Source organism: Motacilla alba, chromosome 1A, assembly GCF_015832195.1.
Source record: "Motacilla alba alba isolate MOTALB_02 chromosome 1A, Motacilla_alba_V1.0_pri, whole genome shotgun sequence".
Classification (NCBI taxonomy): Eukaryota; Metazoa; Chordata; class Aves; order Passeriformes; family Motacillidae; genus Motacilla; species Motacilla alba.
The window spans coordinates 6,272,875-6,324,968 of NC_052031.1; the positions used below are offsets into that span (position 1 = coordinate 6,272,875).

The 52,094-nt window shown below is 43.8% G+C and overlaps 2 protein-coding genes across 2 annotated transcripts in view; both read left to right on the forward strand.

Annotated features, from left to right (window-relative positions):
- Window positions 1–2,522, forward strand: part of ECHDC3 (enoyl-CoA hydratase domain containing 3) — a 6,553-nt gene extending 4,031 nt beyond the window's left edge. Inside the window, exons 4-5 of the mRNA XM_038153377.1 lie at window positions 353–553; window positions 2,031–2,522. Of these exons, the coding sequence (XP_038009305.1) occupies window positions 353–553; window positions 2,031–2,360 (531 nt within the window). The 3' untranslated portion in view covers window positions 2,361–2,522. The remainder of the gene's footprint in view (window positions 1–352; window positions 554–2,030) is intronic.
- Window positions 2,523–21,225: 18,703 nt separating this feature from the next.
- On the forward strand, window positions 21,226–45,682 carry PROSER2 (proline and serine rich 2). Its single transcript, XM_038153376.1, has 4 exons — window positions 21,226–21,401; window positions 30,722–30,937; window positions 40,775–41,027; window positions 41,921–45,682. The coding sequence occupies exons 2-4, from the start codon at window positions 30,758–30,760 to the stop codon at window positions 42,901–42,903; spliced, it is 1,416 nt and encodes a 471-aa protein (XP_038009304.1). The 5' UTR covers window positions 21,226–21,401; window positions 30,722–30,757; the 3' UTR covers window positions 42,904–45,682.
- Window positions 45,683–52,094: the final 6,412 nt, after the last annotated feature.

Below are 52,094 nucleotides of genomic sequence, written 5' to 3' on the forward strand. Positions count from 1 at the left end.
AGTGAATCCTGGAGCCTTTGGAGAGAATGGCAAAACCCCCTTTGATAGTGGCGGAGCTAGAATTTGACCCTCATCCTTTTCAGTGTGACAACAGTGAGTACTCTGAAACCTTTTGTTCTAGTTCCTCCACTAGTAATGATCCCTAAGACATTGCTGCGCCCATATTTAAGGAATGCTGCAAAAGCCTTGTGTGAAGGTCACAGGCCCTTCATCATCATTTCATCAGAAAGGAGCCAAGATCCAACAGTTTTGGGTTTTTTTGGTAAATAGAGAGGAAGGTGCTTTTGATGGCTTCCAAAACAGGATTGTGTCACCCTGAATTTCCATACTGACTCCTCTTTTGTGCATGCAGGTTATGACTTTAATCCAGAAACTTCCAGTGCCAGTGATTGCCAAAGTAAACGGCTTGGCTACAGCAGCTGGCTGCCAGCTCGTGGCAAGCTGTGACATCGCAGTGGCAAGTGAGAAATCTCAGTTTGCCACTCCTGGAGTAAACATTGGGCTGTTCTGCTCCACACCAGCTGTGGCCTTGGGCAGATCTCTTCCAAGAAAGGTATGCTTCCTTTCTAGATATTCTTCATAATTTTGCAAAAAGTTGGTTCCCATGCTAGGAGTTTTAGTTCCATTGCCTGAACTTTATTTTCCTGCAGTGCAACATTCAAAATACTTTATTTCAAAAGGCATCTCCATAATTCTTTGGAGTGGGAAAAATAATAAAGGGTGAACTCTTGTTTAGGAGAGGCAGCTTTCTACTGATGTGACTCCAACCAGCACGAGCTCATCCCAGCAGCCCAGCAGCTCAGCAATCCCTTTCCTTTCCAGCAGACAGCTCAGGGCTTTAGCCAATGATGTTCTCCCCTGAGGAGGAAACCCCTGCAAGTTCAGGATAACAATCCCACCGAGGCATCAATTCTTGCCAGGCAATGACATTTCACTGCCAGCAGGATCTGCCTGGCTGTAGATCAAGATGCTTTAAATAGCATCTAAAACCCTCCTATAGTGTCTTCCTGTTTTATGTCCTACTGATTGTGGCTGCACATCTCTCACTGCATAAAAAAATAGTACAACCTGTAAAGCCAATTGGATTCATGCAGGCAGACGGTCCAAGCCCAGCAGGGCTCTGCTGAGATGCAGTGACTGAACTGCACACATCCCATTGCTGGATAAAAGCTTCAGCTTGAAATTTCCCATCTGCAGGGACATCCTGTTCAAACAGAGCCCATGGGGGATTTTTCCAAGTCTGCTCTCATGTGCAGTTGCAGCTGTTTCTGAGTTAGTATTTCTGGGCTGTAGGATTACCTTTTTAAAATGTGTGGGAAATACTTTTCTCTGTGCCCCTTTTCAAAGCAGTAAGAATATTCCCTACAGTTCCCAGAATTGGTGATTTTTACCTTTTAACAAAAGAAGTTCCCATTGTCTGTAGCTACCAGTACAAAGATGCTAATGAGGATAATCAGCTCTTTACGATTCGGGCATTGGTCAATTGCTCCAGGAGTCTTGAAAAACTTTATTGATACATAGCATTGAATAGTCACTGAGTATTTGGGGGAATTTTTAGTCTCAAACCTCAAGCACCAGATGCTGGAAGCAGCAGGACACCGAAATAATGTGGCTATAAAAAGTCCATATTTAAAACCACTCATATTAAACTTAAAAGTAGGACAGGTGTTTTCAAAAACTGCACATATGTCCAGCTTAAAATACCAAGTTTATTCATTTGGCTTTGTAGATGATCCACTTCTCTTTTAATTCCTACAGCAATCACTAGAGATTGTGGGCTTTTGAAGAGAAAACCAGGGGTGTCAGTCTAGGACAGCTGGAATCAGCAAGCAGGTTTGAAGAGACCAGTTTTTGACCCAGTCCTTCTCTTTGCTGAGACCTCTTAACAGGTTCTTGGCAGTTTAAAAGACCAAAAGACTTAAACCATTTGTGAAAAGAGTAACTTGTACTTGAAGGAGGAGGCTGAAATTCCCCAAACAAAGCAAAGCATTGAGTTGGGTTGACTTACTACAATATTTTTCCTTGCTCAGGTGGCACTGGAGATGCTTTTCACGGGTGAACCTCTCTCTGCCCACGAAGCATTAATGCATGGGCTCGTCAGCAAGGTGGTACCAGAAGACAAGCTGGAAGAAGAGATCATGAAAATCTCTCAGAAGATATGTGAAAGCAGCAAATCTGTCCTGGCCTTGGGGAAGGCCACCTTTTACAGACAGATAACCCAGGACCTTGACACTGCTTACAAAATAACTACTAAGGTCATGGTAGATAATTTGACTTTGAGAGATGGGCAGGAAGGCATTGAAGCCTTTGTTCAGAAGCGTAAGCCTGTCTGGTCACACTCTCAGGAGGAGAAGAAATGAGTCCTGTCTCTAAACAAACCTTAGCTGTGCTTTATGATTCTTCACGCAGTTGCCTTTGGGAATTACATTTTTATTCTTACTGAAAGTTAAATTTCTCTTCTTACAAATGCCAGACACAATAAATTTACTCTAAATATGTAATAAATGTTAAGAAAAATCAAAGAAGATGTGTTTTCTTTGATAGCAGTGGATTTAATCTGTGGTTTTAGAAGTAATTCTGTGCTGCAAAAAACAGTTTAACGTGTTTCTGGTTGCATAGGGAGTCACAGGGGCTGAGAGGGAGCTCAGATCACCTTGTTCAGCACCTCCCTTCCATAGTTCTGGATGAGAATTGTTATTCATTGTTATTAGTAGAGAATTGAAGGGTTTGGACACATCCCAGAGATGATGGCAGTAGGTATGATAATGGATTCCAGGACTGTTAAGAGTGTTGCAGACAGAAGCCTGTCTGTGCATTGCTCCTCAAATCTTCCTGTGAACTGTGTCAGCAGTTTGTTCCCCACAAATCCTGATTTTCCACCATCAGTTCAACTCCCAGCTCTAGGGAGTTTTGTTGACTGCAGGGAGGATGAGCATGGGTTGGGGTGAAAGGCAGTGTCTTGCCCCAGCTGTACTTCTCAGGCTGGTGTGTTTGTTGGGAAGTTCATCTTTGTGCTCAAAGCTGGGCTTTTAACAGCACTGGAGCTGTTCAGCCATGGATTTAAAGACTTGACAACTTCCAAAAGAGGGGGTTCAGCTGATCCCCCATGGTAATCAGTTGCAGCCCTCCAGGTGAACTTTTTTATTAATGTCCAGTCTGAGCCTTGAAGCAGCATTTTCTGGCCATTCCCCTTCTTCCATTATTTGGCATGATTGAGAAAGTTTAGCTCCATTATCTGTGTAACTCTCTTCAAGCAGTCACAGGCTGCATGTAGACCACACTTAGATTCCTCTGTGCTAGACTGACAAGCCTGGCTTCCTCCACCCTCCCTGTAGGTCATGTTCTCTGGATAACCAGTTTGGCATCCTTCCACTAGACCAGTTCCAGTTTCTCCACATCCCTTTTGTACTGGTTGTGCCACAACTGGGCTGTATGCTAAATATGGCTTCACCAGATTTGAGCAGAGGAGAGCAAGATAGGCCTCCTATGTGCTGTCCTGTAAGTGGTGCTCAGTGTGTGTTTTGTCTGCTCTGTGATGAGAGCGCACTCCTGGCTTGGATTCAGCCAGGCATCCCCTGGGAGCCCATTTCCAGCAGGACTGTGCTCTGCCAGTCCACTCCTCACCTCTGCTGGTATCCTGTACTGGTTATTCTTCCCAGGTGAAGAAACTTGCATTTCTCCTTGGCTCGTGGTTGGTTTGGATTGAAGCCAGGCCATTTGGGGTGTCAGCCAATGCCCCAGTTTTGCAGAATCTGCAGATTTGCTGAGGATGTGTTATTGATGGCAGTACTGGATGAAAGGAGCCTTGGTATCAATCCATGGTGATCAGCATGGGATGACCTCCCAGCAAACACATTTTTTCTGAAGTTCCACATAGCCAAATCATGAGGGCTCGTCCATCTCATCCTTAAATAGACATCTAAGCAAGACTGTGTGAATCACAGTATGGATGGGCCTTTTTTCTTTGTTGACAGTAGAAGCAGCCTAAATTGTTTGGTGCAGACTTGGATATCTTAAGTAAGATCAAATTAATCCTACCTATCGCTACTAAAAGTCCAGATGTGGAAATATCAGTTATACAGTTCCACAAAGCAAGTCCCTTTTCCATCTACAGGTTCAAAAGAACAAAATATTCATTTCTGCTACAAGTTTTAATTTTAAAAATGGAAACTTAAACTTTAATTGACCCTTACACTGTTTCACATTGAATGCAAAAAACGTGCATCGTTGGCACTAGCTGTTTTAAAAATACAAATTTTTGTTGTTACCACCAGGAAAGATGGGTAAGTTTTTTACAAACTCACCTAGTTTATATAGGTTAGAAACTGTTATGAGCAATTGTGAGATGGAAGAGTTAAATCTGGAGCCCAATAACCTTCATCATGTCCTTTCCAATGCAGTAAGACGCTGCACTTAGACTCTGATCCCACATGCTGCTCTAAAAGCATTAGGAAAGAGTAAATTGTTTTTAAAAATATTTATATTTAATGGCTATCTCGCAATACTCAGCAAATCTCAACTGGCTCTTTTGTTCCAGGCTTTTAGAAATAAGTACATTATCTAATTTTTGCAGAACAGCGCCCTTTCCAGCTAGCTGCAGTAATAAAATGGTTTCACTGGCCATCTTAAAGCATGAGTGACAGCTTAGATGAGCACATTCTTTCAGATATTCAGAAATTCTTCTACAGCTGATTGCCATCTACAGGGTTTGGCATTATTATTAACTCCATTCAGATTTTTAAGAGAAAATAGATTTTGTTTTAACTCAGTTTTCACAGTATTTGTACTGTTTCATGTAGTAAAGTAATTACATAATTACAGAATTATAGGATCATCCTAGAATGGTTTGGGTTGGAAGGGACCTTAAAGACCATCTAATTCCAACCCTATGGCAGAGACACCGTCCATTAGACCACGTTGCTCTTGAATACTTCCAGGGATGGGGCTTCTCTGGAAAACCTGTTCCAGTGCTTCACCACCCTCAGATTAAAGAATTTCTTCATAATACCCAACCCTCTTTCAGCTTCAAACCACTCTGCCTTGTCCTGTCAGTAGTGTTTTTGTAATTAGCAATCATCAGTTCTAAAAATGTTGGTATCCACAGGAACATTTCCCTCTTGCTTGAACACTAGACAGAAAAGCTTCACAAGGCTTTATAACATTCCTACACTGGCCCCTGAAGACTGACAAAACAACTTAATTTTTCATTTCTGTCTTGCATGGGCTTTTTATTTTTGCCCACATCTGCCCTGATTGTTTAATTTAATGGATTTACAGGCTATTCCTGGGAAACAGAGCAGCTCCAGAATTGTTAATTAAGTACTACAGCCAAGAAATAGCAAATCAGATGATAGATTGGGAGCCTTATCACCATGTTTATCTACTGCCTGAGGGAAGAGTTTGTCCCAAAATAGCAAGGATGCTATCCCTTGTCACCCTCTCCATTTTTATTAAAGAATCTCTCTGCAGAGAAGTCTGCCAGGTAATTAGCCTAGTTTCAAGTCACCCTAACAGCATGTGGCTCTGGAAACTAAGTGCAACTCCATCTGCACACAGCCTCTAGGATGCAGCTTATCCTTGGAAATGACCAACAGGGACACATTTTCTATCCATATATACAGGAACAGCTGGAATGGAAACTAGTTGTGATATGCAAGCAAGGAATTGCCAGCATGAATGGAATGAACTGCTTCAGAGTCCATGGAGGCCTTAGAATGGCTTTGAGCTTTTGCCTGGGCATTTTAAAAAAGATACAAAGGCAAAATTTAGAGGATATGATCATTTTACTTGGGATATAGCTTCAGGCTCCCCTCATGAAAAAGGCAAATGAAAAGCCAGGGAGCAGTGACAAATAACACATGGCACAAGATTATTCCCAATTCATGGACCAGGCAATGACCTGCCTCACCACATCACCTGAGGAATATGTGCTGAAAGTAGAGTTAAACACAAGACTTGGGTAATGGGCAAGGTATTTATACCCTCTGTGCTCCACAGAGCCCAAGAACAGCTTATATAAGCTTTTATGTAAACTTCATGGAGTTTCCTTAAGGCCACCCAACCCAGAATTCAGCAGCTGGGTAAGAATTAGTTTGGGGTTGGTTTGAAGTAATCTACTGTAGCTGTGGAGGAGAGAGCTTGAAAATATGTCCTACAAAGGCCCAAAAAGCTGGACGTAGCTAACATTAAAAATACATGGCTACCTCAGTGGCAGGAGTCAGCAGCAGAGTTTTTACCACCTAGCTCATGATTTGTGAGCATTTGGATGGCAGCACCGTGTCCTTCACAGAACTGCCTCTGGGTAATTCCTGTGTTGTCGTTCCTGTATTGCAGATGGGGAAATTGAGGCCAAATGTGCTGTGCCTGAGGTCTCACCGTGAGCCCGTGGCACTGTAGCAGTGGCACTCGGAATGCTGACACCTGCTCCTTGTATTTCTTCAGCAACAAAGTTTTTGGTAAAATCAGCAGAAATGCAGGATGACGGCGTGCCCTGAAGTGACTGCAGAGGCTTCTGAAGAGGAATTATGAGCTACTGCATCAAAGGCCTCTTGCTTGACATTTATTGGCTTTTTGATGAATGTTGGGGTAATTCTACTGTCAACAGTTTCTCATTAGAAGCCTGGCAATGTACTTTCTGACCATTATCTTTCTCAATATCACACTGTGTTGCTACAAAGAGCAGGGGTTTTATGTAAAACCCATCTATCTCTGTAGCTGCAAACTTTTCTAATAATTCTACATTTAAATAATCTCATGGAAATGCTGGTTGCTGTATCTGAGCAATAAGGAGACTAGACAAATGGTTAAATTTCCATGAAGACCTAAAGCTATAGGACAAATTTCATACTGCAACGTGTAGGATTCATTTGTCTTGATTCCACTGGCACTGCACCTCAATTATACTAATTCTGAATTTCCCTGCTGAATAATGCATTCCCATCCTGCTTTACACTTGCAGAGGAAGGAAAAAACCATCAGAGCTGTACCTTTCTCACTCTCCACAGTATGATGTACCACCTCCTGGCTGCTTACGGTCAATATTAGGAATTATTTTTGTCAAAACTATAGATTTTCTAAAAATAAAATAGTAGAAATATACCCCTAATACCACTGTGTATTAGGAAAGGGGAAAAGAGTTCATTCAACTTTGATGTGTCCAACTGGAGTAATTTTCATGCTGTGAGTTTCAAAGCATTAACATTTATTTTAAATATTTGTATCCTGGAGTCATGATAGTGGGAACATCATAGGGCTATTGTATATTTTCTTGTTATAGACAAAGAAATTAAAACAGAACCAGATGATATAATAATTAATGGAATTTCTACTACTAAAATGGGTCTGATTCATGACTAATGTTCATAAGCTAGTTAATGTGAGAGCCTTTAATTTCCCTCCTAGAGGCAGGAGGGTCTTTTCAGCCTGCCAAAACCAAGACTTGTAATGCTGTGGACTCTAACTAAAAATAAACTTTCCCACCAACTCTTTAACCTCACTTTGATGGCAGTGCAGATTAACCTGTTGGATTTAACACAGATTTAGGTCTCCATCTCACCCACCAGTCCTGCTGAGGGAGCATCCCCTCCCAGAAATGCAGCACAGGTATGGAGGGCAGTGTCTGAGTCTGTCACTCGGCTCGTTAGAGCCTCGTCAGGAGCTCTGATGTAATGGGCCATGTCTGAGGGAGCAGAAGCAGCTCTGCTTCCTGAAGGAGTTTTTAAGGACACATTCCCTGCAATAAGGGAATGTTGACATTCAGGCTGCCTCAGCTGCTGATGACAGAGAAGGCGTGAGGTCTTCCAAAGTGGCACTCAGGTTATATTCCAGACCTGTTCTCCTATAAACAATTACAGTGGATGAAATCATGTTTGGAAAGATGAGTGATGCTTTCCCTGTCCACTCTGCCCTGTCAGCATCAAGGATAAAGTGAAATATATACCTGCTTTGGTCGTCTCCACTTCCTGGCCCAAAATCATTCTCAGTGCAGACAGTGAGTGATGCTTCTGGAAAGAAACAATAAAGAATTGGTAAATCATATATAGAACACAGGGGAAAGGAAAAAGGAAATGAACACATGAGGTCATTCTTCTAATGTGGTCTTCAGTCTAGATATGAATATTTTGTTTCTTGCACCTGTTTAATGAAATACACCCTTCATGCCAATAAAACTTTATCATCTGTTGTTTAAGGGAGTTAATCCTATTTTTAAAAATCCTCATTCTGAAGGTTAGGATATTGTATAAATATAGACATGGTGAATAATTCTAAGTTAATCTCCCTTCTCTTTTAGGGCCTCACTAGTGGGCTTTTTCTTTTTTCATTTATTGGTTTGGTTCTGAGACCTCAGTGTGAAGTCAGAACTTTTATTCTGTTTTTTTCTCTCCTTCCTTGAGGGTTAATTTTGTTTTAATGAATGCTAAGATTCTTACATGACTAAACTACTCATTCTTACATGGGTCCACAAATCTGAGACATAACAGATGGAAGAGCAGGGTAATGAGAGAATTTGGCTCTCTGAAAGAAGGCCCAGCAAGAGAAACACTGAGGTGCTTCCCAGAGCACCCACACAGAGGATTGAAAAACTGACATAATTTACCCCTTTTTCATTGGGACCATGCAAAGATGACCAGCCCCTTATTCATTAGCCTGAGACTAGTATTAATTATCAATACTATTACTTATTTTTACAGTTGCTATAATTCATGCTATAATGTAGTTAATAAAATGACAGTACTAAAGTTCAGGAATTTAGATTTTGATAACTCCTCCCCACTAATAGGCTTGGAAACTGGTGTGAATCACTGAAATCAGAAGCCTTTGCTGCTTGAAATGGGGAACAACATTTATTTAGCAGCAAGAGAAGACTTCATCCTTTTATAGAGCCTATGAAAAAACATTTAGTCCCTTCTATGTACTCATCACAGTAAAATGGAAGTTGTCAAAGATAGAAGTCCTTTTTCTTTGCTGTCTGTGGATGTTCCTGTAAGCTTTTAGTCTTTTTCCACATGAGCATTTATTCAGAGCAACCAGCAAAGAATATTTCCACTGACAGCCTGAAATCTTTATGAGGTACTGGATGGTCAAAATGCAACACCAGTTTATTCAGTGCTCATAACAAACACAAACAGTGAATTTACCACAGCAAAAATCAGTAAAGAGCTCAGCGGCAGTACAAAAGCTAAAAACCCACCTATTAAATGCCCTAGACCTTTCTGACCCATTCACTATAATATTTAAATATATTTCTGTATGTAATTTGTTAGATAATTCTGTAACATAAATAAAAGGAGAAAAAAAAATAAAGCCCTGGACAAAACAAACAACAACAGACAAAACAAAACCGAACAAATAAAAAACATTGTTTCACTTCCTGGCATTCTCACAAAACTCCACTATGACCTTGGGCAAACTGACAGAGAGAGAAAAGAAATGTGACTGTCCAGTCCAACCTTCTGTTTATCACAGGTCATTGCTTCTGCCTGCTTTACCCCCAAAGAACCTTTGAATTGTAGCTTTGGGTGAGCTAAGGAGTTATCTAACCTTGTGATGGGAAAAAATTGAAAATCAAAAAAAAAAAAAAAAAAAAAGATGCCAACAGTGTGATCCATTCTCCTTGCAGTCAGGACTTGTGGTCTACTCCTGCTTTGAATTAACCTGACTTCAGCAGGGAACCAGAGTTGCCTTTTTGTGGGCTCAGGTAGACCTTTCAGTATCCCAGGGACTTACAGGTAAAATGGGGCCAGTCACTGAGGTTTTCATAATGTTTTATTTGAGTTGTCCCTGTACACCCCAACCTCTACAGGGGAAATTTGGCTCCCACTCCCCATTCACTCCATGTCTTGCACAACCACTCACACTGGATTTGGCTTTGATGGGGGATGATTGATGTGTGATTGATTGGTTGATTGATTGACTGATGTGTGGCATCTAAGTTACGACAGTGAGAAAGGACTTTTAAAAATCAAGCAATAAACCCCAGAAATCTCTGTCTGAGGAAGGATCTTTCAGTTTTCTGCAGATCCCCAGAACTCCTTGTTTGCCGTGGAACAGAAAACACTCACTTTGCAGTGAGGGCACCGTACACCGAGCTGTCGGCAGAGGGCAATGGCAGCTCACAGCTTGAAGCGGCAGCCGGGACCTACGCCAGGCCGGTGCTGCCAGCCCTGTTTTCCTACTGGACTGCTCCCAGGGAATGAGCCCGGGTTTATTCCGAACACCACGTGTGAAGAAGTACCCTGGGAGCCCTGCAAGTCAGGGGTCTAAGCTTTCTTCTCCCACTTTTCCTGCCTTTGCATCCTCACTGATTACATTGGAGGACCAGTTGCAATCTGATTCAAGACAGACAACTTGGTTAAAAATTCCAGGGAAATCTTTGGAAGCAAGAGGAGACCCTGCTCTGCTTTAAGGAATACACCTGTCAGCAATACAGCTGTGTCTGGGCAGCTGGACCACTCTGCTGAGCACAGTTTGGGGAAGACTGTCAGTCCTGGCTTCCCTGGGAAGTCTGAATTTTAGATCCAAATGGGTCTGTGTAGTTTGGTTAGAGGTTCAAGATGGAGCAAATGATTCAGAAAGACCTTCCAAGGAGGCTGTGTCAGCAAGCCAGGTGGAAGAGGTGAGTGAAGTGTGACAATCATGCCTCCATGCCTCAGGCTTTCAGGAATAGGATCCAGAGGATGGGCCTCCCAGCCAGAGCTCAGCCATCCAGAATCTCAGCGCTGCCTCTTCCACCCACCTTAACAGGTGAACTAAGTGGCACCATCTCTTCTCTCCGTGACTCAGTTTCCCTAGCTGTAAAGGAAGTTCTAAAGTTCTGTGTGACACACTAAAAGCAGTGAATGATAAGAATTAATCAGCTGTGCTACTCACAGCTTGGTGATGAACTAATGTTCTTGTCATTGCTGGCCCAGAGTCTGCTGGGCAGAGAAAAAACTGCTGAAGGTGTTAGTCCAGATGGACTGTAAATGCCAAGGCACAGCAGGAGCTGTTGAAAAATAAAACTATTCTCTCAAGTCCTCTCCCAGCAGGAACAATATTCCAATTGTAATGCAGATATCCTACTGAGTCATTCCATCCCTCAGGCCAGGTGAGCACTCTGCAAGAATCTGTGAAGGTAATCATTTCACTGTTGTAAATATGAACGAATACAAATACCAGGTGTCTCTATCTGAGCCTCAGTTTTACTCCTGGCTTCATTAAAATTAAGAGAGCATGACCACCTATCATTATACTTTTAGGAACTGGAATTTCGGCCAATTCTCCCCAGATTCCCATCCTGTAGAAGAAGGATGGAGAGCATATTCACTGTTCAAAGCACCACAGTGAGGGAAATCTACAACTTCAAAAAGTGCCAGTACAGTGGGCTGTGCTGCAGCAGCAGAGGAATTCAAACAAACAACACTGAACGACCAGCTCTGGAATGCAGTGAACCCAGCCAGGTCAACAAGAACACAGATAAGGTGGCAAGTGGGGTCCAGCCCAGGCCAAACCCGCAGGAGCCCATGGCAATGGGGTACAGGTTATGCCAGCTTTGTGCCCAGCAGCTTCTGGGCAACTCTCACCAGGGAACTGAGTGGAAGATGTAATTTAACTTCTTTGCCAGATTTCACTACAAAGGCTCCACTCAGACCAGTCAGTTGTGACTCAACACCTTTTCCACCAGACAGCCTCAGCCCTGCTGCACAGGTGTGCTCCCACACAGCCCTGACAGGGGTGACCTGTGCTCTTGGCTTTGTTTTCCTCCCTGCCACTTCTGAGCTTTGCCTGACTGGGAGAAGCTGGTTCAGGCAGGAGCCATTTCAGACTATGTCCATCTGTAGCCACAGATATTGAGCCACCACCAGTGACATCCCTAAAAGCAAACAACTGAAATTGCAAACGTTACCTCAGAGTGATAAGTAGCAATAACAAAGACCTGGCAAGACAATATTTTAAGCCAAAAATGTGCTAAATAAATACTTTTGCAGCCTGTTTTGCAGACTTCAACAAAGTTAAAGTATTGGTTTTCAGAAAAAACTTACATAATATCAGTTTTAAGCAAGGAGGTTTTTTCCTTTTTAATTACAAACAAATTTTAAAAGGTTTAAGTGAGAGTTTATGCAAGCATTTCCATATAAATAAAATTTAAAAAAAAAAAAAAAACACCAAAAACCAAAGCACTCTCTCATGTGGACAGAGAGTTCCTGTTAAGGCAGTGGTTGGTTGCATGGAGGATACAAAAATAGCTGGTAATTTAAGTTTATACGGGATGCCATTAAGAAATCAGGTGCTAATGAGACTGCTCCGGACTGAATCACAACTGCCTGTGGCTATTCCATGACAGCTCTTCCAGGAGGTGTCTCCAGCAGCCATGAGTCAGATTCCTGCCTCTGCAGGAAACTCCCTACAGAGAAGCTGCCAGGTATATCCTTAAAGGCAAAGGAACCAGGGTTTTCTCAGGCTTTAGCACTTCCAACTGCAAGAACAGGTCACGGCAGCAGCTTGGAGTGAGCGTGGATAACAGCAGCCTGAGAAGTCTCTGTGCACTGGCATGAGCAGGAACCAGCAGCACTGCAAAGGTACAACAGATGGCTGTGAGCCAGGTGTGTTCCTGTTGGTCCTTGAATTGATGTTGGCTCTGCCACTCTTGTGATCTTGAACACAGGCCTAGAGGACGGACTCCTCACTGCCTGAATTTAAATCTTGCCCTCAGTTACCCTAGGCAAGGTTAATGACTATAATTTATTAAAAGGTCTATAATGACTTGTTAAATGATGTTGAAAATGGTAGTTGCATGAAAACAAGTTACAAAGTGTCCTGACAAACAAAACATTTGCCCTGTACTTTCTTTTAAATGGAACATAGAAGTTAAAAGGAATCCATTTGTCACTTTTGGGGGCCAAGAACAGTGTATTAACTATATACATTTGCATCTACCATACACATCCAGCTGCCCTATACTGTTCTGTCTGTTGGTACCTCAAATGCAACTGTGTGATGGTTTCCTTCCCATCATCTGTATTCCAAGGACTTGACAAGAACAGCACCCACAGCAGAGTCTGCATGGAAAGCAGCAAGTGAACCCACTGTGAACCACCTCTCTCACTGCTGTGTCCCTCTAGCAATGTGCTCCCAGTGAAGCAGCACCCTTCCTCTGAGAACCAGGAAAAAATCCATAGGCAGTATCTCCCAAGAGGCAGGGCTGGCAGGAGAGGAAGGTGCACAGGTGACCTCACCTCTTCTGTCTGTACTGATGTTATTCATAAAACACTTTGATAGCTATTGAAGAAAAACTTGGTATGACAGACTGGCAATGCTTCTTTGGTATTTAGTATTTGCAAGGGCCCCTGCACGGCTGGAACTCAAAAAAGCCTCCAACGTTCAAATTATTTTCTCCTGTTCCCAGGGTCATTCTCTCTCCCTGCTCGGTTGCAAATCTCCTGATATCCTGTGTCTGAAGCTCATGTTGCCAGCCAAAAATTATATCCAAGCCCAGAGCTAATTGTCTAAGCTCCTTCTAATGTTATAAAGAGGAAGAAAAGCTTCAAAAGATCAAAATCCCCGAAATGCTGGGAGGCACAGATCTGCCTACCTGCAGCTGGTAGGGAATGGATGCCTCAGAGCACTTGACCTTCATCAGGGAGGAGCTGGAGCCTGACACATTGTCCTTAGAATAGGAATATTTTCAAGAGTAGAATAGGGACACTGTTGAAATCCATAGAAGTTTTTAGAATAATTTTTTTTCATATTATTTGCACATATATGTAGTGACTTTGCACTTACTTAAGGGCCTGAATATTGCTCTTATCTTGATAGAAGGCTTATTTGAATACTTCTTTTTTTTTTTTTTTCTAATTTGGGAAGGCCTCTCCCATTCCAGTTGATGAGGTGCACATGGTAGCAGTGTCCTGACCTCAGAACAGACCTGTTAGTAAAAGATGGTTGTCCCACTGCCTCTTCCATCTGTCTTTGCACAGCATCAAGGAAGAAAAGGACAAAAACCCATCAGTAAAAAATGTGCTTTCATTCCTCACTTTCAAGGGTGAGATTTCCTTTTTATGGAGAGATCTCTCAAATTATTTACTATTGCAGCCTGATATTTTTAATGGTACCTTCTTCCACCAAAAGAACAAGTTATTCTGTAAAAAAGCCAGTTCTCTGCCTCTGCCAGCTGCCTGCAAGTACAAAATTACAAAGCACTTACTTAGATGAAGTGAATACTTCATTAAACAATTAAGCAATAAGGCAGAACAAAGGCTGTGGTTTCCAGGCCTTGTTCTGTAATTGTATCCTGGAGCATTAGGAGAACCAGTGCTCAAACACAGGGTTGCAATTTAGATTAGGATTATCCTCTAATAGCCTTGTCCCGTGGGATTAGGGGCTTGCCACGATGGGGAGTTATTTTATCCATCAATGGCAATGTAAAATACATGATTTGTCCCTGAAGATCTGGAGTTTTCCATCCCTCTTTCCTCCTTTCACCTTCTTGTTGTAGTGCCTTGAGTAGAAGCTTTTATCTCTGCTTTTACTTTCTGAACCATGATGGGTATCCTCCAATCCAGTTTTTATGGAGATACAGTCACAGAACCCAAGTTCACAAGTAAATACCCCTGAGTGTCCCCAGACACACTGTGGACACTCTTGAGGGACACTGAGGATGGAAAATGTGTGAGCCACTCTGTTGGACAAGGTGAAGTTTGTGCTGGAGTCTTCTGTTCACCTCATACAGCACGTGCAGCCTCTGGACTGCCATGGAAAACTGAGAAGCTTGTGAAGAGATAAGGCAGAAGTGGGTTTCGATGGCTGATAAGCAGAGACTGTTTGGATTGCAGATGAAATTTAAATGTCTAAAGTCCATCTACATTTTGCTAGAGAAGTCTAAACCCCTTTCCTGATCTAGTAAAGGCCTGATTCAGCTCCTAATGAAATTACTGGGATTTGTTCCACTGACTTGAAGTTCACCCTGGGCAGAGCCCACAGCTCCACCAGAATTCCTTTCCAGAATATCCCGAATGACAGTGGCAAGTCCTTCCCTCAAATATGATCTACAGGGAACCCCTCCATCCTGCTCTCCTCCTCCATAAACCACTCAGTCCTGCTGAAACAGAAAATACAGCTCAAATGCAAAATACAGCTGGCTGCATCACAGGACACCCTGTCCTTGGGAGCTGGAATTAAGATCATTCAGGCACATATCATGGGCCAATGGAATACCATTAGAAGAATTAACTTTCAGTTCTAAAAGAAATCAAACCAGAAATTTAAAAAAATAAAGATAAAAGAAAAACAAAGGGTAAATAAAAGAAAAAGAAAAAAGCACAAACTGCAAAACCCTACAGCAATTTTAAAAGACAAGTTTATTTCCAAGTATATGTATTTTGTGCTCTCTCGGAATAAGTAATTTTCTATATTTCTTTGATTCTATATCTATATTCTATATTTTCTATATTTCTTTGATTGCACTTCTCCCCTTTGGAAATAATACTATTAATATTTAATTCAATTCAGTATCATATATATCCCTGTTCCTCACAGGAAAATAAGCTGCATTAATTTCAACACCGACACTGGAAAATAACCAGTTGTTTATAGTCTTTGGGACGTATGGGAGAACAAACATCATTAAATGTCAGAAAACATATGTTTTAAATAGCAGAAGCCAAGGAACAGCTATTAAAATCAGGCCACTTTTAACCAGGTACTGCAACACCAGGAGAAAGCTGTCCCACTGCCCTCTAAACAAAACACAGGAAAAGGGAAGTAGATCTCAGAGTAGGATCTGCTGAAGGAAAAGATGATGGATTATACAGAGGATTTAGAATAGATGATAGATCTAATAGAGGATTTAGGAGCCGAAACTAGAATTTACATGAAAGTGGGAGACTAAGTGCCAAAAATACACCCCAGCTCTCCTTTCTCTCCCTCCAGGTGAACTGCAGACAAAGCCTGAAGGCAGCACAACTCATTAGGGAATTTCCTCTTCCTCTGCAGCCCTCTCCTAGTACCTGCATATCTTGTCTCACCGGTGAGGTGCACTAACACCAGAAGGAGAGGAGAGAAAATAGGTCTGAGTTCCTAGACAATTCACTTGTATGCCTGTGAGGTCAGGCAAGGAAGAGGGACGTGGCTTCATGGAGAAGCTGTGAGAAACCACAGCGGCAATAGCGAGAGTTCTGGGGAACGAGGGTAGGTCCCCAGGCATGGGTGGGGTGGGGGTGCTGGCAGAGGTGGCAGAGGGGACTGGGGACACTGAGCTGGCCACTGCAGTGCAGGGAGGAGATAAGGTACTGAAGAGGGAAGGGACAGTGGGGAATCTGCATATCCAGAGGGCAGAAGGAAGACTGTGAATGTTGGCTGGAGAGATGTTAATAAATACAGCTCACAATGCCTCCAGCTCTGCTTCTGTACAGCCAAAGAACCACAGCAGCCTCAGGGCCATTTCTCAGTTAATTTATAACATAACCTGGAAATCAGATATTCTTCTGGCTTAATCACAAACAGGGCTAAACTCTGAAGGCGTTCCTAAAGAGTACCAAATAAATACTGACTGTATCTGATCTCCATAGATCCTATCTTGACTGTTTTTCACAGCAAGTGATAGTGTCTCAAGTACTTGTCTAGGAAGTGCTCATCTAGAAGACTCTGTTGCCTCTGAACCACCAGACTCTTCAAATTCATCTCTCACTCTCCACACATGTACCCTAACCATCCAGGGGAGGGATGGAAGTTGCTCTGTGCAGCTCAAAGATATGCCTGTCCCTACAGCAGTGGATCTGGTTTCAGATCTGTCTCCCTCATCCTAAAGTTTCTGTCCCACAGCAGTCAGTCCAAACCAAATGCAAAAACATCAGGGTAAATAAAAAGATATAAGCACTTCCCAAAAACAATCACTGAATCACAGAACAGCCCAGGCTGGAAGTGACCTGAAAACATCATCAAGTCCTGTCTTTCATGGAGAAGGGAGCCTTGATGAGATTATGCAGCACCCTCTCCAGTCACATCTTGAAAACCTCCAGCTCTACCCGGTTCCTTGGAGAGTTTCTTCCAGTGAGTGACTGTTCTCACCACAAAAAATATTTTTCATATAAAGACGAAACCTCTCCTGGAGCAATTTGTACTCATTGCCACTTGTCTTCTCCATGTGGCTCCTTGAGAAGAGAGAGCCTCCACTCTCTTTGTAGTCACCCTTTAAGTGCTGGAATACTCTGATAAGGTCTCCCCAAAGTCTTCTCCAGGCAGAAAAGACCTAACTGGTTCTGTCTTTCTACACAGGGCAGGCTCTCCAGCCTTTTGATCATCTTGGTGGCCCTTCTTTGGACCCTCTCCAATCTGACTGAATTGCATAGACCAGGAACAAACACAGTACTCCATGTATGGCCTGGCCTCTAAAGGGTTCTTGGGTTATGTTGTCCCAGGTGCAGGACCTTGCCTCTTCTCTTGATAAACAAACCTCATACAGTTCTTGCTAGTCTACTCTTCCAGCCCTTCCAGGTGTCTTTGCAAGACTGCTGTCACTTCCCACATGTCCACCTCACTACCCAGTTTAGTGTCATCAGCAAACTTGGGGAGGGAGCTTTCAATCTTGTCTTGTTAGTTTTAAGCTGTTTCACTACACAGACCTGCCTGACCACAAAACAAAAGCCACAGAGTTGGCAAAAGGGAGGCAGCAGTGACATCTGGGCTGGGATATTTGACTGCTACTGAGTCACAGGCAAAGCCCCAAGTTTTGGTTACTGTAAGTTTACCTCATTGCTTAGAAATGCATTCTGCCAGCTGGGCACTGAGAAGCAAGCACTGCTGTGACACTGAAGCCTTCCTTTGGCTCTGGCTGTAAGTGCCCAGACAAAAAAAGGAAGTGGTCAATCAAGGGGAAAAGTTGTATGAATCAGTCCCAGAGCACATTTCATGTGGGATTACTGATTGTAAACAATAATAGCGACCTGCTGTTGGTACAGTACTTTGTACAACAAGCCATGCTCTTGTCTGGAGGTTTCCTATGGCCACTCTTATGCAAATAACAAGTCATGATAATACCATGTTTATCACAACAGTAAGTCAACCATAATGACTGTAAATGTAACCTGACCTTCCCTTTGGCTAAACCCTGTTTCTTTCATGGTTATCTCATATCTCAGTACATATTTATTTCCCTATTTTGTCTATCTGTTGCCTTTTACTTTACATACACTGCCTCACACAAGAGGCTCTGAACTTCAACCATGGAGCTTTCTAAGCCTACTGAAATTCAAGTACAAACCAGATAGCTTCCCATCAGTCTATGTTTTCTTTCTGACTGCTCCATTCTATCAATTCTTATCAAACCCAGGACACATAAAGAGAAAAAGAAAAGACAGACCCAAAATGAAAACTGTTTGTGAAAAAAGTCCAAACCAGGTGAATAAGATCCTCTTTGATCACAGTTTCTTAGTTCAGTGTGTCTGCTCTCAGCTATTTGCAGTAGCAAATACAATAAGCACATTCTGTGAGAAGAAACACGAATTTTGGCCTGTAACACGAGGCAAAGGCATCAGATTGGCAAGAGGAGTTTTATGACCATGGGCTTGTTCTTGTTTCTCTGTTTTAGGCAGCATTACCAGTGTACTGACACTGACAGCTGCATGTGTCACCCTCCACTGGGCTGGAGGATGATAGAAGAAATTAGAAAGGCACAGAAAATACTGTTTTGCTACATTAAGTAGCAACCAGAAATGTCAGTATCACATGTTAATTAATGATTAATGCTGGAGGAAGGAGATGCATACCTGACATATTCTGGAACTGGTATAACGAGTTTTCGCCGAGCAGAGGAGGGAAGTTCTCTATAATACACAGTAATGGGCTGTGTACTTGGAACTGTGCTCCATAAATTTCCCCACCTTCAGGACAGAATGTGTCAACACACAGCTGGTCTCCTAGAATAAACTCAGTGCCAGGACTAGTAATCAGTAATGCTGAAGAATGAGGAAAGAGGGAAAAAACATACAAATGATGATCAAAAGGACAAAAATAAGCTCTTTTGGACTCACCTGGGGTAGAAAAATGTTGACAGGGCACATTTTTAATGTGAGACTACACCTGATATTACAAAGAGATGAGAGTAAATCAAGAAATAAAGGAAACACTGTGGAGCTGATAAAGCCATGGAACTGTAAAATCTTCCTCAGAATGATGTCCTACTTAGTAAGGAGAACTTTAGCTCAGGCAGGTTGAATTAGCATATAATACATTGTAAAAATAATACATTGGAGTTATCTAACATTCCACCTTGAATCTCAAAGCACTCTCCCTCTGTGTATTAATGTTCCCACACTGGAAACCTGTAAAGTACATGCTTGCCTTTAAGTATATTCTTGAATTAAATGTTCCCAGAACAGAGATGCTCTCCTTAGCTGGGGTGTCCATGCTGTGTGCAATAGACACCCCTCCCACTTTGCTCCTTGATGAAATAAGGAGCTTTCCTCTCCTGTGCTGTTGTGTAACAGTTGTTACACAGGACAGGCCTATGATCCTGTACCAAGCTGTTGCCAGAGCCAAGAATAAAAGAGAAAGATGGGATTCATTTAGCCTAACATCAGCAAGCTCTAAACTGGGCCCCCAGTCAAGAGAGAGAAACAGGACTCTGGTCAGGCTTCACCACTACAGCCACTAGAGACAGGTTTCCTCACAATGGGATTCATCCAGCCTCTCTTCTTCCACCTCTCTGGTGGAAAGTCTCCCTCTCTCTTGGCTGTAGAACGACCAAACAGCTTAGATTAGACACCAGCTTTAACATAACCAAAAATTACATAACTAGAGTCTTAATCATTTGATTTCCTCCTGGACACTGCTCCTGTAGCTTTGAAGAACTTGGAAAAAGAAGTTACAGACTGAGAATGGTCTTATCTTGTCAGCTGTCACTGACCCACATTGTACAGCTCCCCCTTCCCTGTCCTGTAACTCCATTTGTTTGGGTAGGGCCACATCTTTTTGAAACATTTCCATCTCCCACACTTTGAGATACTTCTTGCGTTAGGAATATTTCAGCCACCACAGCATAGGTGAAAAAGAATGATTTCTGAAAGCAGCTTGAAATATTTACAGTGTAATATAAGTCAAACTGTTAATTTGCTGGCTGCTGTGGCCTTGCACAATGAAGAAGGGAGAGGACACAATCACCTGATAAATACCCGTGACTGTGACAATATATTAGTAATAAATAAGAGTACAAATAGGCAATATTTGTTATTGAGCTCTTAAATATATGGGTGGCACAGATTAACAAGGTATGTAAACCTTTTCCCCACTGAGGAGGCAGACTCAGGCAGTTGTGACAGTGATTTTCTCTTTTACCTTCACCATTTTCCAGTAGTTTAGTAGAGGCACAAGCCCATCAGACACCAGATCCAACACAATTTATGCGTCACAGAATCATAGAACCACAGAATGGGTTGGATTGGAAGGAAATCTTGACGATCATCCAGTTCCAACTCCCTGCAACAGGCAGGGACACCTTCAACTATACCAGGTTGCTCAGAGCCCCATCCAGCCTGGCCTTGAACACTTTAGGGATGGGGAATCCACAACTACCCTGGGCATGATCGGGGCAGGTTTTACCTCAGGGTTCTCTGAGGCAGCCAAAGGTGTCACTGTCCCCTCTGCCACTGTGATCACCATGGCTCCCCGCTCTCTGCCCTCACAGGGTGGCTGTGGAGACCATGTTCCCCACACAGAAACACAGAATCAGTGAGGTCGGGAGCAACCTCAGCAGTAAAGCACAGGATTTTGTCCAGACACTTCTGGAGTATCTCCGGTGAGGGAGACTCCACACCCTCTCAGGGCAACCTGTTCCAGTGCTCAGTCACTGCACAGGACAGAAATTCTCCCTCATGTTCAGGTGGAAGCTCCTGGGAATCAGTTTCTGCCCTTTGCCCTCTTGTACTCCTGGGTGGAACTACTGAGCAGAGCCTGCTCCATCCTCTGACACCCTCCCTTAGATACGGATAGACACTTATGAGGTCCCTTCTCAGTCACCTCTTCCCGAGGCTGATCAGGCCCATCTCCCTCTTTCCTCTCAAGTGAGATTCTCCAGACCCTTGACGAACTTCGTCACTCCAACACACCAGGCTCAGCTCCTGGGACGGGACAGCGCAGCTCTGAGCCCCGAGCGCACCGCAGCCGCCTTTCGGCAGGGCAAACTCCCTCCCTCACGCCCTGCCCGGAGCGCCGGGACAAAGGCGGCGGTCCCGCCCGGGCGAGGCGGGGCCGGGCCGGGCTGAGCCACCGCCCGGCCGCTTTATCCGCCCGCCGTGGGTGGCGGCCGGCGCAGTGCGCATGAGTTCGGGGCGGCAGCTCGGCAGAGCCCGCGGCGCTGCTCCGGCCACCTGCCTGTCCTCCGCCGGGGCTCGTTCCGCCCTCGGCTGGGAGAGGCGCGGACCCCAAAGCCGGTGAGTGCCGCCCCTCCTCGGGGGGCTCCCCTGGCCCTGCGTGGGCTCCTGGCTGAGGGGGTCTCCGCTCCCCCGGGCTCGTCCCCGCCGGGTCCCGGGTCCCCGCTGGCGTGAGGGGGCGAGCTCGCGCCGCTCCGCCTGCCCCCCGCTCGGTCTCGCCGCGGGGAGAGGCCGCGGAGCTGCGCGCCCCTGCCAGCCCGCCGCGGGAATGGTTCGGCGTTGCTCTTGTTACTCACTAATGGATTTTTAATTATTCTTCCCTCCTGTTCCAGGAGCAGCGGCGGCCGGGACGCCGGGTGCTCCGCGCGGGCTCTGGGCGGCGGGCGGGACCGGGGACAGGGACCAGCACAGCCCCGTAGAGCAGCTTTGGGCTTGGGTTGGTTTTGGTACACAGGCGGGGAGGAGAAAAACTATCCGCAGACTGCTGCCCTGCCGTGTGTGAGGCTTGGCTAACCACTCCTGAGCTGTTAAGAATTTTTTTACCCCTGTGGATGTCTTGTTTTTCCCCAGCATAATGTAAAATTTGTTTCTGCTTATCGGCAACTATAAGAAGATACGTTTGAGTAAAGGTTTCGTGCCTGTAAAACTTTGATGTGTGCTGTTCCTGCCTGACTAAGGGTGATGAGGAACAGCTGCCTTGTGCCTCCTCTTTGCTTGCCGACGGTCTGCTGTTTAGGGTTTCCACTGGAAAAGCTGTTGGTGTAAACAGAAGCAGATTCTAGAGATTTAGGAGACTTTTTTCCCCTTCCCCCTGTCAGGTGCCTTTTCCATCTGGAGGTGGTAAGCATGAGAAGGCTGGTGCTTCTTAAGATCTTAATCTTAGGTGGTTCGGGTGAGGTTTAGTGTGTGTAAAGAGAAAGCGCAGCCTTAAAAACACTCTTGGGATTTTCAGTAATCCAGGATCTCAAGGGCATGTTTCCTGAATAGTTTTTGTTTTAGTGTGGCAGTGAGAGGCGGTTGCTGGAAGTGGAGCTCTCTTGTGCTTGGTCCTGTGTATGGGTGTAGCAAGAGATGATTCCTGTGGTAACAAGCATGCAGATGAAATAGGAAAGAGATAAGACAGCCTCTTCCGAATTTTTCTAAACATTTTCCAAGGATTTTAAGCTGTAACAAGTATCAGAAATGTAACAGCTACTTCCTTTCCCCTCCCTTTTTATGAAAGACTTCTTTCTAAACCCTAAAGCATAAGTCTTAGCTTTAAAAGCTTTTGCAATTTCTGGCTTATGCTAATAAAAAGGTATTATTTTAAGACTTTGATACAGATCCTTGACTAATGCAGTATTGTAGTGGCCTTCCTTGTCCAGGCACTACTTTAAAGAATTATGATTGTGGCTTTTTTCCTTCCTTTGCAGGAATTACTGTTGTATAAGGAGGGAGCTGATGTTTAAACAATAAAAGGGGGGAAAAAATGTTGCTTGCTTGCATCTCTAAGAAATGAGGATATTACTTATTTCTCAGAAATTGAATAGATTTTCCCAGCAGTGTCTTTCTTATCAAGGATTTATTTGGGGGTTTTACTATAGGGAGTGAATGAGTAGAATGAAGTTTTATGACTAGAAGTGCAAGTAATGCCTGGCATTAGAAAGGAGCAGGGAGACTTCTATATTGCATCTCTGTTTCGTCAGTAGTAAAACTCATCCTGTTAGTTATAGCTGCTTTTTCTCTGCGTGCCTCTGAGAGAAATATTAACCAAGAATGTTGGCAGACGGATTGCTGGTTGGATATAGTAACTGGAACAACTTAACTCCTGAGCAGTTGACAAGTCTCAGGCTGACTGACCTTCTGAAATACTGGAGCATGAAAATAAATGAGCATATGAATGTGGCTTTCAAAGCCAGCCAGACAGGCTGTTACTGTTACCAAACCCTCCCTCCTCTTTTTTTTTTTTAATTAAAAAATAAAAGCAAGTGATTTTAATTTCTAGTATAACTAACTGCTTAAATATAGTCTTTTCAATTGGGTGTGTATGGATGATCCCTGTACCAAGTAAAGTCCAGGGCCGAGACTCTACTGGTCTTTTTTACCAGTGCTGTTTTCAGCTTTGTTTATCTTGGGCAGGCAGACCTTTATGTACTTACATAGGAATGAAATATCCGAAATCAGTTAATTTTTAAAATAAACACCCATGCTTCGTGCTTCAGACGTCCTCTGCTTTCTTCCCCACACCAGCACAGCAGTCACAAAAATAAACATAGGAGAGCAGCCTAAAATCTAGTTGTGAGACTGTGACACAGCTGTACTGGGGCTGAAAATTGTCTTGCTACCCTAAACACTGTGTAAAACAGGATTTGGCTCACCATTGCTATGACTGTAGCAGCAGTTACATAATGAAACCCTAAACCCCAGCAATGCTGCACCTGTAACAAGACAGAAGTTGACTAATTACAGAGGCGTCTGTGCCTGAAATTGTTTATGTACACTTCATGGTTCTAAAGTGTTGGCTGTCACAGATAGCACCACCCTGATGTTAACAGGGGAGATTTAAAAAGAGTAACTTGAAAAGAATGGGACGCTTTCCTTGCTGAAATTTGCATGAGGCAAATTGAAGTCAGAGGAGAGCTCAGCCATCACCTGGATGTGTTTAAAGCCCCATACAGGACTGGAGAGGCAGCTCTGGGTCTCACATGTAGCTCTCCCACTGAGCAGCTGCTGGTCATCAAATCTCACCTGGAGAGTCCCACTGAGAGCCTTATCATTGCCCTTAGGTAAGACCTTAATCTACAGAAAAGTAACTGCTTGTCCCTGGCTGTAGTTTTATTTTCAGCTGGAGCAGGAAGTGATGCTGTCACTCTAAATGAGTGGGAAATGTGAGCAGTTCAGGGATCTTTGGTGGTTTAATCCACAGTGTTGTGTAGGAGCCTTTGCCACTGGCTTTCATTTCAGGCAGCAAGATTCAGCTGATGCTGCTGCTGATGTAGTGAACTGGGAACAGAGTTTATTTGCAAGGGAAAAGGCAAAGATGTGCGGGCACATCTTTGCCCATCTTGAGGGTGGACCGATGTGCTTAGCATCATCAAATCCTGCCCTGGTATTCCACTGCCTTAGAAGAAGGAGCATTTCCCAAGCACTGCAGAGAGGCGTATGAGATAGTGATGAGCTGTGCTCTTGTGCTGGCTTGGTTGTATGTAACAAAGTCTCTGAACCATAGGGTCTCAAAACAGTAAAGAGGATGCTCTTGAAAATCTAGAAAGATCAGTTAAGAATGAAGCACACTATGGAATCCTTGTTTTCTGGTATCATCAGGCTTGGATTAACATGGCCAAAGGTGTGACCTTAGGCATTGTTTCTGAGCAAAGCATGATTTGGAGAATTCAGTGTAGTAATTGAATTATTACTTGGGTGATGAGAATGTTGGTTTGTGATTGTTTCCTTTCTTTTTAAGTGGTTGCTGCATTTAATTTGAGATCCAATTCACCGAACCATTTAAGCGTGTGATGGAATGTCCTAGTGAAGTCAGACAGATTTAAGTTTTACTGAATTGGTGCCTTGCCCATCTAGTTCTTTCAAAAATGTATGTACACAGGATTAGTTATTTCACTGTTGGCAGCTCTCACAAATTCTGGTGCGAGTTGTATGAATGACATTCAGTGTGTTTCTTGAGGCTCCAACTTCCAGATTTAGAGGACTGAGAGAATCTTTGTTTTTAGCTCCAAAACTAACGGATTTTGTAGCTCCCCAGCCTGTAAAGGAAAGTTTGAATTGTCACAAGTGTGCCACAGAAACCAGAAAGTTTAAAACAAAACATTTGGGTTACATATATTGGATTCTGGGAGAGTTGCATGGTTGTTGTCATTCTAGAATTACTTTGATGTAGTTGTATATCTGTCATGGGCTGCCATGAGAGCCCCCTAAGTTCACACTTTGCTAAACATTGTTCAGTCCTACTTGTCACCTGTTCTGCAAATCAATATTGATGTCCAAGGAGGTGTCTATAAAAATGCTGTTGGCATGGCTCTCATTTAGTAGACCTTACTGTCATGGATTCTTTGTCTCTGTATTTTTTTTTTTTTTTTTTTGTTCTTATCCATTAATGATCAGCATTTCTGTTTGTCTGGCCATACTGTGGTGACAGTCCCCCTGTAAACATGGGCAGGAATGCTTCCGGGTTACTGGATGTTAAATGGCCATGACTGTTTCCAACACATGGGATTTTTCAAGAGCAGATAAAGACTGTGAATCATACCTAGTGTTATCACAAGCTTCTACACTTATGATATGGAGAAGAAAAGTCAGAATTTAACCATGTTGGCTAGTTCTGGTTTACCTTGGTTCCTAAACATCAGCTGTTGTTTGTTGTTACTTCAGTTTTGTTTTGTTTCTTTCTGTAGGAACAACTTACAAATTTACTCTCTGATTCTGTGGGATTTTTATGTGTTCAGCAAAACCTCATCAGTTTATCCTGTGTACTCCTGGAATTACTCAACTTGCCTTTGAGGTTTGGCCTCTGTAGGCAGTACTGTTACTTAGTCTATTCTTTTACCAGAAAGCTTCAATCTTACTGTAGATCACAAGAGTAGGATTACCCCTAAAGCTCAAGGATTTACTCAGTATTTCACGTCCTGAAGGAGGTAAGAATTCAGTTGCTGATAGCCCTGTTCAGAAGGAGGAAATGTGTCCACCATAACTAACCATCGGTTAGTTTTGAGGAATTTGGAACAGCAGTGGCTCAGTGAAGGCATGGCATGGGCCAGCTGGTTTTGTTCAGCTCTGGTCTTGTACAGCTGGTTCAGAGGTATGTTGCAGGAGCACTTAATACAAGGAAAAATTCATGAGGTTATTAGACACAAATACCTGACCTGTTTTGGGAAGCCCTGTGGTCTCCTGACCACAGCACACAGGAATCTGAATGAATTCCTGCTCTCCTTTGCCTTGTTTTACTGCTCTGCTGCCAACTGTCAGAAGCTAATAAAGGTTTCCAGTCTGCTCCTGTACCATCATTTTTATAAAACCCATCCCATGGTAACACTTCTAATGACCACAGAGGGTTTCCAGATGTTTTTTCCAGATGCTTAACTCTCTAAACTCAACCACCACCGTGGAGTGCAAGGTGACTGACAGTGTGTGCAGAGCTGTGTGTGTGCATTGCTATGTCTGTGCACAGCTGACAGATTAAATCAACCTTGAAGTTCACTGGCCACTTCTGTTTCAGTTGAATCGCTGAGAAAGAGCTGGTTAAGAACAAAGGCAAAGTCTGTGTGATGCTCAGAGTGCAACGAGGCTGAGAAATCTATCTTCAGAAATGTTTCATGCAGAGAGTGTTCTAGAAATTGTATGTATAGTGGAAGGGACAGACTGATCTTGTGCCCTTTTAAAAATGCATGATAATTTTCTAAAAATTGTCAACTCACCTTAAGTATATTGTGCAGTTAATGGCCTGGTGCTGTCTGCTGACTTTTGGCTCCTGGCTTACGGGGCAGTTGATTTTTAGCATTTAAATGTCTTGCACTTTTGTGGAATTGATCTTTTTGCCTATTAAGCTAGTCTTCAAACAGGATTGTTAATAAAAAATTCTTTCGATCTCCTGCTACTGTAGAAACAGTCCCTTGTAAATGCTAACATTGAGCTTCAGTGAAGAAGTAACCTTAGTCAGCAAAACTGTAAAAATATCCTTTTTGAAAGGACAGACCACACCTTATCTTTGATGGCAACTTAATACATTCTCTCTGAATTATTTGCCTCTGTCAAAGCAAAATTAAATCTTTGGAGGTGAAATTCAGTGCTAACTTCAGAGTCTTTCAATTTCCTCCTTCTACTCTCTGAAAAAGGTGCATGATATGTAACTTGTATTGTTTTAAATATCTCATGAAAGGTATCTCTAGTGTAACCAAGTGATCCCTTCGCATGATAGAATCACATCTGCCCTAAGATGCACTTCTGGTTTAATATCTGGGATCCTCTCTTCAAATAGTACTGTTCCTGTCACACTCGTGTGCTCCTGTGTCATGATCTGATATTTTTTTTATTATTAATCCCTAATGCTACAGGCACACATCTCTTAAGCCAAGCTAAAAAGTACTCAGCTACAATGACTGAACAACAAATCCCATTGTGAGCAACTTTCATATTTAATGCATCTCTGAAGGTCAGGAGGAACAGCTGCCTGTTGTCCTGCTGTTCCTTCTCTCTGAGCAAGGTTACCTTAATTTTGAACCTTGCTTGTTACTTTGGCAGTCCTACTGAAACAATGGGGTCTGGAAATTCACTAAATCCTTCCCTATTTCTATCTTAGACTTATAAAGTCTTTCCCTTAATAGAGATGACAAAACAGAGGGTGAAGGGACTTCAGTGTTAAGCATGGTTAGGAGAGGAATTTTTCTGTAAAATGTGCTGTATATTTTGCAGCAGTGCTGGGCAGCCTCACGTCAGCTCTAACTGCTCTAGACACTGTACAAAGGTGTAGGAGTTTCTCCAAGCATAAAGAACACAGCAAAGGGGAGAAGAAATAATATATATGAATGGGTTATGCTTATATTGACATGTACCTTTGATGTGGTAAAGATGATGTAAAAGATAGAAGGGGGAAAAAATCTTCCCCCACACCTTTTCTGCAGGCTCACAGACCATTGCACAGCTCCCAAGCTTTTCTGAAATGAGTAAAACTCCCAAAGAAGCCAGAGCTTCTAACACAAAAGCAGGACCAGTGCTGCAATGTTTGATACTGGCTCTTGTGTGGGTGGCTCTCTGAACCAGTTGCATTCACTGCCTTTAGTCATTGTTCAGGAGCTTTGTGAAACATCTGAACTGCAGCTCCAGAATGAGTAATGGGAGCTTGCTGGGAGCAGAGGTATTTGTTGTTATTTATAATTCGTGGCCTTAATGTTTATTGCTGCTGAATCTGGGTGTTCCTGCTGTCCTGAATGCAGATAACCTACCATGAACTTAGTCCTGGTTAAACTGAGGTATTGCTGTTGGAGAAAGCAGAACAATACTCTTAAATACTTCTCCCTCAAAATCTGGGCCTCTTGATTTGTTTCATGGTAACATCAATTAATATCTTCTCCTGGTTAGTCTTTAAATGTGGGTTTTATTTGTGATATCTATTGTAATCTGTAATTGTAATTTGATAGCTATTGTAATCTGCAGCAGTGATCTCTCATAATACAGTCCATAAAATGCTCATCATTTTGAGTGTAGTTCTAGAAATCTCACAGTTGTCTACAGCATCCCCGAGGGACTGAACAAACATGGCATATTCAGTTTATATTGGGAACACCGGGATAAAAATTTGATGCTGCAACTTGAAAGTGCTGAAGAGAAATAACATTTGCCTTGCGTTGAATGTCAGTAGAAGTACTCACCTCTTGCTGGTCTCTCTTTTCCATCTGAACATCACCTTGACAGTTGTAGGATGGAATCTGAAGTCAGGGGGAGTTTTCTGTGAATTTCAGCGGTGTCAAGATGCTCTGATAGTCTTGCCTTCTAAAAATTATATATGTATTTGTGTGTGTTTGTTCAAGTGTAGGAATTCAGAGGAGTCAAGATTTTCACTGATAATGTTGGCTTCCAAAAACCGCATATATTTTCTTGTGCAGATGTGTTTGCGTGTGGCTTTTCAGCACCGTGGGGTTTGTTGTAGATGGAGCTGCTGTTGTTCCATGCTTGGGCTGCTGCTGTTTTCCTGTTTAGCTTTCTGCAGCAGCCAAAAGCACAGCAGCTGCCTCAGTGCTCCTGTGTCTGCCTATCCTGAGAGTTTGAAAACCAGGACCATGAGCATGCTTCTACCTCTCTGGGTGTCACTTAAAGCCCATTATCCTGAGGATGCCTTGTATCATTGATAGCTAAAGTTCTTAATAGAAAAAAAGGAAGAATGTTCTTTTTGTGTAAAGGTAAGGCTAAATTTGATCGTTAGACCTAATGTTCATGAGAAGGGCTATGAGATGTTTTTGTTGTGGCAACCCAGTGCTCTGGATTGTGGATGTGCTTCCAAGACTTGCTGGACTGCAGCCTAGCTGCATTGTGTGGGAGCTTTCCCACAGGACACGTTGGTGCTGCGGCACAGGCGAGGCACCTCTGGTAATGTCATAGCCCTCTCCTGGGAGGAGGGATCAGCGGGATGGAATTGTTGCTCAGTATTGGCAGATGTTATCTCACTGCTATGAAACACTAATCAGCTTACCAGAAGGCTCTGGTTTCTCAGCCCTCAGCCCACAGCTGTGGGGAGCAAGAAGTAATCCGATTGAATTGGAAATGCAGGCTTGACTTTGCTTCTCGTGTCGCCTCTTGAGCCATAATAAAGGGAGAAGCACTTGGGAAGCAGGAGCATCTCATTTAATTTGTGCAGTGTCAGGGGAATGGTGTCCATTTCCCAGCTGGCTGCATATAATGTGGCACCTCAGACCAGCTGTTTTGAGGAATGTGTCACTGCTGTCCACGGGTCACAGGCAGGCTGGGTGAAAAGGTGGACTGTTAGCAAGCAAGGCAATTTCTCATTGCAAAGGGTGGTTGAATGTATCACAGCGAGAAATGAGCTAGGTTCCGTGTTTTGCCTACCCCCTGCTCGCTCATGCTCTTAGTGCACTAAGATGACTTTTGAGTTTGTGTCCTTGAGAATCAAAGAAAAAGTTCTGCCAGAGTGTTTTGGGAGATGATGACAATTCAGAGGTTTTACGGAACTGGGCATTGGGAAGGCTTAAACTGGGGGCTTTTCCTCCAGTGAGTGCTGGTGCATATGTCTGTTTCAGTAAGTGTCTTCCAAATGTACAAGTACTGTTTCTTCATGGCTGAGTGAAAAAAAAGCTCTTGAAGCTTTAAAACACAATTTGTAATGCGTTGATGCAAAAATGGCACGAAGTTCTGCTCATGGATCTTTCACCAGAAGCAGGTGGCACAGAGCTGCTTCAGTAGCACGAGTTAACTGCAGCAGTGTTAGGAAATGAATGGGGTTCTGTTTCCCTCATGTGATCCCATAAATAGAATTCTTGTTTAAAAACAAATAAAGATAAAGGTGCTTGAGCTGGGCCAGTTGGTATCTCAGCCAGTGGGATTTTATTACGGTTAATGATGTGCCATAATGGAAAACACAAACTGAATTTGTAGGACAAGGATATATGCAGGATCCTTGCTTCTAACTGTCCATAGACATCTGGTTTGGAAGCACAAGAGACAGGGTACAGAACATTTCTATGTTGAATTTTAGTCATCTTTTTGAATAAAACCAGTGTTTCAGGAGATACCCATAAAGCAGTAGATGTGTTTCAGGACATAAAGATATGCCCTTTTTTAACTTGTGTGGGATCTTTTTTTGCCATTTATTTTCCATTCCTTTTCAAGTGTTTTAACTGGCAGATTTAACCCCGTACCACATTGTTCTCTGTTTCCAGACATGAATAAAGCGAGCAGCCCCACGTAACACACTGATGGCATTCTGTGCTGCGTCGGGATCAATAGGCCAAGAAGGTGTGATGCCTAGGAATCTCCTGGTGGATTCTCCTGAAATGGCATCCGAAACCTCTCCGGAGCACACGCATGGGAGCACGGAAAGGGCTGGCAGTGTGGAGAACCATGGCAGCCAAGCTAGGTGCAGAAATCTTGCCTTGGTAAGTGTTTAATGAGCCTTGCACTCGGTGATACAGATTACACTAATAGCTCTCTCCCGCATCACGCTATTTTTGTTTTATTAAGATTGATTTCTGCCATTTCTAATCCTAAGTGGTTGCTGGTGTTGTCTCGGTTGTTAAACTCAAAGGCCAGAAATGACTTCTCAGCTTTGGTATAACAGCTTGTTATTCTGGTCTGATTGTCTCTGAGAGCTTGGAGAGTGCTTCTCTCCAGCCCTTCCTCCCAGAGAACCAGGTATGGCATTAAGGGCTGCTCTGCCCTTGCTTTGTTAAATAGCTCATAAAGAAACTTAAGGACAGTGGTGGTTCTACACACTGCTTTTGCTTAATCTCTTTGTTGACACTCCTGAATAAAGGTCTCAGCTTATTCCACCTTAATTAGATGAGTAACAAATATGTCACCATAAACAAAGCTGTGCTCACATTAGTGAGTATGAGTGTGTGGCCATTTAAATCGTGAGTGAGTAACTGAGGGAGTAGGATGCACTTCTGCATTCTTCCCAATTAGCAGGGTGAATCAGGCAGTGAACTCAACAGTACAGTTTGTACTGTGACAGGCTAAGCCTAGAAAGCACAGGTATGGTTCCTTCCATATTGTTTTTTTATTATCCCAACCATTTGAAAAAACATCCATTTTTAATTGAGGAAAGAGCACTCTGGTAAACATGCTTGCTTGGAAATATAAATCTCTGCCTTGCCTTAAATATGGAATTAGGCTTTCTGTCTCCTTCCCTCTACCCTCCCTGATAATTTCTTTTTAATGTGGTAGTTTTCTGTGAAAGAGTAACTGGCAAAACCTGTATTTATCTGTAAACCTCAGACACACTCATGGTTTTGTGCTACTTTGTGCGCTTTCTGGCACCTGGAGGCAATTCAAATGCAGGTCCTTTTTTTGTTGTTTCTACTGAAAATACTTACTGTTAATGTGACGCTGTATCCTTCAGCTTGTGTTGCTAGTTAAAACACAAAACAAGTATGATGAAAGTTAGTTCCTTAACTGTTTCTGATCTGTTCTAGAAAAAAGTTGTGAAGGGTCATGGTGGGAGAAGTACATCATTTGGACTTAGTGTAGGTTGGTTGTTTCATGAAAGCTGGTTGAATTTTAGAGAATTACGGTGGAAGTAGTACTTTGCTAGAGAATTACAACTTAATTTTACACAGAACTGCGAGTTAATTTTGCCTATTACTCTACCACTGGTTTCCAGGTTAACACAGTCAATCATGTATCCTTGGGTTTTATTCTTAGCTGCAGTAGCAGGCATGAGACTAGACATTTGAAAAAAATCAGTATTGAATAACAAAGCTATGTATAAATCAGTCTGTTTGTACAGTCTCATCCCAGGTCTGCTGTGTCAGAAAATGATGTCAGTTCCCTTAGTGCAACTAGATCCTGCCATGTGATAACCCATAGGATGATGCATCAGCTAGAATTGGAATCCCTTCCTACTCTGTAATGCAGTAATTTATAGATGGAGTAAAAGTTAGCTGCAGGCTTAGGCAATTCCCATCAGACCTGTGAATTAGCAGTTCACAGAGCCTTTAATTTGTCTTGTTTGAGTTTGTGCATGAAGACAGTGAATAGTGTACCAACAAAGTTAATTGGGATGCCACAGATCCCCCTCATGATTTTTCTTCCATCATTGTAGTAGGTGGCATGTCCAATAAGGCTGACAACTTGCATGTGTGGAGTAATAGGCTGGACAATATAAACTCTTCAATACAGGTATAATTTCAGCTTCTGAATTTGAGAAGGGGTCTCTGTTAAACTGAACATGAAGGAAATTCTGGCTAATTGCTGGGACATGCTCCTAGAGAAATTATCTTCTTGCTTCAGTAATTTTGTTATAAAAGTTTATAAGATGCAGAAGCTTTGATGGCCTAATGAGAAGAAAGGGGTAGATAACTTTGTGTAGACAAAGAATTTCTATTGTGTCAGTTCTGAAAAAAGTGGGGACGTATTTTCAGGTACACTGGACCTTCACTGGACCCTGAAGTGGAAGCAGCTAAAGACCTAACTGCCTCTTCATTTATCTCTTTACTGAGTCTGTTCACCTAGAAATGTGGCAAGAAAGGTCAGGGTTGACTTTGATTTTTTGGGGTTTTTTAATGGCATTGCAAAGGAAAGTGTGACAGTGCTTCTTATAACAGGCCCAAGCTGCTCCAGGTTTGTTCCTACTTGACTGTAAAAAAAAAAAAACAGGCTCTTAAACTTCTCAGTGTCAAGCTGCATTAGTTACTAAATATAACCTTTGTATTGCATCTGTGGAATTCAAACAAACCCAGGGATGTATAATAGGGACAAACACTTGGACTGGCTTTAGCCTTTCCTGACTGCTCACAGCTGGTTTGGCTGACTCCTGGCTGGTCCTGCATCCTGTGTGTCTGTGCTGGCACTGCTGGGACTCTTTGTCAGGTTAGGAATGACTAGGAGATGGACATCAATTGCCATGTAATAAAAAGGTCTTAAAATTCTGTATGTGGGATCTTTCCCAGTCAGCTGTTGTCACTTCAGTTTAATTTTGCCAGATTTCTCAGCTTCTCTTGCCTATATAGTGATGCTTCCTGTTATCTTTGACACATGCAGGCCTCTAAACCAAATTTATTATTTTAAATGGAAAGCAAGATGCTGCCTTGATTTTTAGTAGTATTTTCATAGAAATTATAGATGTTCAGATCTGGACTTATTTGGCCAAATCTGTCACAGCAAGTTGAGTTGAGATGGGAGAAATGTATGCCTTGATATCTTCATCTCACATGAATGTTAGTAGCCATAAAAGCTGTTATATATGAGGACTAATTAGCACATATATTTTGGTTTCTTTGTTAAAAAGAGGTATCCATACATCTGCTTGAGAGAAGTGTAATTTCTCAATGCATGGAATCAGTTGCACTTACCCAAGGGTGAGGGCAAACAAAAACACTCTGTTCTTGGCAATTCTAGCTTCCAAAACCCAGTCTGTAATGACACTGCCAGATATGTGGTATAAGAATTAGCTTGCCACAAAATACAGTTGCAGCAATTTAAGGACTTAATTCAAAGATAAAACTAGGTCTTGGGGTTTTTTGGAAGCAATTTGCCTTGCCCCATTGACTGAATAGACACAGAGCAGCTTCTGAAAGCCAATCCTTCTTTCAGTGCTTGTCTCTGATAATTGGACTGGGTATCTATTCTCAGCCATGAGTTACTGCTTTAGTTTCTAAGTGTGAATAATGTGCTAGGATAATTGTACTACCTGTGAAAACCATGGCAGAGGTGCTGGCTGTACCTGAAGTGAGCTGTGCTAATTGGAACTGCACTAATAATAAGCTGTGTCAGTGCCTTGGATCTGTTGCTACAACTTCAGTACTTTACCTTCTGTATCTGAGCATGTTTTACTGAGCGATAGCTTTGAGGGATAGTGAGTTCTTGTTACTCTTGGTGGATCACCCTGTGTTTTATGTTTTATTTTTTTGTCTTTGGATCAGACAGATCCTTGGTTAATGCTGCAGTTCACCACCACTCTTTTTGGGGCAGTGGTGACCTCTAGAATTTGTTCAAGTGACTATTACATTTGATCACTAATCAGATGGCTTAAATTGGGAGAGGCCATGACTCTGAAGAGATTTTGCTTGTTCTGATTGTTATTTCTTCAAACAAGCTTCCTCTCTGGTTCTAACAATACTTCATAGCCAGTCACTGAAGATGGTTTGTCACTCCTGGATCCCTTGTATAGTACAGGTGACATTCTGAATATTGGTTACGTAGACATGAAGAGAGCAACTGTGCTGTGAGTAGTCTGAGCTGGCTCAGTGTTTTGTTTCACCCACTCAGCCATTTAACTCAGGGATGACCTGGTTGTTTTGTAGTTGTGTAGGTGTCTCTTGTAGCCTAAAAATTATTTGTTATGATCCTTACCCTTTTTTGGATCAGTACAGATCGTTCGGATGCAACAGACCTGGCACTCTAAGTGCACCATTTTGGTATCTCTACCTCAGCCTCCCCAAAGAGAATCCACTGGGAATCCAGTGTGGATTTAGGGGCTCTGGAAAAGACAGATCATGTGTCTTGTTAGCCCACTGCCACCTATTTTTCCTCACAATTTGAATGAGTCTTGTGATGCTGAGGTGCACTTCAGGTACATTCAAGGGAAAGTCCTGAGAAAGACTCCTGTTGTAAAATTAATGTGTTTTCCCCCCTTGACGCTGATACTCCACAGGCTTTACTGTACTACAGGACCTTTCACCGTGTCCAAGGGCTTTGCCAAATAACAATACACAAAAAAATGAGAAGAATTTTTGACTGTTTGCTTTGTATGGATACAGCTGCCTTGGGGCAGGTGGAGGCCATTCCTTACAGGGTGTGGAGAGAGCTGTGCTGTGCTTCATCCACTTTAAGCTGATGTTAGTATGAACCTGGAAGCAGTGTGCCTTGGAAAAATAAGAGCCTGACTCCTAGCAAGGAATGATTTTGCTGTAAAATGTGCTAGTGAGAGTATAGATCCTGAAGGCTGTTTGGGCTCTGTGCACAGACTCTATCATTGTGCTTCAAAGCAGGATCTGGTAGATAGAGATTATTCCAGCAGGTAGGCAAATCTGCTTTTTAAACCTTGCTGATAGACATTCCCAGACTTCCAGAGTGTTTTCTTTCTATATTCCACTACTTTTTACTGAATACTTGGATTAAAGTTTCTGTAATGTGAAAGTTAACCTCTACTTGTCTTACCTTCACTGAATGTAGAGAAGATTTGTTGCAATTATATGATTGGTCAACTTTTTATATATTAAAATAAACACAGGGCTGCATCTGCCCACCACCCATTCATTCTCCCCTGTTTTAAATGTAACGTGCTCCATTATTTGAGCCTTCCTGTGCAGCTAAGCTCCCAGCACTCCGTGCTTTGTCCTGGACCCTGTCCAGCTTGGCTGCATCCTTTCCAAAGTTCAGCAACTGAATCTGAACTCTGTGTTCCGAATGAGGATGTGCTGTCATGTCATCACCCTGGTTAATATATCCCAGAATGAGGTCTGCATCCCTGAACAGCAGATTTTTTTTCCCCTCTTTATGGCACTTAAACTGACAGAATCACAGATTGCACAGCTACCTTGCAGTAGCTTCATCTCAGCATCATTTTTTGTTCATCTGTGAGTTCATGTTTGGGGCCATGTCATAAAGGCTTCAAATCAAGGTGTGTGACATCTTGTGCTTGCACCCATTGGTCAAGTCAATGACCCTCTCATGAGAAATGAGCTTGATGTAAAATTACTTGATGTTTTTATGAAAATTATTTAGTGGCTTTTGCCTGAAATGTCTCACCGTTTTTCTCAATGTTGTTCTAACAATTTCTTTTTTCCTTTAATTTCTATGGGCTGATCAGCCTAATTTTGTTTATCAAAGAAGTGTCTTTGGGGTTTAAGTAGACATTCAGGTTGCTTTCTTTAAAAGTAGGTTAGGAGTAATTTAGTCAGTTTGTGACTTCAGCTCATCTAGTTTATCTTTTAAGTACTTGTAGATAATTTGTTTCCTCACTTAGGACCTATTGATTATATGCTTTGCTACCTCTTATGAAGCACACAGTACAATTATGCTCGTAAACTGAAGAAAACAACACTCAATATTATAGTCTTCTTCACCAAATGAAATGGTATTATCAAAACCATCAGATAGTGGGTTGTAGAGGAAGCACTTTTTGACACAGCACACAATTACACTCTGGAACTCCCTGCCGCAGAATGCTGTGCATGCCAGTCATTTCCATGGCTCAAACAATGAGATAAATTCATGCTAGAAAAGCTCATTAAGGGCTATTAAATACACAGATGCCAATGCATCTGGGAAATCTTTAAGCCACGCATTGCTGGAAACTGGAAGGATTTAGGGGAGGAAAAAATATACCCATTCAATATCCAGCAACACTTCCCACAACTTCTCTCCCTACTCCTGTGTGTTCTTAGCTGCTGGAGGCTACTGAGCTAAATGAGTTTTTTGGTCTGATCCTCTGGAGTAGTTCATGTTCTTAGCTGTAATTCATATGCTTCCAGCTTCAGTAACACAGCAGTACAATCCATTCCATTTTCCTTTCCTGTAAATCTGGTCAGAGGTACTTGACTTCTTCTGCGCTAAAGCTTTTATGTGTGCTCTGATACAGTTCCTGCACGCAGGGCTTTCCTTTTCACCCCTTCTAACAAGTAGAACTGCCTTGTTGCTAACAGACTGTGGCCCAAGTGGTGCTACACTGGCCTTAGTACTACACCTTAGAATAGTTTGCTCCCTTCATGGATCTTTTGAGAAGCACCCAGTCGCTTCTTTCTCATGGAATTGTGCCTGTTAACTCATCAGTGCTGTCAAGTGATTGATAAACCAGTTGAATCTGGCATTCTCCTGGTATTTTGCTAATTGAAGTTTGGTTTCTTAGCAAGTTTTAGAAGATTTTTTTAAGCACTGCAGATGTCTTGGGATTTCCTGTGGTGGTCTGTTTCTGTCAAAGCTGTGCTGCTCTTAGGATTTTAGATCTGGATGGGATGTTCAGAATTTCTTCAGATGTGTATGAAAAATTGTGGGCCTCTGGATATTAAGTTATTGTATTGAACAGGTAGGAAAGGAATCAACGAATCTTTTCTGTGAAATAGATTCTATTCTTCTTTTCTTTCTCTTATTTCTTTATTTTTCCTCTTTTATACCAAACAGTGTTATAACAGACTCTTTCCTGTTTGGCGTAAGCAGGAAATGTTTGGCTGCACAGAGATCTAAAATATTAATGCCAACTGAGCATACTTAGCTATTTCAGCTGTTTTCATCCCAAATTTCTTCTGTCTGAGCAGTCTTTTTAATCCTCCCAATTTAATGTAATTTTAAGCTGAAGCACAATATTCAAGTTTCAAATTCAGGCTGTCTTTTGACAGTAGTTTTAAAGTTTGTAGTGGTAGGTGTATGTGAGATTTAGTTTAGGGAGGTGTGTTTGTGTATCAAGAGTAGGGAGTAGATGGAAACTATGAGGTGAATAACTCAAATAGCTGAAAAGCTATTTTTGTCTATTAAAAAACAGGTTCATTAAGAAAAAAGGAGGCCTGGAAAACGAGCCTGGGAAGAATATTAACTGTTCCAGTACTTGGAATATATGGAAAATGAACTAATTGCAAGTAGACTTGGTAGCCTTAGTTAAAACTGGCACCTTTAACTTACAAAAATTCTTCCCATCTTTCTGAAGGCTTTGCTACAATACAAATAATACAGGTGGGAATAAAACAAGTCACTGCTTGCTTTACATCTCTGGGCTCCTTTGGTTTGACCAGCCTGAGTAGTTTTTTTTCCCTCTGTGATTGTGTGTCTAAAATGGGTTTGTTTCCTTGGCTGGCAAACTGAAACATATCTGCCCTGAGGGAGTTTCTATCCAGACTGGATGCCTTGCATCTCAGTACAGTGCCCTGACCTAACACTGCCTATTCTCCAGAGCTGTTGGTTTTGTTGTTTGGGGTTTTTTTTCTTCCTCATGAAATGTGACATTGATCATCTTGAAGGGAAACTGCGTGAGGAAACAGATCAAAGTGCTAACAGAGATGAAGTTGGCCTTTCACATCTTGGTATGCTGTTTATTACAACTGTGTTTGCAAAGGGATGGTTACTCAATTTAAATCCTTTACCTAAAGGAGCACCGCAAGATCCATGAGAGATGGTTAAATCAGGCAAAACTCTCCTGCAAATCTTACCTGTCATGGAAAAATGTTCAGTCTTGCAGCACAGAAAAGGATGCAAGGAGGTGCTTTTGGAAGTCTTTGCTTTCTTGCTTTATTCTTTGCTCAGCTGTTGATGAAACAATTTAAGCTAATGTGGGAGCAGTTTTTTTAGGTGCACACAGTAATTCCTGTACCAGACTCTGGATTTTTTGCCACTATGAACTTCTTAAACACAACCCCCTCTTCTTTTCCTCTGCCTGTGTAAGTCTGGCTCTTGCAATGAGCTCACCCTCAACAAAAGGCTCTTGGAGTCCTGTTCAGCTCCAGCTCAGGGCTACCTAACAAGGGCTCCTTTCCTGTCATTCTCTCGCCTACTAGACATAGCAGCCCTATGAGTATTTGGGTGGGGAAGGAAGGAGATTGCAACATCCATTAAGGAAAAAAAAACACACACAAAAAAAAACCCAGAAAAAAAACAAAAAAGGAAGGCTTGTCTGTCTCTTGCTTTTCAAGTGCAGCTGTAAAACTTTCCTTGGCCTTTGAAAACTGACATGTGGTGGGTGCGAGCTGTGGACTACGTCAGCCTTTGAAGTTCATCTTTTAAACCAGCGCTGGCAAATGGCATCCAAATTTTAGCTTTTGTAGCAGTTTTGCTGCGAGCTGGAATAAGTTACTTATTCTGACAGTACATTGTGGCTATTAAGACTAAGTTAGAAATAACTACACCTCTGTACATCTTTCCCACCCACCAAATGTTCTGTTGGCCACAGAGGCTAAGAGCCTCAAACCATTTATTTTCTCATCTGTGACATTCAGAGTGCTTGGAGATCAACTGCCACTGGGTACAATGCAGCACATTATATTTCTTAATCTATAGGCATTATTTTGCTACAGAGCTGTGTTGTTCTTGTTTTTAGTGCTGAGAATGGGGATAAAAGCTTTGTTTGTGCAAGGAGTTAAGAGGTAGAGCTGCACACAGGTTTTTTTAGTCTAATCTAATGTAAGGTGACCTGAACAGGCATGGTGAGTTTGAAGCAAGTTGTGCTGCCCTAGCAAGAACGTGCAACCTCTTGAATATTTGTACTGCATACCTTTATATATTTACCTAAATTCTCCCAGCCCTCCACTGAGAAGTAGCCTTTTTACCCTGTCTGCACGTGCAATGAGGTGTCCTTGGTACTTCTTGCTGAGTTACTGACAGCAAAGTTTCCAGTAGATGCTTGGCACGGGAGAAATTCAATCCAGAAAAGGGAAAACCTCACTTGCTTTTCAACAATATATACTTGCATTCCAGAACTTACACAGGGCTCTTGGGAAATGTCTTTCCTGTATCCATTGTCTTAATGCAGTGCCTTTCTTAATCATTCTTTGTCATCTCCAAGCTTCTGGAAAAGTGAGTGTTTCCCAGGGTGGAGGGAAAAGAGTTAGAGCATTGCTGCCCAGCTTCACATAGTGATAATGTGTTAATCAAGTTAATTAAGAGCAGTGACTCAGAGAAAATGAAGACTGGATAATCCAAGCGATTATTTATCACTTCTGTGGTCTACAGGATTATTTCCTGCTGAAGAAAATAGCCTAAGGCACTGTACTGCTAAGGAACAGGTCTTCATATTTGTTCTTGGGTTTTCCTTTCTGTAACTCAAAGGGAAAATCTTCAGAAGTCCTCTCCCTCCTTACTACTACCTCTTTGTAATCTCTTATGTACCTCTGGATCATTTATAGTTTGTAGTGGCAGAGACACTTCTCAGCTCCAGCATTGCTTCTAGAAGTTAAGTCACCCTTTGGACTTGAGCAAAAAGGGAATCAACCCATTTCTGGGGCTGTCCTGAGTGCACCCTTTCCCTCTCCTGTTGTTCCCCAAGTCCCTGAATCTGACACAGAACAGTTTGCCCCAGTTTGGAATCAGAGGAAGCCATCCTAACCCCTGCAAAGGCACAGGCGTGTGTAGGGATTTTTTTTTTTTTTTAGTAGCTCTTATGGCTTTTATGATCTTTTAATAATTTGCTCTGTACAACTCAAATGAAGACTTCTTTGCTGAACTAAAAGATGTAATACCAATTGCTGCTCTTCTGGTTTTTAATTTTTTGTCCTCTAACACTGTAATGTCTAAATGTCTCTTTGGGAAGGTGTCAATCTTTGGGTTTTTTTTTTCTTTTTTCACCATAGGATGATGAAAGCTTGAAATACTTAACTCACGAAGAACAGGATGTTCTCACGTTCTTTGAGGAAACCATAGATGCCTTAGAAGATGACTTGGAGGAGATGGCCCTACGTGACAGTGGCATCCACTGTCAGTCCCCAAGGTCAACAGAAGAAAATGTCTCCAGTCATTCAGAGACTGAAGATATCATTGACTTAGTGCAGTCAACACCGGAGAGCAGTGACCATGAAGACCCTTCCAGCAGAGATACAGAACCAGGTAGTTGGGTTTCTTGCAAGTGTGGGTTTCCCCTTTGATCCAGCCCTGACCTACTCCCGTTCTCTGTAGAAAGTGCTTAAAAATTCTTCCTTACTACCTTGAGATAAATTTGTTACTCATCAGGAGCTTTAAAGACTGATTTTAATTTGCCTTGGGGTTTTTGAAATTCTTGCTGCTACTGTAATTTTTTTCTAATTTTTCCCTCAGGGGGGTCAGGCATGTGATGAAGTTGTTGGTTTGCTGTCTCAGTCCTCTGCCTGGAGACTGAGTTGTCACTGTTGTGCCACTGTGTTATCACAGTCATTGCAACAAGGCAGACTGTATTCACCAACCTGTTTATGCTCTGCTCTTCTCCAAGACTTTTTAAGATTTTTCCCAAGAGTTTTAAGATAGCAGATTGTTTTCAGTGTTACTCTGTGTGGGACTGAAAGGCATAGGATCCTATCAGTGAGTTTGTGACAAGGTAGCATATGGCATGTTGTTTTTGTCACCCCTAGAGTGTGTTCTCTCTGTGTTTGGACAATGAATCTATCAGCTAGTACACACAGTGGGATGTAATGTGTCCTCTCCTGGCTGTTTTAATAAAAAATAAGAACTGCAAAACTCTTATGAAAGAGCAGCCATTGCAGCAGAGTGAAGCAACACGCAGACTGTGAGTGAAAGGCAGAGAGAGGGCTGTGATAGTGGCACCTGGTAAACGTGGTGATTTGAGCTATAGCATTGCCTAAGAGATGCCATTGCTGGGACTTCTCTTACAGCTTCTTCTGGCTATGGGGGTTGAGGTTGAGTCTGAAAGGTAGGGAGAGGGGAGAAACGCTGCTAAAAGAAGCATTTTAGCTTGCATTCTGCTCTGTGTGATGAGTTAATGACATCTCTGCTGCTTTGCCTTTTAGTGTTGGATGCCCCTCGGAGAGCTGAGAGCCCTCAGCCAGCTGTACCTGCTGACCTTCCCCCACACCCCCCTGCACCGCCACCAACGGTGTCTGAGACACTTCCTCTTCCCCCTCCACCAGTGCAGCATCCAAAATTGCTCCGTTCTGTCCCCACTCCTCTCATCGTGGCCCAGAAGATCTCTGAGCAGCAGGTGGAGAGCCGGGCACGCTTCCCCGGCGCCCTCAAGGAAGGGAATTCGGACAGGAAGAAAGGCCCGGTAGCCAACGGTGATTATCCCACAGCACCCAAGCACCCTCCTGCCCCCGCCCCCAAACTGCACCGGTTCCCAAGCAACATCAACATCACAAATGTCAGCGGCAAGGAGTTCAGCGAGACCATTTCCAAAGCAGCGGTTAACGTCCAGGAGCGGCGGGCTCAGGTGCTGGCCAACATCAACGGGGGAGCTCTTCTGGCAGCTGAACTGGAGGAGAAGCTGCACAAAAACGATTTCTTGTCACGTAACAGAAGCTCTTCCTTACGGGATCTCTCCTCTGAGCAAGCACGCTATGAAGCCCTGACAAAACTCGGCCTGGTTAAGGGGAAGCCAGTTCAGGACCAAGTGGACCATGCCCCAAGCGCTCAGCAGCCTGATGTGCAGCCCAGGCAGTCAGAGGCTGTTACCAACGGATACCAAAACATCCATGAGATTTTAAAAAGTGAGCCCAGCCCTTTCCTTCCTATGGGCAAAACTGTAACAATCAGACCAGAGGTGGCTCTTGCCACTAACAAAGTCAGCAGCCCACAGCAGAACGCAGAAAAAAGTTGTAATGATTATAAACCAGCTGGTGTAAGCCTGGACATGAGGAGGAGGTCGGGTTCACTGCCCAGACCTTCAGGATTTCGATCCCAAGGGATAACGGTGAAGTTTTCTGGCCGTGGCTCAACTGAAGAAGCCAGGAGAGAGGCACTCCGGAAATTGGGACTGCTGAAAGAGACTGCATAACTTGGATGGGAATGTTGTGGCAGTAGGGGGAAAGTCATAGCATGGCTTTGTGCTGGAACACTCCCAACAGGATTGGGATCGAGTGGATTGGAAGAAAAAAGGAAAGTTCTCTGCTTCAGGCCAGCCAGGAAGGTATCAGACGCTGTGGAATGGCCACTTGTGTTTGTCCCAGAAGGACTGGCACCACTTAGGGTCATGTACAGCAGTGGGGTTTGGCTCTCCTTCCTACAGAGATACTCATCTGTTGCTCTTTGTGACTAAGAGGAATTTTATTTAATTCATGCTGGACTGTAGCAGGCAGCATCTCGTTATTGAAGTGTACAGTGCAGTATTGTTGTACATAGCAAACTGAATGGCAAATCTTGCTTTTGCTCTTTCTGAAGCCAAAACAAAGAGCTCCGTCTGTCCTGCCCACATGTTTTGTCTGTCTGTCTGCCCATCCACGGGAGCTCAAGATAATGTCACAGCTGAAATTTCTGACAGTGTGACACGCTTCTGTGACTTTTTGTTGTCTCTGTTATCTGGCTTGGCTTCTTTCCCTGCCAGTAGTGGAGTCTTCTGCTCCTTCACTCTCCCCTTGACTCAAAACTGTGCACAGGATGGCTTCTGCTTCAACCTTCTCCTGGACAGAGCAGCCCAAGCTTTGAACGGGTGACTGCCTCACTCTGCTGCTGCCTCTGGAGTCTGCCCTCCCCTCCCAGCCACCGGCTTCTCTGTCACACCCGAGCAACCCACGTGTGCAGGGAAGGCACTGGGAGAGCCTCAAGGATATGCACTGACAGCCAAAGAGTCTCCTGACAATCTGTGGCCCCAACTGCTCTGTCCCAACTGATCTGTGAGGCAGATCTCACAGCAGAGAAGCCATAGGAACAAGTTAACTTTGTACCAAAAGCGAGGCCTGTATGTTGAGAGCCTTCTCTTTTACGTTGGGGTTCCTGGGAAGGAGCTGCTACTTTTTGAACAGTAGCTGTACTACACAAATCATAAGTTCTGTTACTTTGAAAACTGTCATTTGGTCTTCCTGTAGTTTGACAGCCCCAGTAATCCTCTGTTCACAGCCTTATTTGATTCTGCCCTGCCAATGCATAACAGAAGTTACAGCCAAAATTCTTGCAGGCTATGTGGAGTTTCAGGAGAGCTGCACATCTTTCCTGAATGGTCCAAGTTGGTGGTATTTTGCCTTTGTTCAGTAGACAAGCTGGTAAAGATGGTCCCAAAAAGTATTTTGTGTGTTATGTTTTTGGGTTTTTTAATATGGCAAAGCTGCCCTTCCACATTGAACCTCCTTCCCCTTTTGTATTACCTGAAAACATCAAGAATAGCCACTTTAAAATCAAATGCCAAACTCTCCATTTTTTGTTGTTATTCCTTCATGTTTGATTTCTCAGTGTTTCGGATTTTTTTTCTAAAGGGAAAAACTGACTTACTCTCTGCACTTTCTGAAGCCTCGACCAAGGCACTCCTTCTCCAGAGTAGCTGAGCAATAAACCTTGGAGAAGAGGAGGGGTGGCTACAGCAGAAACTGACACACCCTTTGGCGAGGAGCTCTGACATAACTGTGATAAACAAGTTTGTAGTTCTTGTGATAAAGTATTTCAAACTTGCTGAGCTGTACTTGTAAATGAAGCTGTCGTGAAGGAAAAACCTTTGTGTCATTCTCAACCTGCCTCATAAGTTAAGGGGTTTTTTGGTTGTTTTTTTTTTTTTTTTTAAAACTTATCTGCTTGCTGCTTAAATTTTTAATTGTGTTGTTATGGTATCTGGCTGGTTCTGTTATGTAGTTACTCTTTTCAGCGTTTTCACTGGGTAAGTGATCATGCTCCTCATTGTGACAGGCTTGCTATACATAAGCAATCAGTAATTAAAATATGTGGCCGTTCCTGGGCTGGCAGAGCACTTGGGCGTGCATAATCAAACATGAGAGGTGCTGCTGAAGCAAAAAAGGCTGCTGGTGTGCTGCAAGTAAAGCACAGGCTTGTTCTGCTGGGCTCTGAGTCTGCAGTCCTAAATCAGAAAGACCTAGGGAGCACAGAAAATACACCCAAGCACGTGCTGCAGTGCAGGCTGGAATGCAGGCTGACGTGTGGATGATGCATAATAATTTATTAACAAAACCTGATCAGTAAATTTAAATGTTTCATGGCCTTTGTGCGTTTAAATCCTGGTAAAGCAAATTCTTCATTAGGAATGTGAAGTGCGTACGAAGCAATCTCCACATCTAATCATTTCTTGCCAGCTCTTCTTTGAGTTGTTTACAGCTGAGAGTCCTTGCTAAGCAGACGGGGGGGAAAAAACCCTGACACTGTTTCATTGAAATTCAGTCTAGTTCAATAACCCTATAATGTCACCCTACTTAAAAATACCCCAGATATTTAATATCTAAAGTTGCTGTATGCTGAATTAGCTGGATCGTGTTCTCTCATCCTTTGTGCAGGGCTGTGTCCTCAACTGGTGGCAAGTGAGAGTTAGATCTTCATTAGGTAAAGCAGTTTCTGCCCAGGGAGGACTTGGAACGAGGTATTCATTGTGGCCCTTCATCATAGCAGATAAATTCTTCTCTGTGCCTAAAACTGTAGTGAGTAAAGCCATGTACTAAATGAAGTTAAGTCTAGCTGCTAATAACCTGTATATAAATTTAGCTCTATTTTGTGTATCTTGTTTTGTGTGTATATGTTGCTGTAATTTTACTTTCTTGCCCTTTGTGCTAGAGGTAACTGTCTTGCACAAATCTGATAAATCCTCTGTTAAACTAGAATAAACCCAATGAAATGATGGCTGATGGGAGGTGCCATTGTGTTCTTTGCCACCCAGTAGCACGACTCTTTCTTGGAGGAGGGAGGTAACTTTTCCTTAATGGCTAATACTGATTGAATAACCTTCATTTTGCAACTGTGGATGTGTGTGAGCCAGAGCCCAGCCTTGTCATGGCAGGTGCTGGAGGAGGGACAAAAAAAAAAGGCTGTGTCTGACAAGAGCAGTGTATTCTCAGTGCTGGGCTTCAGCAGCTGTGATCAGTGTCCTTGCCAGAATGAAGTTCATCCTGAACAGTGTTTGAATTAGACAAAAGCATCTCTCACACAGTGTTTTGCATTATTAAAATGACCTTTCCAAGAGGAAAATTTTATATGTGAAAGAAGAATAACATCTTTGTTTCCAAGGCTGTTACCATAAGTGAGCGTGGTCCTGCTGAGTGTGGAAGTCTTCCTTGTTGCACAGGTCAAAGTTCCCTGTCAGAGAACATTCCTACCCATCCCTTGTACATCTGTTTGCTGCTTTTCTGTCTTTTGAAGGAGGATTTCTATGTAAGTATTCAGGTGTCATTGAGCATTTGTCCAAATGTCGTGTGTCATAAAAGAGAGAATAGAAATCACTCTAGAAAAAAGAAATACTTCCATTTGCTTGAGCTACTTTTTTATCCCTGAGGCTGGTTGTGGTGGTAGCCAAAAAGCAGCAGCAGGTGCAGCAGTCTTGTCTCCAAGCTCTCCAGGGCTGCCTCAGGGCTCAGCTACATGTCTCAGCCGTGGCAGGGCAGGTGGCCTTTTGTAATTGTGTCCAGCTCCAGCCTGGAGCCAGAGGCAGAGAATTTAACTTGGCTGGATCTGTAATGAAACTCAAAGGAGGTTCCAGTGCCTCACCCGTGCTGGAGGTGAAGCCTCACAGCTGCCCCAGCACCTGCAGCCTTTCAAGTGGCTGCAGCTTGGGGAAGAAGCTTTTGATGTTTTGACTGCTGTTTATACACACATATGTGGAATTTAGTTTCTCCCTTTAGAACAGACATCTTCAGAAAGCGTTGTCCATAGAGGGATCAGGGCAGGCAGGAGGCTGAAGGGAGGTGATGGTTTTAACCTGGCAGCTTGGGCAGGTTTTCAGTCTCGTTTGTGCCTCAGCAGAGAGTAACTTACAGCTCTGCTGGACAAGCTCAGAGTGTTGTGTAGGTGAACCCACTAAAGTACAAATCACAGCCCTTCCTTAGCTGGCTGCTCACGTCCTTGCTGGCAGAGAGGGAGCCAGGGAAGTACAGCTCAGGCACAGCAGCACCTGCTCCAGGGGGATTGTTCTGGAAGCAGCTACAAAGGAAGGGCCTTGGAGCAGGGAGGCAGCACTGGGACAGCTCAGGGACAGCAGTGGCCCATCCTGGGCACGCCCAGCTGCCTTTCCACTGGCTGCTTTTCCAGCCACCCATCCCCCAGCCTGCAGGGATCCCGGGGGATGTTGTGACCCAGGGGCAGAACCTGGCACTTGGTGGTGTTGAACCTCATTCCCTTGGTCCATGGATCCAGCCTGTCCCAATCCCTCTGCAGAGCCTTCCTGCCCTCCTGCTGATGAACATTCCCACCCAACTCCATGGCACCAGCATTCTCCCTTGATCCCCTGTCCAGTTCATCAGTAATGATGTTAACCAGGGCTGGCTCCAGCGCTGAGCCCTGGGGGACACCACAGTGACCAGATGTCACCTGGGTGCAGCAGCATTCCCCACCACTCCCTGGGCCCTGCCCAGCCAGGATTAACCCAGCCACGAGAGCCACTGTCCAAGCCCTGGGCTGACAGCTTTTCCAGGAGAGTGATGTGGGAGGTGGTGCCAAAGGCTTTGCTGGAGTGCAGGGAGCCACGTCCACAGCCTTCCCCTCATCCCCAGGTGAGCCACAGAAGGAGATCAGGTTGGTCAGGCAGCACCTGCCTGTCACAAGCTCCTGCTGGCTGGGCCTGATCCCGTGCTTGTCCTGCACGTGCTGTGTGCTGGCTCTGGGGATGATCTGCTCCTGACCTTCGCTGGCACCGAGGTCAGGCTGACCAGCCTGTACTTCCATGGATTTTGCTTCCAGCTCTTCTTGTAGAGGGGTGTCACATGTGCCAACTTACAGCCCAGACCTTGCCAGGCCTGGTGGTGTAGAGGATGATGGAAGGGGGCTTAGGGAGCACTTCACTGGCCCCCATGACAACAGAGGTTGGTGGATCCCACCTGCCCCACAGACTGGTGTGGGTCCGAGTGCTGTAGCAGCTCACTGACCATTTCCACTTGGATTATGAGGCCCCCCTTCTGCTCCCCATCCCTGTTTCAGGAGATGTGTACCCAGAGAACAACTGGTCTTGCCATTATACACTGAGGCAAAGAGAGAAGGAAGTACCTCAGCCTTCTCCTCATCCTTTGTCACTGTGCTTCCTCCTGCATCCTTCTCAGCCATCCTGTTGTTGCTGATGTATTTATAGAAACTTTTTTTTTGGCTTTTACAGCCGTAGCCAGATTAAATTCCTGTTAAGCTTTAGCCCTGCATAACCCTGATACCCTTGGATTCCTTCTGAGTTACCTGCCCCTTCTTCCAAAGGTCATGCTCTCCTTTTCCCCCCTGAGCTCCAGCCAAAGCTCCCTGTTCAGCCAGGCTGGTCTCCTTCCTTGCTGGCAGATTTTTCAGCATGTGGGATCATCTGCTCCTGTGCCTTTAAAATTTCCTTCTTAGAAGCACATTCAGCCTTCCTGACCTCCTTTGCCTTCCAGTGTTGTGTCCCAAGAGACTCTGACAACCTTTTCAATGAGAGGAGGCCTTTAATTCACCTCCTCCACCTGCTCTTGCTTTCAGATAATTCCTGCATCCCATAGTGGCAAAGGGAGACAAGTCTTCATCCCAATGCTGATTTCTACACTATAAATATCTTTTCCTCTGTGGTAAGGAGGGTCCTTAGACTGGATGGAGCCAAACCTTCCAAGGGAACACACCCTTGTCTTGTGTGTTTTGTTTTTATTTGGTCTTTTTTCTTTCCCAGAACGGGGCTTCTCTTCCCATGTTAGGTGACTCCTCCCAGATGAGGAAATGCCTTCCCTGAAAACTCCTAGTACATCCCTGACTACATCATCGAATGTTCAGATGTGTTCTTACCTCAAGGGAACTGCCAGGAAAGATTATTTTCCACTGGGCCATAATTACCTGCTGCTACCTCCAACTGGCCAAAAAAAGAACACCACGAGAGGCTTCAGTAACTTTGGGATTAAACTGAGCAGGCACAAGGAGTGGGAGATAAACCAGCTGGCAGGCTTGAAGGAGCGACTCAGCTTCATTTTCTCCTTTGTTCATGGGCCTTTGCACCTGCCCCTGAGCTTTAATGAATGTTTCACAGAGCTCCAGGAACCACAAACTCATTCTGAGTGGTTCCCAAAGCTGCTGAGGCACTCTTACCCAGGACCATTATTTTCTTCTCAGCGGGGTCTCTCTGTATCATAAAGAAATACAGCTGCTACAGTCTCCTCACCTGAAGGGCAAAGCTTTTTCGGTTTGGGGGATTTTCCCCCATCATTTAAAAAAAAAAAAAAAGTATATTGAAGGTTTGAATTTAAAAGAAAAGAAATACATAAAATAAACACATAAAATCCTTTGCTTGACCACTGAACCAGGGAGCAGCTCCAATTCCCACAGCCTGTGCTACAGGGACTCTGCTGGGCTGCTGCTTCAGGTCTGTCAGAGATCCTACAGCAGTGTCACCCTGTCCACCCTCCAACCTCGCCCTGCCCACAGCTCAGCCCCTGCCCCAGCAGCCACCTGGGCCCTGGAACCTGCACCAGGGAAGGGTTCTCTCCCCTCATCTGCTGCAGAGCCCTCCTGCTTTGTTTGCTGTCAGCCCCGTGTGGAGCTCGGAGGCACCTGGAGCAGGTGGGGCTGGGAAGTGCAGCTCAGCAGTGCCTTTCATTCCACTGGACAGTGAATCCAGCAGGACACCCTTCCTCTCCCTTTCCTGCCTGGCAAATGGAAGATCACAGGCGTTACTGGAAAAGCATCTGGGTACAGGGCTGGGGCAGCCAAGGGAAGTTTCACCCAGACACCTTGGCTGCTTCAGTGGTGCCTGCTGAACATCACTCTTCTCTTTCTGAGGGGATGCACAAACCCACGCCCCTGCTCTCCCAGTAACGCACACCCCCCTCCCCGTGTCCCCACTCTCTTGCCAAAGCCCCGCACAGACCCTTGGGAGGTCCCGTGTCCTTGAGGCAGGCCTTGTTCAGCCCAGCAGGGATTCAGAAGCTCAGTCCAGCTGTGGCAGCATCTGTGAATGTCCTCCCAGAGCCTGGAGGGCCAGCACAGAGCCCTGGCTGGGTACAGCCCAACTCGTGCCCAGGGCAGCTGTCACAGTGTCCCCCTCTCACTGTTGGCTGGCGCCTCCCGTGCAAGTCCCTTCCCTGCCTGATTCGGCCTCAGAGCTCTCTGTTAGGATGGGATTGCTCATTTCCTCAGGTTGGGGAGGTCAACTTCACCCTCAAATGTTCATGATTTTTTTTTCCTATAATTTCAAAGGAAGCTCTTAACTCCCTGAGATTCTGTTGTCAGCATCAGAAAACTGTGACTTTTTTATCTGTTCTCTGCGTGCTTATCCATTCCCACAAGGAAGGGCAAGGGCTGCATTTCCCAGCTGGGAAACAAGGGCAGTGACGTTAAGCCAAGGAAAAAGAGCAGAGATGAGCTTGACCTTCGGGTTTCCAGGCTTATGGAGTAATCCTGAATCACCCTTCCTCTCCCACCACCACACCTGCCCCTTTGGTAGCATTCCCTTGGCAGCCCAGGAGAAAATCCAGCAGCCTGGAAGCTCAGACTCACATGTGCCAGGAGTTGTTCATACTCTGATTTATGAAGATAAGTCACCCATTGTACTGATGCTCAGAGGGTGGAATGACACCAGAAGGAAAACAGTATCCCTGCAAGCTGGTGTGGCAGGACGGGAGACTATTTCTTCATACTTAAACATCTCTTAGGAAACAGCTGTCAGCACATTTCTATTTCCAATATCCAGCCCTGCACAAGAGCAGAGGATCCACGGGGTCTTCAAGCTTCACGACACAAACTTCATTACTGTGGAACATTTCCTGCCTCCTAAATGGATTTTAGTTTGCCTGATCAGGTTTAATTTTTATTTATGGCATGAGCTTTCAAGTGAGCTCAAGCCCAGGAAATGGGCACTGTGTGCAATTCCTGGTGAATCCTGTAACAAACTCCTTGGCTCAGTGCTGAGAGCAGAGACTTTTCTCTGCAGTTAGTCACCTTGCAGCAAGAGCGAGGCCTTCCTGAACCCAAAAGCTGCTCTGATTTTATATTAGCAAAGACTCACCGCCAGTCATAAACCCTGGTTTTCACGGGTGTGGGATTTGGGACCAACCTGAATAATAAACTTGGCTTATTTACCCCTCTCAGGCATTTCAGTAGGAAAGGGAGGGTTAGACTGTGCAAGTTCTGCTGCTGTGTCCATCTTTCTACTGGAAAAGAAAGTCTGCCACAGGAGGGGTGAGGAATGGTGGCTGCTGGAACAGCTCAGCTGGACTCCCAGAGAGGAGTGGACTGAAGCTGTGTCTTCCTCCAGGAAAGGGCTCTTCCTGCCCTGAGCCCAAGGAGGAAGCCAGAGCTCCCATCACCCCTTGAAAAGCTGCTTAGAGCAGAGGTAAGACCAGCCAAAGCTGCCTCTGAGCTCCCTCTCAGGACTTGGTTCTCCTCACTTCCATCACCCCAGGGAGGCAACTCCCAGCAACTTGGAGCAATTCCATTTGGGGTTAATGCAGCCGCGAGCCCAAACCTCCCTCCAGGTGGGTTCTCAAAGCCTCACTGACACATTCAAGTCTTGCTTCCCAGGAGAGCTGCTGATTTTTAGTTCACCATGAACAGATAGATGTGTGTGGGTATGTATATAAGAAATATAGTGTAAATAATTTAAAAATTAAAAAAAAACAACCCCCAAAACAATTCAGGGGTAAATACAGCAAAGTTTTCAAGCTCTTGGGCTGTAAAACTCGTTTCAGCAGCAAACATCACTCCCCTGTATCCCCTGCACAACAGAAACTTTCTTCCTGCAGGTGAATGCCAAAGAACAAATAAACATTAGCAATAGCTAAATGTCTTCCTCCTTTTTAAGTGTCCCACCCGTTTTTTTATTTGCCTGACTGCTTGGATCCAGGTGATGGAGGGAAGGAAGGAGGGAGGGAGGGAGAGAGGCTTTGTGCAGAACACTGCTCTTCTAACAAGGATCATAAACACAAAGTGTTTTAAGGGCACAATCACATCCCAACAATAATAACTTAAAAGCAAAGTTTATAGTTCAAACAATGCAAGTAAATATTTTGATATTTGCTCATTTGTTTGATTCCTGTTCAAATAGTTTCCTGTTCCCAGTAGACTGGGATTTCCTTAGGAGTAGCTGGAAAAAACCCTATTTATAGTGGACCT

What these genes read in the sequence shown, in the direction of transcription:
- PROSER2 (XM_038153376.1), top strand. Translation starts at nt 30,758, where the DNA reads ATGGCATTCTGTGCTGCGTCGGGATCAATAGGCCAAGAAGGTGTGATG. An exon ending in GGTGCAGAAATCTTGCCTTG is followed by an intron (nt 30,938 to 40,774) that starts GTAAGTGTTTAA and finishes TTTTCACCATAG; the next exon opens with GATGATGAAAGCTTGAAATA. An exon ending in CAGCAGAGATACAGAACCAG is followed by an intron (nt 41,028 to 41,920) that starts GTAGTTGGGTTT and finishes TTTGCCTTTTAG; the next exon opens with TGTTGGATGCCCCTCGGAGA.